Below are 72089 nucleotides of genomic sequence, written 5' to 3' on the forward strand. Positions count from 1 at the left end.
CCTGATCCTCAAGGAGCATCTTTTGTTCTGTTGAGGTGGCTGAAGGTGGGCTCCTGGCTGGGGGGTGGGGGTCACCAGGAAAACTAAACCATGTTTAAAGGCTTGGAATCCTCAGCCCCCCGCCCACCCTCCAGAGAGCAGAGAGGGGCTGGAAATGGAGTCAATTATTGATCATGCCCTACATGAGGATGCCTCCATAACACTCCAGTAATAATTTAGAGGTTTGGAGAGCTTCCAGGGTGGCAAACACATCGACACACCAGGATGCTGATAGACTTTGGGGACAAAGTCTATCCTGTATGTTGAACACAATTAATGTGGACCATCCTTTCTTCCTACTCCCTTAAGACAAGAGTAGTATCTCTGTTGCTTCCATCTAGCAGAGTATAATATAGCATACTGAATTTCTCAGATCCTAGAATACACTGCTTGTTAGATATATACACCGATTTTCTGGCTCATCTGGTTTTGTACGCTAGCTTCTTGACTTACTCTGTGCACACCCGGTTGTGTCAAATGCCCACGCTTGGCCCTTGAGTTTGTCTGATACAGAGACACAAGCCACACAAATAGACTAAACCAATCTCTCTGTTCTCCTTCTTTTTATCTTCCTGCTGCATTTCCCCCTCCTCTTTTTCTCCCTCCTTCTCTCTCTCTCTTGCTCTCTTTCTCATTCTCCAAATTCAGACTGTCAACAGGAGAGAGACTCTGGCAGGCTCCCTTTGGGCCAAGTGCCCACTTAGTCCAATAATCAGCCACGATGCCTGAAGTTCCCCCTTGTGAACTGGAAGGGGGAACAGGTGAGGCCATTCATTTGGGATGGCCAGACATTCCTGGACTTGTCTGGTATCAGAGCAAAGCAATCTGTACTTCCTCAACGCTCAGCATTTTTCATCGAATTGGACCAAGAAGAGAGCTTTCAAGAGCTTCGCTAAGAATTCCTGCAGTGATCTAATTTCAAGGCCAATGTCTTTTTTGGACAGTTACGTAACAAGAATACCAAATAATCAACATTTCGTGCACACGTCATCATTTTGCCACTCGTCATCCCAGGTTGTAACTAAGTAAGTAAGTACATTAATGCAGTGACCAGTGAAACTCCACGTGTTTCCTTCAAAAAAACAAAATAAAATAAGCCTCAGACATTTGCACGAACAAAAGTAAATTTCTGAGTTCTTGCAAAAACACAAAAGCCTCAGAGTTTGTTAGGAAACTTGCAAGGCTCTTGGCATTCAAATTGCTTTTACAAAGCCATCCCGGGATGAGTCAAGTATAATTGAATCAGGAACATATGGGTTATATTCTCCCTTAAATATACATGGGTATAAAAATGAAGGGGAAGAGAACTTGCCAAATGTGTTACCAAAACAAAACACTTTCAAAATAACTTGAGACAGTCAACAGACCCCAAACACAGCTGTGTTCGCTTATGTCTAAAAAAATGCATTTTTCCCTTCAACGTCTTGATATGTTAATTTAATTTCTGTTGAGCGCCTACAGCACATTAGGCACCTTAGAGAGCTCACCAAGTCTGCAGCAGGGGCTTCCTATTTGTAAACACGAACTCTTAATGAAATGATTAGCATAATTTTCTTCTGGTTTTCCACGTCTACTTGAATAATTGGGTTTTTTTTGGTTTTGTTTTTTTAAGTCTGTGCAGCACTGGGCATCGTTACCAGTCCTGTTTCTGCGATGGGTGTTTATGGTCCTACACCACTGAAGGGCAGTACGCTTCTTAGAGAGGGTGAACTTGGATTTGGTTTCCACCAGAGAAGTGGTGGGTGGCAAGAGGCTGTGTCACGTGAGAAGGCGGCCCCCGGGGGAAGAAGAAGTGTCAACACCGAGTCCTGATTGACACGCTGTGGCACGGTGATCAGAGCTGAACTTTATTAGTATTGTCCTTTCCTTTAACTTTTGTTCTTGTTTTCGTTTTTTATTTGTTTATTTTGAGAGAGACAGAGACAGTGCGAGTGGGGGAGAGACAGAGAAAGAGAGGGAGACAGAGAATCCCAAGCAGGCTCCGCACTGTCAGCACAGAGCCTGACGTGGGGCTCGAACTCCTGAAACCACGAGATCATATCCTCAGCCGAAACCAAGAGTCAGATGGACGCTTAACCAACCGAGCCACCCAGGCACCCCCTTTCCTTTAATTTTTGTAATGCTACATTTTCTCAGTTCGTCTGAGCAATTGTATTATGTTCAGAATTTTTTTCATTATTTGCACATTTGCCTTTTAACACAGTCAGTTATGATTTGGGTCACAACACACAGAATTATCTAGCTCTTGTGAGGTCTATATGGACAACATGGGACCCACTCAGGCAGAGCATGGCCTCGTGAAAGTGCCTTCTGGAAAGGGAGTTGCTTACTTTATTTTACTCACCGGGATCACCAGATTCCTGATGGCAACAGGAGTCAGGATCTGTCCAGGCCAGGTAAGTTTCAATAATGTATTTTAGAGTGTTCATTAAGTCTAGAATTTATAAAGGCAACAAAAGACGGGTTGATCGTAACTCATTGTTACATTACATTTTGTAATAACAATTGATACAGTTTTTACTCTACAAGAAACACAATCTAACTATATCTAGCCCTCAACGGGACTCAGACAGACCTTTCCAATTCTGCCTTACTAGGGAGCTGCTGGAAACCCTTAATCAGTGTGGCCAGGAGAACAGTTTTTCCTCTAGACTGAAATCCTTTCCCGGCTTTTTCCAAGTTCTGCTGATCTTGTTTGCACGTTCCTTGGCGAATATGTATGAGGATGTTACTGCCCGGATTCAGAGTCCTTACTATATGCCATTTGCAGAAAAATCTCCACCTGTGCTGATGCACTTTCTGAAAAATCACAGTTGGTATAGACTAGCAGTGACATTCCAATGCTGTCCTGGGAATATTGCTCCCTATAAAATGCCATACCAAAATGCAATGTTTTAAAAATGTTTATTTATTTATTTTTGAGAGAGAGAGCAAGGGAGGGGTAGAGAGAGAGGGCGACAGAGAATCCCAAGCAGCTTCCAGGTTCCGAGCTGTCAGCGCAGAGCCCGTCACAGGTCTCAATCCCACAAACCCGGAGATCATGACCTGAGCCAAAGTCAGACACTTAACTGACCGAGCCACTCAGGTGCCCCACTACCAAAATGCATTCAAGTAATCATCTTCCTCTGGGACAGTTTTCTTTTTCCACTGGAGAGGTCCTGCAGTCTGGTTGTTTATAATTTGAGTGCTATTTCCCACACAACCTGTTCGGCTCTGCTGGGCTCCCCCCTTCCTAGAGCAATGAAAACGGTGATCATAGGAGGAATAACTTCTTGACCTAAAAGTGGATTTTTCCCACCTCGGTGCTCCCCTTGCCCTGCTTTTCAGCCTGTCAGGGAGTTCAACTCAATAAATCTTTACAAGGTGTCTGTTATGCCCCAGGCACTGGGCTAGTTGCCAAGGATATAAAGGGAAACAATACATGGTCCCTGCCTTCCAGAAGCATATGCCTTAGTTGGGAAATGAGAGATATGCAATTCCTACAATGTAGTGGAAAGATGCAGTGGATGTGATGGGTGCAAGGAGAAATGGCACTCAGCCCCAGCAGGGGTAAGGGGAGGGAGGGGTAGGTAGTTTTCCATGGCTGCCGTAACAAATAACCACAAAGCTGTTAGCTTAAAGTGATACATACTTATTCTCCTACAGTTCTGGGAGTCAGACCCCGGAAACACTGGGTCAAAACCAAGATTTTGAGAAGGCTGCCCTGGGGAGAATCCATATGTTGCCATTGCCAGCTTCTAGAACTTTATTTCTCTCATTCCTTGGCTCATGGCCCCTTCCACCATTGCCAAGGACAGCTTTGTAGCATCTTCAAACCTTTCTCTGTCTGATCGTCACATCACCTTTTCTCCTGTGTGGTCAAATCTTCTACTCCCCTCTTGCGTGATTGCATTTAGTGACCACCAGATAATCCAGGATAATCTCCCCATGCCACAATCTGTGATTTAATTAAAGCTGCGAGGTCCTAGAAGCTGAACATCTTTGGGGGTCCCCATTCAGCCTAGCATAGGAGGTGGTATAAGGAAGCTGGGAAAGGGTACTCTGGTGGAAGGAATGAGAAGGTGCAGTGGCATGAGATAGTACACAGCGCGCGGAAAGTACTAGTAGTTTAGTACTATTGCAACATTGAATGTAAGGCAGGTGATGCTTAGGCAGGAGGGAGGGGCCAACTTGCAGAAGACGGCACGTGCCATGCTAAGCCATTTGGGTTTTATTTTGTAAGTTTTAAGGTGTCGTCACAGGTTTATAAGTAGGGCCATGAGGTGGTCATTTAGGATTAGAGAGATCATTCTGGAAGATAGATTTAGGCGAGTAGCCATTTGGAAGATCTCTTTGTATGGCAGAGAGAATAACCCTTTGTCTCTTATCTATTACAAATATTTTTTCCATTTTGTCATTTATTTATTATGAGTTTTTTCCGTATCGAAGATGGTATGTAGGGGTGCCTGGGTGGCTCAGTCGGTTAAGCATCTGACGCTTGATTTCGGCTCAGATCGTGATCTCGCAGTTTGTGAGTTCAAGCCCTGCGTCAGGCTCTGGGCTGACTGTGTGGAGCCTGCTTGGGATTCTCTCTCTCCCTCTCTCTCTGCCCCTCCCCCACTGATTCTCTTTCTGTCTCTCTTTCAAAATAAATAAATAAAGTTAAAAAAAAATCTTGTAAAAAAGATTGTAGGCAGACAAATATATCTATCCTTTTTCTTGGGTTTCGGGATATCATATGAGGCATTCAACCTACCTCAGCTCCATATTTCCTTAATTTTTATGTTTTCCCATTATAACATTTAATTTAATCTCTTTGAAATTTATCCTGGTATAAATTAAGTATAAAGTTTTCCCACAAAGCATCATTAATTAATGTTACTACCATTTATTGAGCATTGGCGCTGGGCCAGGCACTATTCTAAGTGCTTTGAATGAAGTGGCTCATTTAGTTCTTATAACAACCCAATGAAAGTCATTATTATCCCCATTTTGACAGGACAAAAGTGAGACAAATGGGGTTAGTAACTGGCTCACTTCTAGTATGAGTAAGTCGTACTTCCAGTAAAAGTAAGGCCATGTATTCATGTCTAACTGGCCCTAGGGTCCACTTGGTTTTAACTCTCCAAGAACATTCCACCTCTCTATGCCAAAGCCAGCTTTCCCTTGCTTAAAAAATGTATATTTATATGTGTGTATCATTCCTTTTCTTCTTTTTCTTCCTTCCTTCCTTCCTTCCTTTCTTCTTTCTTTCTTTCTTTCTTTCTTTCTTTCTTTTTCTTTTTTAGTGTTTATTTATTTTTTAGAGAGAGACAGAGGATCCAAAGCAGGCCCATGCTGGCAGCAGAGACCCCAATGCGGGGCTCTGTCTCATGAACTGTGAGATCATGACCTGAGCCAAAAGTCGGACTCTTAACCAACTGACCCACTTGGGCCCCCTGTTCCTTTCCCGATTACAAAAGTAATACATAATTGAAACAATTTTAGAAAAGTCAGAAAATAATAGAAGAGCACAAAGTCAAAAACTAAAAACGTCTTTAATCTTATGCCCAGAGATAATCAGTATTAATTTTGGGTGAACTGCATGTTCTTCCAGTATTTTTTTTTAAGTTTATTTTTTTATTTTGAGAGAGACAGAGACAGTGCAAGCAGGGGAGGGGCAGAGAGAGAGGGAGAATCCCAAGCAAGCTCCACACTGCCCAGCACAGAGCCTGTGCTCCGGGCTCAAAGTCACAAAACTCTGAGGTCATGACCTGAGCCTAAATCAAGAGTCAGAGGCTCAACTGACTGAGCCACCCAGGCACCCCCTAGTTTTTGTACACATATGTAAAAGTATCTATTTAAAAAATGCATTTATGGGGCGCCTGGGTGGCGCAGTCGGTTAAGCGTCCGACTTCAGCCAGGTCACGATCTCGCGGTCCATGAGTTCGAGCCCCGCGTCAGGCTCTGGGCTGATGGCTCAGAGCCTGGAGCCTGTTTCCGATTCTGTGTCTCCCTCTCTCTCTGCCCCTCCCCCATTCATGCTCTGTCTCTCTCTGTCCCAAAAATAAATAAACGTTGAAAAAAAAAATTTTTTTTTTTAAAAATGCATTTATGCTTAGTGCTTTATTTTGAACATTTCCTCAAGGGCTGTGTTCTTCTGCAAGATTTTTAAATTGTAAAGTATAACTTATAAACTTACAAATTATTGTTATAAATTGCAGTTGAAACCAGTTTCTAAAGGTTAGACATTAAGGTTTTTTCCTTTTTAAACTTGATGAATACAAACACCCATATTCTTGCACATACATCCTTGATTATGTTCAGGGGTTGGGACTGTTGGATCAAAGAGTTTGTACACTGAATTGCCTTCCAGAAAATGTTACTATTTGATCCTCCCTCTACCAATATATAAGAGAATGCCAGTTTCCTCAACATTTTTTTAGTGGTCTCAGTGGATGTGTCTATGATTATTAGTATGGTTGATCATTATGATTTAGCACTGCCTTTATGAATTGCCTATTAAATCCCTTTTTTTGCTCCTGTTCAGCTATATTCTCTTACTGCTTACAGTTTAATGTACTTTATTAATGTCTATTTATAAGAGAGAGAGAGAGAGAGAGCGTGAACAGGGGAGGGGCAGAGAGAGAGGGAGACATAGAAACCGAAGCAGGATCTGGGCTGTAAGCTGTCAGCACAGAGCCTGATGCAGGGCTTGAACCCACGAACTGTGAGATCATGACCTGAGTCGAAGTCGAACGCTTAACCGACTGAGCCACCCAGGCACCCCCTTAATGTACTTTAATATATACTATTTACTAATACTTGTAAGTCACTAATTATATATATGACTAATGAATATTATATATCTATCTTTTCACTCTGGCATATAGCAAATACATTTTTCTAGTGTATCCATTGGTCTAATAATGTTTTTTGGTGTTTATTTTTATTTTTTGAGAGACAGAGAGACCGCGCGAGCAGGGCAGGGGCAAAGAGAGAGAGGGAGACACAGAATCCGAAGCAGTCTCCAGGCTCCGAGCTGTCAGCACAGAGCCCCATGTGGGGGTCCAACTCAGGAACCTGCAAGATCATGACCTGGGCTGAAGTCGGAAGCTTAACTGACTGAGCCACCTAATTTTTGAATTGGGGTAATTGACAGTGGGAAGTTTCAAAATTCTATTTAGATGAGTCCATTAACTGTTTCCTTTGTAACTTCTTTGCATTTCTGAATTTAAAAACAAAAACAAAAAAACCTCAAACAAAAGAATGAATAATATCATGAACATTTTGGGGAAAGAAAAATTCAAAAATCAACTCAAGGAATTTCTATTAGAATGCTGATCAAAACACAAAGGGATAGAAATTATTAGAGAATTACCCTTGGAAAGATAAGAGTGAGTGGAGAGGCTGGGTATCCCCAGGTGAGGGAGGGGGAGGGGGTCAGGGCAGAGTGGAAGGCCAGGGACAACCTGGAGGGCAAGTGAGATTTCCCTGATCTCCTTGGGGAACAGCCCTCCACGGATACCTGGTCTGTCCTCCACCCTGTCTTTCTGGAACCAACCCAGCAAGGCCTATACTGTTATCTCCAGTAGTGGGGAGATAACCTCCAGGGGGCAGATGTGAAAGCCTACCCAGATTTTTCATGGGTCCCCGGATTCAGCTATATCACTGGAGAACAGAGAAAGAAACAAAAGCATTGATACCTTTTTAGAATTCTTTCTCAGCTTTTGACCCTCCCTAATTTTGCTTTCATTACCTTATAATTTAGGATGCATCTTTCTGTCCACTCCATGGTTTTTTTCTTTATTATTATTATGGAAATTGGGAAGTACAAGTAAGTACGAAGATGTACTAATTACTAATAACAGTTTATTTTTGTATTTTTTATGGGGGGAGGGGCACAGGGAGAGCAAGAGAGCGAGAGCGAGAACAGAGACTCCCGAGCAGGCTCCACACTCGGCACAGAGCCCAATGCAGGACTCGATCCCACAATCCCGGGATCATGACCTGAGCCGAAATCAAGAGTTGGGTGCTCAACCAACTGAGCCAGCCAGGCGCCCCACTAATAACATTTTAAAAACTTTCGTATCAAAAAAGAAAGAAACTTACATATTTGCCGACTCTTCTTCCGAAATCCAGCTTCCTCTCAACTGCCTCGTTCCTCCAATCCCTTTCATTTTGAGGAAAGGAAGGAAGTATAAAAATAAAAATTACAGGGAAACTATAAAGGGAAAGACCTCAGAAATCAGGCTGCAAGTCATCAAAGGCTATAAAACGCCATTTTTCCCCTCTTGCATCCCCAACCCTGTTCTCTGCAACTCTCCCACCGTCCTCACAAGCTGGAACACCAGTGGGGTATGCCTTTGTGGTACTGATGGTGGATAAACAGAGTGGCACACGCGGGGTTCAGGGTTCAGAATGAGACTATGGATCTGCGTCTCACCCCGCATCAGTGTTTCTTAAAGGAAAGAAAGGCTTGCAACGAGCCAGGCCCAGGCAGATTATGATGTGGGGAAAGTCGGCCTCCATGGCCTTCTCTCTCGCCCCCTTTCCCTTTCTCCCCGCACTCTGGCATCTCTGAACCTTCCCGCTTCCTACAGCGTCTTGCTCTCAGCCAGCTGCTATACAATGCTACCGAAGAATTCTCTGGCAACGGTGTGAGCATGTATTCGCTCTTTGGAGGTAGCTTCAGGGTTAAGGAATCCATTTTTTTTTAATACACACCAGGAGAAGGAAACTTTATTAAGAGAATCGTGCCCAGAAACTGGGGCTTTGAATCTTTAACACTTCTAAATGTGATATCCTAGTAGGCGTAAGGAAGGTTTTCTGGTTACTTTGGTGGGGAAAGGGAAATGAATTTGGGTTAAAAACTAGGAGGTTTGGGGGGCTTGTGGATTGTGAAAAGCAGAAAGCGGAGGGTAACTGAGTTGTGAAGATTCTAGGAGGTGGATTGATGGAAATTATGGAGTCTGCTTTACGGAGGTAAAAACAGAAAGGAAAGTACGATTGTGGAGACATTTCTCTGGGGGAGATCAAATGGAGGGCTGGGTAGTATTTACCTGAAGCTAAAGGGTCGGGTCTTGGACCAAAAGGGAGGAGGAAAGGGTGGACCACCCAGAGAAGTCAAGATCAGCGCAGGACCTGGTAACCGGGGAACTCCCATGCCTAAAACAGTCAAACTTACAGGAAAAGCCCAAATTTCTTACCGCAGCTGGCCGGGGCCTTCCTAATCTGCTCCCCGGTTGAGTCTCTCTCTCTCCTCACTGTACTTCAGCCGCGTCTACCTTCTTGAAGCCTTCCAAACACCACACGCGGTCATGCCTCGCTGTCTGAATAATCCGTTCTCGTCCCCGAGATCCACGTCCTGTGCTGGCTGTCTGAACAAGTGGGCACCCTTCAGGAGTTAACCAAATTATCACCACCACCACCACCCCCGCCCCCCACCACCCCGCCGAGAACCTCCCTGACTCCTCCCTGGTGCACTTTTGAAATACTAGGTGTGGCAGTCCATTAACATTTATCACTCTTTCTGTCATTCTTTCTTTGAGATGAGCTCAACAAAAGGCACCCGTAGTTTAGATTTGAGTAGCCAGTCCCTGACATCATGCCTGGAAAGCAGTGGGGTGTCAAAACATTCTCCATAAATGAGGAGGCGGGTGTGGGGGGGGAGGGGAACAGGAAGGTTCTAGAAAGGAAAAAGGAATCTTTTGTGACCTGATTTGATGACCATTGTGATACACGCCTTTGACTTAATTTTCTTTTCCTTTTCTTCAAGGTGGTGACCGTGAGAAATTACTCAAGAGAAGGATTGGCTAAGTGAGTAACTCTCGGCTTTGATGGGGAAGACACCTGTGGCGAAGCTGGTTGGCCCCTGTGGTCCGAACAGCACTGAGAGTCTGGGCGTGGCTTCCCTGTGAACACCTTGCCCAGATGCCAAAGGCTTTCCCGCCCTCCACAAAGGCAGGCAGGGCAGACCATTCCCGGGAACAGACGGGCTTGCACATTCCTGAGACCCAGCCCTGGAGTGTGGTCACTGAACTACAAATCAGTTGTTCCCAACCAGAGGAGATTTTGCTCCTTCCCCCAAGGGGTGTTTGGAAACGTCTGGAGATATTTTTGTTGTCATAACTAGCATGTTGGTTGGGGGTGGGGGGTGCTGCTGGTATCTAGTGGGTATTGGCCAGGGACCCTACTAAGCATCCTACACACACAGGAAAGCGCCCACAGCAAATTCTCCAATCCCAGTGTTAATACTGAGGTTGAGAAAGCTTGCTCTAAATAGTGATGTCATGGGAGGGGTTACCAATTCTCAGAAACACCATGACTGAAACTCTCAACTCAGAGCACTCCACCCGGTGACTTGGGACCGGCACACCCTGAAGCGTACTTCGGCATCGTTAGCAGATCCCGGGTCAGGTGACGCTACTACCCCAGATAGTGGCCATAACTGCCCACAGCCCATGTACATCACTTGGGGGCCTTGCCTTACACTCCACTGAGAAATCACTGGCCATCAAGCTCAGTGTCTCAGTTTTTGTCCCTTTTACCACCCATTTCCTGGCAACAGCACCTGCACTGACTTCTGCACCCTCAGTCTCCTTGGCTGAGATCCTCACCTTGAACTAGAACGCATCCTCTTTGGACTCCACCAAGAGCTTGCTCCACCAGTCAATTCCTCTTTATGTCTAAACTCTCTTGAACCTTTGGCTCCTTCCCTTAGTCTATAGATGATATAGATATATAGCTATAGATATAGATATAGATATAAAGAATGAAGAATCTTCATATATACGTATATATACGTATATATACACATATACGTATATATACGTATATATACACACACGTATATATGTATATATACGTATATATACGTATATGTGTATATATGTATAAGATTATACGTGTATAAGATTCTTCATTCTTTCTTTTAAAAAATTAAAGAAACTTTTCTTAATCTGACGCTTCTCAAATCTTTACCTTGTATCCCTCCGTCCCATTGTATTCCATTTATCTGAATGTATATTCTTCCTGTAAAAAAATGTCAAAACTTTGAAACAAGTTCAAGCCCGCCTATGACTCACCCATACCCACCAGCAACAAAGTCACCGCTAGTAATCAGTTTGGTGTCTCCTGCTAGAACTCTGTCTGTGCATTTGATTCACCATAGAATATAGATTTATTTTGTGAAGGGTTCATTCTCCCAAGAATGGCATTATTCTGTGCGTATTGTTCTACAGCCATTTTCCCCCCACAGCTTGATTTATCTCAGCGCCCTTCCTGTCCCATTTTTTATTTATTTATTTATTTATTTATTTATTATTTTTCATTTTATTTTTTTTTTAATGTTTATTTATTTTTGAGAGTGAGCACTCAAGCAGAGGAGGGGCAGAGAGAGAGAGAGAGAGGGACAGAGATTCTGAAGCAGGCTCTGCACTGACAGCAGAGAGCCTGATGCAGGGCTCGAACTCATGAACCACGAGATCAAGACCTGAGCTGAAGTCAGATGCTCAATGGACTGAGCTACCCAGGTGCCCCTTTCCCATCTCTTTCTTTCTTTCTTTCTTTCTTTCTTTCTTTCTTTCCTTTCTTTTCTTTCTTTCTTTCTTTCTTTCTTTCTTTCTTTCTTTCTTTCTTTCTTTTTTCCTGCAATGCAGGGGCTGGAAATCTGGAAACTACTCCCCAGGCTCCCTTGCCAGCATATTTCCAGTTTAGCTTCCATGAATGCCAGGCTCTTGCTTGATATTTGGAAGGTAGAAGAGAAGCAGAGGCCCTTATTGCCTTAGAAACAGGGATAGCTCGTGGGCAAACACGGTTTCTGGACATCCTTCTGTGAGTTGCCTGCTTGGGTACTGCCGGCAGCTGAGAGCATCGCTGGCATTTTCCTGTGATCCCTGATGGTCCTGATTTCCCAAGTGTTAATATTGCCTTTCCCAACTTTTTGCTTCCCCTGTCCTTTCAACAGTTGTGTGAGCCCCGAATCCCTTCAATTAAATGTTTTCCAGTTTAAGCCACCTGAATGATTTCTCTGTTCTTGACTGAACCCTCACTGCTGGAATATTGTGCCCAGAAATGGTTTTAGGAAACAGTCCCACAGGATGGGGCTCTAGGATTAGGTATTTGATGTGGTTATATTCGAAGGCTGTGGACAATGGAATACTGCCAGTCTGTGGCTTGGAGCGGTAAGCACTTTTTCAAATGATCACCTGCAGTTTCTTGGAATGAAAAGCATATTCAAAGGTAAGCTTGGGGGCGGGGGGCGTCTGGGTGGCTCAGTCAGTTAAGCATCCGACTTTGGCTCAGGTCATGATCTCGTAGTTCATGAGTTTCAGCCCTGCGTCAGGCTCTGTGCTGACAGCTCGGAGCCTGGAGCCAGCTTTAGATTCTGTCTCCCTCTCTTTCTCTGCCCCTCTCCTGCTCATGCTCTCTCTCTCTCTCTCTCGCTCTCTCTCTCGCTCTCTCTCTCTCTCTCTCAAACATAAACATTAAAAGAAATTTTTTTTAATAAAAAGAGAATATATCTTGGAGCCTGGGTGGCTCAGTTGGTTAAGTGTCTGACTCTTGATTTTGGCTCAGGTCATGATCTAACGGTTCGTGAGACTGAGCCCCATGGCAGGCTCTGTGCTGACAGTGAAGAACCTGCTTGGGATTCTCTCTCCCTCTTTCTCTGCCCCTCCTCCTCTCGGGCTCTCTTTCTCTCTCTCAAAATAAACTTAAAAACTTAGGGGTGCCTGGGTGGCTCAGTCGGTTAGGCATCCGACTTCAGCTCAGGTCATGATCTCGCGGTCCGTGAGTTCGAGCCCCGCATCAGGCTCTGTGCTGAGCGCTCAGAGCCTGGAGCCTGTTTCAGATTCTGTGTCTCCCTCTCTCTGCCCCTTCCCCGCTCATGCCCTGTCTCCCTCTGTCTCTCAAAAATGAATAAACGTTAAAAAAAATTAAAAAAGAATATATCTTGGAGACCTTTCCTAGCCAATTCATAGATTGGCCTCATTCTTTTTAGCTACTACATAATGTTTCACAACACAGACATATCTTTGCATTGCTGTTTTCCTGTTTTTAATTTTTTGCTATTAAAATGTGTCAGTTAACACCTTTGTGCATGTCTCTTTGTACACATCATTTCAGCATTTCTTAGTATCCAGAACTGATACAAAGAAATGGAATCGTTTAGATAAACAGTAGGTTCATGTTAATTTTGTGTTGATATCACCATTTGCCTTCCAGAATGTCTGTATAATCTATTCCACCACCAACAGAGCAAAAGAGTAACTGTTTCGCTGGCTTCCCGCCAACTTCAGTAATAGGAATAATATTTTGAAAATATTAGGCTAATGTGTTTTTCCTTTAAATTCCTTCCTTAAATCATTTTCCCCTGAAGACTTCCACCTCTAAGGCTGATGCAAGGGGCTTAATGTCCTCGAAAAGCGAGGTAGGTAAAGGCATTAATCCATTCTGTATCGCACACCTGACTTTCCTGAATCGGAAACAAGTCTCTGAAGCCAGTTTTCAGCAAAGTTCCTTTAAATCCTATTAACAGATTAAGAGCAAAGCCTAGAAAGCTATATTATCAGTTAGCCTTTGTTGCATGACAAACTACCCTTCCATTTAATGGTTTAAAACAATGAACATTTATGTGCTCTTGATTCGACGGGTTGGTGATTTGAGTGGGCCTCAGCTAGGTGGCTGGCCTCTGCCCCGTGTCATGTCAGTGAGGCTCGCTCATGCCTGTGGACATTGGCTGCGAAACTATGATGCACAGCCTCTCCCCATGCTTTCTGATCCTCCAGGAAGCTAGGGCATGTAGTGGAAGAGGAGTTTCTGGAAGCAACAGAGGGCAAGTCCCAATGTCCAGGCACTTTTGAAGTCTATGCTTTTGCTATTGCTGCATTGGCCAAAGCTGCATGGCCCTGCCGTGATTTAAGGGTGCCTGGGTGGCTCGGTCAGTTAACCACCCGACTTCAGCTCAGGTGATGATCTCACAACTTGTGGGTTTGAGCCCCACATCCGGCTTTGTGCTGACAGCTCAGAGCCTGGAGCTGGCTTCAGATTCTGTGTCTCTCTTTCTCTTTCTCTGCCCCTCCCCTGCTAGCACTCTGTCTCTCTCTCTCTCAAAAATAAATAAACTTAAAAAAATTCTTAATTAAAAAAAATGAAAAGACAGAGAGAGATAAGACCCCACTTCTTAATGGGATGGCTGTAAGGACACATACAAAGCTTGTCATGTCTACCTTGAATGCCCTCTCCTAGGCCTCCACTCCAGACCTCTTTGTCATCATCCTCAGTCCTTTCCTTTCAGGCTCTTGACCAGCCAACCAGTCTACTCACTGCTACCATGAGCTCATGTAAATTCTCACCTTACACCACCTTTTCTGTCTGTGAAAAGTGGGTGATCAAGCAATTACTCAAAGCTCAACCCACTGGAGAGATTTTTCTCTCCAGACTCTCTTTGAAGGTTGAATGTAACTGCGATGCGTCCGCTATCCGTTTTATCCATTCACCGTGGGCATGTAGCAAGCCGACCCAACCCATCCACAGGTCAAGTTCAGGCTCTTCTTCCCCTTTCGGCACCTCTTCCTTTGCTATATGGCCAAACATGTGAGTCGTGGCCATATAGCAAACTGGTACAACTGTCACGTGGAAAAGGGGAGTCTGGGCTAACTTCTCGTGCATCTGCGTGTCCTGCTCAGGCTCCCATCACAGACTTTCCCCTTATCACGCGCTGCCTCTGGGCCCCCCGTCTTTATGATTGGCGGGTTCAAGACAACTCAGCTCATAGCGAGCGGTTTCAGACACATGGCCACCTGATGCTTCATGGTAAAGCATTCTGCCTTTACCGGGGCTCAGTAACACACCAGAGATTATTTCAAGAAAGACAAAAGGGCTATTATTCGTCCTGAGCTTGCCATAAACTCCACGCAGAATCTTTTCCCACCACCGACCTTTCCCACATCATCAAGTCTGCCGTGTTGAATGGTCCAAATGGCAGGACTGCTTGCGGGGCAGAGGGGACCTGCTGCGGAACCCTCTTCTGCTGAAGGGGAATCCCTCCAGGCTGCCGGTCTTCTCAGTGACTCAGTACGCGACCTGGAGCCACGTGCCCGGGTGTGGAATGTGAACAGGCCTATCGGGGGTGGTAGTACTGTCTTCTTTGTTGTAAGAGACACAAGAGCCAGCCTTTTAATAAGGGATGTCCTGGTCCACCCCAACCCTTGCACACCCAACGTCTTTACCAAAGTGGCAGGTCCATAAATCTTCCTAGAGGTTATCCCCTGCCCTGTGGTGCACATGTGTCTTACCAAGGCCTCCTGGCGCTCTCACCCTTTGTTTATCCTGCCCAAGCAGACGTCATCAATGTGAAAGATTAGTTTTATGCTCTACAGGATGTCCCTGGAATCCACATCCCTCCTGATTATATTATGACAGCCAGTGGGTGCATTAAATTAGCCCTAGGAAAAATCTGTAATATGTATTGTCTATTTATTGCACAAACATATAGTATGGGGCACCTGGGTGTCTTAGTCAGCTGAGCATCTGGCTCTTGGTTTCAGCTCAGGTCATGATCTCTTGGTTCGTGGGTTTGAGCCTGGTGCTGTCAGTGTGGAGCCTACTTGAGGTTCTCTCTCCCTTTCTGCCGCTCCCTGGCTGTCTCTCTCTCTCTGTCTCTCAAAATAAATAAATAAACTTGAAACAAACAAACATATAGTATATAAATCCACGTAATTACAAACTGTTTCGGATCCTCTTTTCTGATTGGGATTAAAAAGAGGGCACGTGTCAGGGCACCTGGGTGGCTCAGTCACTTGAGCGTCCGACTCTTAACTTCAGCTCAGGTCACAATCTCACAGTTTGTGAGTTCAAGCTCCGTGTCGTGTCGTGTTGTGCTGTGCGTGTGCGCTGGGAGCACAGAATCTGCTTGGGATTCTGTCTCCCTCTCTCTGCCCCCCCCCCCGCCCCACTCGCTCGCTCTCTCTCTCTCTTTCAAAAATAAATAAATAAATAAATAAAAATAAATAAATAATTTTTGTTAAATTTAAAAAGAGGGCATTTGTCAAGTCAATGGCTGTAGAACGTGTGCCTGAAACCGTATTAAGCTACTCTAGCCAAGATACTACATTTGGCATGGCAGTCGCAGGTGGGGCTACTATTCGGTGGAGCTTTTCACAGTCTACAGTTATTCTCCAGGATCCATCTAGCTTCTGCTAGGGGTCCTCAGGGGTCAGTCTGATAAATTCACTAGAGATATGACAGGAGCCACCACAGCTGTATGCTTAAGATCCTTAAAGTAACACTAATCTCTGCCTTTTCCCCCAAACTGCTAGACTTGTTTTGTTTCGTGTTTTGAGCAGGGACTTAGGATCTGTTTCAGAGACTTCCATATGACCTTCCCTATCATGGTAGCCATTATTCCAAGAATGCGACGTGGGGCTTCTCCCAATTGCCAACAATGTCAGCCCTCCCTGTGGGTCAAGCACCCTGAATTTTCTTTGTAGATCGCACTCCATATTATTAAACTCAAATTTTTGTCAGTCTGATGGAAGAAAAATGACACCTCTTTTTGTTTTGGTTGCATTTCCTGACCGTAAGGTTGATTGCATTTTTCCATGACTCCTGGCCTCTGTACATCCTTTTCTGTGAACTGCAGGTACACATTCTTTACCCCTTCTTAATTAGGTCGTGTTCCTTTTTCTTATAAATCCAGTAATATTAATTTTAACCCCACGAAACAATTAAATTATTTAAATGATTATCATGAATACATTAACATATACTTATGTTAACTAACCGGCTGATTTTATCAGTCAGATGTTGACAGGGAGTAGCCCTTCCTTACGTGCGGTTTCTCTTTCCCACTTGGCATGGTTTCAGTTATCCATGGTCAAAAATGACCTTCCTTCTGATATATTGATATATCCTTCTGATATATCTGTCAAAAAGTCAATAGGAGCCTAACACCACATCACGATGCCTACGTCACCCACCTCACTTCATGTCGTCACGTAGGCATTTTATCATCCCACATCGTCACAGGAAGAAGGGTGAGTAAGTACAGTATTTTTGAAGAGATAGAAGAGGACCGCATTTACATCAGGTTGATGACACTATATTGTTTCGATTGTTCTATTATTAGTGGTCGCTGTTCATCTCTTACTGTACCTAATTTACAAATTAAACTTTATCACAGGAAAAACCAGTATGTATAGGGTTCAGCATTATCCACAGTTTCAGGCATCCGCTGGAGACCTTGGACCCTAACCCTGCACATAAGGAGGGATGATGGTAATGGGGTTAATAATGTAATAGCATGTGTAGGTAATCTGTATATTGTTAGTAAATAATGTATAGATTCTTTAATGTGGACTATGTATAATGTGATAATATTGTGTTAATGTTAACACAAATATAAATTAACATTTAGTATAATTATACACTTTTATTTTTTTTTTTAATAAAATTTGTAAAATGTTTTTATTTATTTTTGAGAGAGAAAGAGAGAGAGAGAACAAGTGGAGGAGGGACAGAGAGGGAGACACAGAATTCGAAGCAGGCTCCAAGCTCTGAGCTGTCAGCACAGAGCCCGACGTGGGGCTTAATTCGTGAACTGCGAGATCATGACCTGAGCTGAAGTCAGATGCTTAACGACTAAGCCACCCAGATGCCCCTATACTTTTATATAATATAACATTAATAGATGTTATTTTATTTTATTTTTAAATGTTTACTTATTTTTGAGAGAGAGAGAGCAAGCAGGGGAGGGGCAGAGAGAGAGGGAGACACAGAATCCAAAACAGGCTCCAGGCTCTGAGCTGTCAGTACAGAGCTCGATGCGGGGCTCAAACACACAAACTGTGAGATCATGACCTGAGCCGAAGTCGGAAGCTTAGCCGACTGAGGCACCCAGGTGCCCCCTAACTTCTCAATATTTTAATGAACCCCTTATGATCTGGCTTCTAACTGTAAAACACACCTGAAATTTATCTTGCTAAAGTCTTGTTTTGTTTTGTTTAGGTAGGTTCCACACCTAGTGTGGAGCCCAACGTGGGACTTGAACTTACAACCCTGAGATCAAGACTTGAGCTGAGATCAAGAGTCTGATTGGGGCGCCTGGGTGGCGCAGTCGGTTAAGCGTCCGACTTCAGCCAGGTCACAATCTCGCGGTCCGTGAGTTCGAGCCCCGCGTCAGGCTCTGGGCTGATGGCTCAGAGCCTGGAGCCTGTTTCTGATTCTGTGTCTCCCTCTCTCTCTGCCCCTCCCCCGTTCATGCTCTGTCTCTCTCTGTCCAAAAAAAATAAATAAATGTTGAAAAAAAAATTTAAAAAAAAAAAAAAAAAAAAAGAGTCTGATTGCTAAGGGACTGAGCCACCCAGGCGCCCCTATTTTGTTCAGCCTTAAATGATCTTCAAAAGTTAAAACCAAAGCTTTGTTTTTGATCGTGCTCTGACTTATCTGCTCTTCCTGAAACTCTCTTCTTTCTACCTTTCATCTTCACCTTCCTGATTTTCTTCCTCATCGCTGACGATTACTCATCACTCTGTTCTCAGGCTGTGCTTGCTTTGGCTTCCCCTTTAAACGTTTATTTTCTTCTGTCTTCGTTTCTGTCTTATGTCCCTGGTCCTCACACTCTTCTTGGCGATTTCGTCTAACCTCAGGTTTCAACACCACTTATACATTGTTGCAAACCAAAACTATTTTTGCATGCAAGACAAGCTCCCTCTGCAACAGAATCCCTTTCCCGGGCTCCGATCACATCACATGCCAAGTATTTTTTTCATTTATATCTCCAGCCCAGACCACTCATCTAGGCTCGGGAATCGAATATCTAATGGGACATTTCTACTTGGACATTTCACAGGAATGTCAAAATCAACAAACATATAAACTGAACTTCTGGTGTCCCCACCCGGTACCAGCAACCCCGTTTTGTGCTCATTCAGCGCTCACCATGCCAGTGCATCTACCCCATGTTCTTCTCCAGAGCCATGCTCATCCTCCTGGACGCTGTTCTCTGGGGTGGTCCCACCTTGTTACATTCTCGACTTCTTCTAATCCATTCTTCACACATTAGCTGGAGAAGTTGATATAAATGAAAATCCTTGTATGTTCTCTCTTTTTTTAAGAAAATTGTTAATTAACCAGTTTATTTTGAGGGAGATGGCATGAGTTGGGGGGGGGGGGGGGAGAGGGAATCCCAAGCAGGCTCTGTCAGCACAGTGCCCTATGCAGAGCTCAAACCCACAAACTGTGAGATCATGACCTGAGCCGAAGCCAAGAGTCAGACACTTACCTGACTGAGACACCCAGGCGCCCCTATGTTCTCTCCTGAAAACCTTTCGATGATTTCCTATTGCATTGCGATTGGGACCCTTGCTGTCAACATAACCTAAGATGCTATGTGCAACCCCCTGCACCTGTCCCGCTGCTCCAGCCTCTTCTAATGGCCCCTCTACTTTGCTCACTGAGCTTCCTTTAGTTTCTTTATCCCGCCAAATTCCCTGCTGCTTTGCAGCTCTTCCTAGGCCTGAAATGCTCTCCACTCCGTCACTGTTTGCTTAGAGAAATCTCTACTCATTCTTTAGAGCTCCCTTCAGAAGTCTCTCTCTCTCGAGGAAACCACCATGCCTCCCTCCCCCAGGTTAGGTCTCACTCACGGACAGTCTCCTGGCTCTGCTGAACTTTTCCTTGACCACATTTGGTGATTCACTGTGATCTTTTCGCAACTATAAGGAATTAACTTCGCACCAATGTTTGCTTAATATTAACAGCGCACACTAGACTATAAACTTCACAAAGGCAGAGACTGTGTCTGGTTCGCTCATGCTTGGCACAGTGCCTAGCACATAGGAAATCCTCAATAAACACTTATTAAATGAATAAATGTGCTTATTATAATATCCTCTGAAACTTCCTTTTCCTGTTTTCTGTTCCCATCCGTGAAGATATCGCCATCCACTAAGACCGGAAATCTCTGAGTAAGTCATTATGTTTCTCTTCCCCGCTCCATACCCCGTATGGAATCTGCTGTGAAATCCTGGATGTTCTGTTTCAGAAATACTTCCCGGATCCGGTGTCTCTTTTCTGTCCTCCCTACAACGCACTGGTGGAGGCCAGCCTCCTCTGGGCTGCTGTAAGCCTCTTCACAGGCCTCCTGGGGCCTGGTCCTTCTCTCTGCATTTCATCTCCAGAGTCTTGTTCTGAAGAGACCGATGGAACTGAATAACGTCCAGGTAAAGATGTTAGCTACCTCTGTTCTATGCAGATCATCGTGTTTAACACCGTAGAACACCAGGGAAGTCTCCATCATCATCTGCCACTGCCCTGAAAAACCCATATTCTAATCATCCATATTTCTCGGGGTGCCTTACTGACTCAGCTGGTAAAGCGTCGACTCTTGATCTCACCTCAGGTCATGACCTCATGGTTCAAGACACACGGCGGGCTCTACGCTGACAGCACGGAGCCCGCTTGGAATTCTCTCTCCTCTCTCAGCCCTACCCCACTCATTGTTGCTCTTGCTCTCTCTCTCTCCAAATAAATAAATAATCTGAAATTTTTTTTAATTAAAAAAATTTAAATCCAACCCCCCGATTTCTTGCCATTTCCCAAAGTACACCTCGCCTTTCTGTGGCTCCGTGTCCTTGTACAGGTTGCCCTCTTTGCTTGGAACACTTGCTCCTCAACTGCTCACTTATCAAGAGCCTGCTAATCCGGCAGAACTCATCTGAAATGTAATGCCCTCTTTGAATTATTTCTCTTTTCCCCCAGGAAAGCTAGACGTTTCCTTTCTCGGTCTCCACGGCTTTCCCATCGAGCCTGAATTTACCACACACCATGTGACTTTGTAATTATCTATTCCCGTGCCTGTGAAGGGGACATAAAATTTATAGTCACAATCCACATGTGCAGGAAAGGTAACTTTTTTTTTTTTTCCCTACAATAAAACTCAACTAACCATTGAGCCGCAGATCCACACACGTCAGAAAACACATATTGTTGCCACCCTGGAGTCATCTCTGGATCAACCTACTCTCTCTGAGTAAACGTGCGAGCAGTTTTAAGATCCTGTCCCTTTTGTTTCCGCTAACCTTTTCTCTCTGCAGAATCTTCCTGGGTGACCTAGGCAACATCCTGACATTGAAGGAGGGTGTGTGTGGACTCTGTGCCTTCCTCCAATACTGGCTGGCCTCTGAAGAGGTTTGGGGCGCTGAGGACCGGCATCAGTTGTTGGCCTCTGGTAAAACCATTGTATCCACTCCGTCCTTCTCATCTGGACCCCCTCCCTCCAGACCCCGTACCCTTCCTCTTAGCATTTATACCTCCACTATCTCCCCCGCGGCTCAGGGCTCTGATCTATTTTCTTCTGGTCACTGTGTGGTGTGCAGGATTTCGCGGGGGCTGTTCTCAGGCCCAGCTGCTTGGATGACACCCTGAGCCACGAGGAACCTATTGTTTTGTCACCCTGTGCTCGGTGTGGGGCTTCCCTAGAGGCTGATCAACTGGGAGGACCCTGGAATGTAAGGACCCTGAGATCCTTTGAACGTCTAGGGTGTTTATGACTCTCCTTCCCCAGGGGTTATTATCCTGGGTGGGGCAGGTTTAACTGGAGGGTGGGAAGGTGCTTCTCGGGCACCTAATTTACTCTCAATTTATTTAATCCCTCCAAGGTTATCCCATGGGGCTCAGGAAGAACTATGATTTTCTACATCATGATAGATTCGTTTTTAAAAAAAAATTTTAGGTTTATTTATTTATTTCTGAGAGAGAGAGAGAGTGCACAAGCAGGGGAGGGGCAGAAAGAAGGAGAGACAGAATCCCAAGCAGGCTCCGCACCGTCAGCGCAGAGCCTGATGCGGGGCTCGAGCTCACCAACCATGAGATCGTGACCTGACCCGAGATCAAGAGTTAGACACATAACCGACTGTGCCCCAAGATTTGATTTTTAATATAATCTGTGCTCCAGTCGTCCTGACTCTGGAGCCTTGATTTTCAAAGACCTGCATTTTCTGTCTTACCCAAGCCTACCTCTTGAAAATCAAAAGGGCTTGTCTCTCAGACTGACATGTTAGCTAAGGGGTTTAAAATTATACTCTGAAACTCGAAGCTGAATAATGACTGCTTTGTGGCAGCCTACACCCAGCCTCCCCCCAAGGACGGTGCAGAATAGAGAGCCGTTGCTGCTCTCTTATTGGTAGGGGAGTGGTAACGTAAAAGAACAGACAAAGACAATTTAAGAGCAAAACTTTGCCCTATTGCATTTGTTTTCCCCACAAAACTATAAGATTCCCGATGGCAGGGTCTCATCCATAGGGCTGGAATGTTTGTGGAGGGCAGAAATTAGCAGTTCCCTGGGGAAATTGGTAGCAAGGGTCAGAGCGCCAAAGCTGTGATAAGGCCGTGGCCGGCAAAAAGTTGGTGTAAACCCACAGGTCATTCTCCAAACTTTCCTCCTTTGCTCTCCACTAGAGACAGTGGACATTTAAAATACCCGAATTCCAACTTCTCTTGCAGCTAGAGATCAGTGGCAAGATTTTGTCAAGGAGCCACTGACAATTTGGTGGGGAGTGTCTAGGCAAGGGTTTGCTTTCCAAATGGAAGAGACAGATGCAATCCTTCCCCTTCCTGCCTGCCTTGGGCAACTGGCACAGCCCACCACCCCACCCCCACCCCCCCCCCCCCCCCGCAACCCCCCACACTGCTCCCTGGCCCGTGCAATCGGGACAGTTGTGGCAGAAAGGGCCATGTGCAAGCCCTTTGAGTTCTTCCTCCCTGCTAAAATCGTCAACAAAAAGCAATAGCACAGCCCTGAGGAATCGTAGAAATTGGTGCCTTCTTCAAAGCTTTGAAAGATGAAGAAGTGTCACTTCTATTAAATCCCATTAAATCCAGCTATGGGGCCTTTGCAGAAGAGAGAAAGGTCTTAGAAGATGACAGCAGATTATCTGAAGCCTAATTAGGCTAATTAGAATTAGAATTGCTTTTCTGGATATGATCCTTTATAGTAATGACTCAGCACACACCCTGGGACCTGGTATGCTGCTGTTAATCTGAAAATTTCTTTTTCTTTCTTTCTTTCTTTCTTCCATCCTTCCTTTCTTTTCTTTCTTTCTTTCTCTATATATTTTTTATGTTTTATTTATTTTTGAGAGAGAGGGAGAGACAGAGCGTGAGCAGGGGAGGGGCAGAGAGAGAGGGAGACAGAATCCGAAGCAGGCTCCAGGCTCTGAGCTGTCAGCACAGAGCCCGACGCAGGGCTCGAACTCACGAGCTGTGAGATCATGACCTGAACGGAAGTCGGACGCTTAACCGACTGAGCCACCCAGGTGCCCCCTTTTTATGTTTTATTTATTTTTGAGAGAGAAGGATACTTTTATTATGTAACCTCACTTCGTCCCTGGCCTCATTCAAGGGAGTCCTCTGGGAACTTGATGTTTTCACCATCTATACAATATCCTGCTTGTCCATTATTTTGATGACGTTTATACGGATAGGACCTGATGAGCTAGAATTCGGAAGTTCCTCAGATGCGCAACTAAGATAAATATCTGCTCAAGTGTGGGAGATAAATCCCATGAAAATATGGACCCCTACCAGTAAGAAAGAGGCACAATCCTTGAAGGGATATTGGAGATTTTAGAGGCTATTGCCTTAGTCCATTCGGGTTGCAATAACAAAATACCAGAGCCTGGGAGGCTTATAAACGACAAAAATCTATTTCTCATGGTTCTGGATGCTGGGAAGTCCAAGATCAAAGCTTTAACACGGTTGCATTCTGGTGAGAGCCCTCCTCCTGCTTCTTAGCCCGAGCCTTTTTGCTGTGTGTTCACATTATGGAAGGGGCAAGGGGAGTTCTCTGGGATCTCTTTAATAAGGACACTAATCTCATTCATGAGGGCTCTGCATCTCATGAGGCTCCACCTCTCAAAGGCTCTACCTCCTAATACCATCACCGTTGAGGGTTTGGATTTCAACACATGAATTTGGCAGGGGTAGGGCGGGAGCACAAACATTCAGACCATAACAACTACCTGTATCTCTTTTAGGTGTCTTTCTGCAGTCCATATACTGTATGAACTTGAAGGTTGCCATCTTTAAGTGTGACCCAGAATAAGAGAAATCTATATGGATTTCTAACCAGGACTGGATAATAAGTTACAGAGCAAAGTTATGGTACATTATGTTAGTTACAATTTCTGTTCTCAGAAAACAGCTCTTGGCTTGCTACCAAACCCTGGTAGGTACTGGACGCCTGACCATGGATCACGAGGTGATCGTGTGACAGAACCGCCCATGTCGAAATACTTGTTTCCAATGCGCTTCTCCATACATTTGAGGTGCCCAGAGACACTCCATTATTAAGTGGAAGGAAGCATCAGATACTTACCCCGAACCAAGCAGGTCTTGTAGACACAAATGAATTGCATGAATAGGTAGCTTATATTCCCAGAAGATGTACTCCTGCCCATTACCTCTTCAATCTCCAAACGCGGATGGCCTCCTGGGCACTTTATTATATCCAGCTGACTGATGGGAACATTTTGAACCTGGATCGCAGGTAGGTCTGCCTAGCATGCTGGCACCAGCTGAAAGACAGCGGATGTAATGTTACAGCCTCACCACAGGATTTTGGTATTATGGACTTCGAATTAACATCAGATGGTGTTGATTCCATACCCAGAATGCTTGTGTCCCCGCAAAAGTCATTAATTGAAACCGAAAGCCCATTATGATGGCATTTGGAGGCGGGGCCTTGGGGAAGTGATTAGGTCCTGAGGGCGGAGCCCTCATGAATGGGATCAGTGCTCTTAGAAAAGAGACCCCGTTGAGTTTCTTCACCCCTTCCACCGTGTGAGGTCCAAATGAAAAGATGGATGTCTGTGAACCAGGATGCAGACCTCGCCAGACACGAAATTCATCTGGCTCTTTGACCTTGGACTCCCCAGCCCCCGAACTGTGAGAAATGAATATTTGTTGTTTAAGACACCCAGATATATGGTATGTGGCTCTAGCAGCCCGAACGGGCTAACACATTGGTCTTCCCAAAGGCAGAAGAAAGGCAATCCTCGTCCTTGGCAGATTCCATATTTGTGCATTTGCCCACTTGCTAAGATTGACTTGCAACCGGGACATTGACACTGACAGCACTTTTGCAGACATCTGAGGACAGGCCCAGAGTGCAGAATCATCTCGGTTGCCCTATGCACATGTTGCCAGCTGAGCAAGGCGACACTGTCCTCCTGTTTCAGCTCTCATGCTGAACAAATGTCCTTTTCGTGACCTGAGTGGTACCACGTTTTTCACATTCTCTGCCTTTTGTTGTGGTTTCAGTGTTTGAAACGGCCTCCACGCACAGTGCTGAAGTGCTGTCTGGTGTTCCTAAGCTCAAAAAGGCTGTCATGTGCCTTAGGGAAAAAATGTGTGTGTTAAATGAGCTTTGTTCAGGCATGAGTTACAGTGCTGTGGTTGCGTGTTCAGTGTTAAGAAATCAACAATGTGGCACATCCAAAAAAAAAAAAAAAAAAAAGAACAAGGGACTTCCATGATCTGTATCTCAGGCCACTCCAGAAAGTGCTAAGGTAGCATCTTTAGTATGTGATGAAACTATGGGAAAGGGGCTACATTTGTGGATTCAGAGATGCCACCCGAGGGGCGCCTGGGTGGCTCAGTCGGTTAAGTATCCGACTTCGACTCTGGTCATGATCTCACAGTTTGTGGGTTCGAGCCCCGCATTGGGCTCTGTGCTGACAGCTCGGAGCCTGGAGCCTGCTTCAAATTCTGTGGCTCCTCTCTCTCTGCCCCTCTCTGTTTCTTACTCTCAAAAATAAACATTAAAAAAAAAAAAAAAAAAGATGGCAACCGGTTAAAAAAAAAAAAGAAGCAGCATAGTGGAAACCATTGTTGTAAGGCTGAAAAAAAAAACCAAAGAAATTTACAACCACATCGCCCAGGGTCAGAAAAATGTTACTCTTCTGGCCCAATGCTGGCTCACGTAATCCAAACAGCAATACAGCATGAAAAATGTTAAACTTACCCAAGGTGGAGGCTCTGCAGCTCAGGAGGCTGCGGAAGAATTTTTTAAATACCTGCCGAGTGTTTTACAGGAAAAGGATTATATGCAGAAGAGCAGGTTTTCAATGCTGATGAAACTGGCTTATTTTACAAGGATGCTGGCAAATAAACCTATAGAACAAGTGGAGTGTTGGTTGAAGCAAATGCTGTGACCAGGGGAAAACCCTGTATTTCCCCTTGGAGTTCAGTGTTGGCTAATTCAGCATTAGTGGTGACTTGACAGAAGTACCCAAACATTGGATGTGGATCGGAGGAGAATCAAGAGGTGGAAATGAGAATAATACCTCCATTTTTATACTCAAGGACTCCCTCTGTATTTGTGTTACAATCTTCACGATTTGGGGTTCGAATGGGTATTTACCCGAGGGATGAATTTGTCTGCCAGGGGATGCAATGACAGTCTCTCCAATATTTTTAAGAGACTTGATGAGTCACTGCTACATGTTTGCAATGTGGTGTGGTTTTGTGTGTGTAGGTGTGTAAGGGGATGGGGTAAAGAGCACGCAATGCCATCTACACTGCTGAGCACTACCATTTGTTTCTCACCTACCCTGAACTAGTTTCCATGTGCTTTGCTGTCCCGTGTCCTGTGAACCCCTGAAGTAATCAGCTCTCAAATAAACTGTTAACACTATAATGCCTACACGCTTTGAGGGTGTCCAGGAAAATTACTGTATAGAATCTGGGTAAAATGGAGCTTTTTAGGATTCAAAAACACTTTGCTACGTTTTGTTGAGTTAATCAGTCTGGTAATAAGTAGAAGGTGTCTGTTTCATTGTCTCAGGAAGTTTTCAGTTCTGGGTTCCTCAGATTGGCAGGGTTCCAGGATATATATATTTACGTACATTTTCCTCCTTGAATTTATGATGTAACTGCAGTTATACACATGAGAAAATCCTTAGCTGAAGACTAAATAGTAAAAAGTGCATAAAAAGAGATTTGGGGGGGGGGGTTCTTCTACCCTATGCCTTATCTCCAAATACCTATAGTAATTCAAATTAATCAATCAATCTAATATAATCCATTAGAATGTGCATTTCTTCTTTCAACATCTTGAACTCACAACCCCAAGATCGAGAATCACGTGCTCCTCTGACTGAGCCAGCCAGGTGCCCCTGCTTTTCACATCTTTTGTTACTTATGTGTGTGTGTGGGGGGGGGGGTGTTCAATTGGAATTTTGACTTCCCCAAACAAAAACAGACGAGAAAAATTTCACAGGGTGACCGAACAGTTCTTACCCATGTTCTTCTTCTGAAAAACCAGCAGAGGGCGAACGAGATGGAAAATAAAGGAACCGGAACTTACAAGGCTGACAAGAGATGTTTCTCACATATTTGTCCAAGTTCGTGCAGAATCTAAGCGGGAAAAATGATTCCTAACTTGAGAACTTAGAAAGGAGGAAATACGGCCTTGAACACCAGTTTGACTTAACCTGGCATTTCCAAGTTATGTAAGATTTTAGTCTGTGATAGACATTAAATCCTTTGCAATCAGGACCCATCTCATAACACAATTCCTAGAGACCAGTTTTGGTAAAGTAGCACTCAGAAAACATACTGAGGACAGAGACTATCAACATATCTCATATTCTACTGATAGAACTCAGACTTGTAACCACCAAAACATAATTTCCCCTGGACACTTGAGTATTCACCATGTCTGTAGGCTTTAAAGGAAGATAATCAAAAGAAGTAAAATTTACTTTATTTCACAGACCCTAGGTTCAAGATGAAAACCCATATAAGCATTATGGAAAGAAAAGATAAGAATTTCATAAATCTTGGGGTGCCTGTGTGATTCAGTTGGTTAAGTGTCCAACTCGGTTTCGGCTCAGGTCATGATCTCGTGATTCGTGAGCTCTGGTCCTGCTTCAGGTGAGCTCCACTTCTCTCTCTCTCTCTCTCTCTCTCCTTCTCTCTCTCTATCCCTTGCTCACTTGTGCCCTCTGTCTCCCTTTTTTCTCTCTCTCAAAAAAGGAAAAAGAATAATTATTACAATATACTATAATAAAAGTTACATGACTGTGGTCTCTCCCTCTCTCAAAATATCTTGTTGTACAATACTCACTCTTCTTATTGTGATGATATGAGATGATAAAATGCCTACGTGATCAGATGAAGTGAGGCGAGTGACACGGGCATAGCGACATAGCTTTAGGTCACTACTGACCTTCTGATGATACATCTGACGACATGTTAGAAAGAGGATCATCTGCTTCTGGACCGAGGTTGATCTCAGGTAATCGAAATGGCAGAAAGTGAAATTATGGATAAGGGGAGACTACTGCATATTCACTTATTAGATGGAAAATTTGTTTTTAATTATAATATCTAGTTTGAGCAAAAGTCTGGGGAAATGAACTGTCATGTACCATGCTGGCTAGAGTGTAAAATGGTATGACTTTTGGAGAGCAATTAGGCAAATCATAACTCTATGTGAACATCCTATATGATTCCTCATTCTCACGTCTCTCTTACAAAAACACTAGCAAAACCGTGCAAAGATGGAGCCTGCTTCGGATTCTGTGTCTCCCTCTCTCTCTGCCCCTCCCCTGCTCACTCTCTGCCTCAGAAATAAATAAACCTTCAAAAAAAATTTTTTTAAGGTTTATTTTCTTTTAGTAATCTCTTCCCCAAACGTGGGGCTTGAACTCATGACCACAAGATCAAGAGTTGCATGCTCTTCTGACTGAGCCAGCCAGGAAGCCCTGTTTTTCTTTGTTTTGTTTCCTTCTTTAAATTTTAAGCCCAGTGTAGTTAACATACAACGTTATGTTAGTTTCAGGCATACAACATAGCGATTCCACAATTCTATACATTACTCAATGCTCATCAAATTAGGTGTACTCTTAATCCCTTTCATTTTATTTCATCCATTTTACCTTTTCTTTTTTAACAAAGCGTAAGAGACTCTTTTTAGCTACTTTTTAAAAAATTCTTATTTATTTTGAGAGAGAAGGGAAGAGAGAATGAACACGAGCAGGGGAGGGGCAGAGAGAAAGGGACAGAGAGAATCCCAAGCAGGTTCCACACTCATCAGCACAGAGCCCAACTCTGGGGCTCCATCTCACAAACTGTGAGATCATGACCTGAGCAGAAATCAACTTAACTGGCTGAGCCACCCAGGTGTCCCCCACCCCCGTTTTACCTACTTTTAAGATGACAGAAGGAAGCTAGAGGGTCAGTGCTCACCCAGCATTAGCTAAGTTATTTATTCACTTTTCAATGGATCTGGATAAATTCTTAGAAGGAAGTAAATTACTGAACTGAAGTCAGGATCATTTGGGTACAAAGGACAGAGATCCAGTTACCCCAGGAAAATGGAGACTTAAATGAAAGGCACAGGGTTTGCAGAGGCACAGGGATAGTCTCAGTCAAGGGAGGAACCAGAGTTTTCCTTCCTTTCGTCTTCCAAAATCAATCTGTTTCCCTATTCCAAGTTGCCAAGAGAGGAAGGAGATCAGGCCAATTCACCTTTCTCACCAGGTCCTCAGATTTTAGGTTTCCTGTCAGGTCTCCTCTGCTAGACAAGTGGCTATGGCCAGGTGTGGTGGGAGCCCTGTGGTTCCTGACCCACAAGGGAAATGGGTGAGGGAGACATCCCAAAATACATCTAACGGGTATGAGAAGAAGGGCAATAATTAGGAGTTGTCTTCTGGACACAGAATGCCTGCTTCCAGGGTTGGCTCCACCCCTTACTAGCTGTGTGATCTTGAAAGAGTTACTTAATTGCTCTGTTCCTCATTTTTAAAATTAACATGGGGCATTTCGATGGTATCTCCTCACAGGACTGTGGTAAGGATTAAATGAGACAAAGCAAAAAAGCCCTCAAAGCTATAAATGGCATAGCCCAAATATTCAGTGAGTATTGCTATTGTACTTTCCCAGGAAAAAGAGTGCCCCTCCCTCAGTTTTCTCTTAATACCATCAATATTCTCCCGTATTTCAACACTACTGGCATATGTCAGCCTCCATGCATTGTTCAGTCCTCCTTTGTAAGTTTTCTCCGTCATTTCGGATTCATTTATTTATCTAACTTATGGTTTTTGAGCATCCATTTGCTACATAAAAATAATTTCCCCTGGGGCTCCTGGATGGTGCAGTCAGTTAAGCATCTGGCTCTTGATCTCGGCTCAGGTCATGGTCTTACAGTTCGTGAGTTCAAGCCCCGCGTGGGGCTCTGCCCTTGGGATTCTGTCTCTCCTTCTCTCTGCCCCTCCCCTGCTTACGCTCTCTCTCTCTCTTTCCCTACCAAAATAAAGAAATAAACTTAAAGAAAATTAAATAAATAAATAAATAAATAAATAAATAAATAAATGATTTTTGTTCCCCAATCTTGCTGGCATTTCTCCATCATAAGCCCTTAACACTTCTCACGTGGGCTGTTACAATTAGCTCTCTGATCTCCTTGGCTCCTGAGTGCCATAGCCAGATTAATTTCACTAACATAACCTCTGATCATGTTATTCCCCTGCTCAACAGTTTTCAGCGTTCCCTTATCACTGGTATAAAGTCCACAGTTGGAAGCTTGACATTTAGAGCCTTCTACAGCTCAGAACTGATCTGCCATCGTAGGTTTATTTTCCACACGTTCCCCAGATACAGACGAAACTCTGGTGAACTGGACTGTTCTTGTTTCTGGCTCCATTGCAGCTCGGATTATACTTTCCCACCTCTGTGCCTTTTCTCATGCCGCCATCCACTCGAAACGCTAACCCCTTGCTCTCTGGACCAGGAGCACCAGAAGCACCTGGCAGCTTGGGCTTGTTAGAAATGTCATATCCAGTGCCTACTGAATCAGAATCTGCATTTTAACAAGATCCCCAGACGATTCATAAACACGTATTTGTCTTATAAGATACTTTATGAGATAAAATATCTTGTAAATTTATTACTAGCTTGTAAATTACAGATTAAGCCACTCCATCCCCCTCCCTGTTAGAGTTCTACCCTTGCCTCAGAGCTCAGCTCAGATAATATTGCCTCATCCAGATGTCCTTGACTGCTAGAGCTAAAAATAATCTCTTTAATATCTGCATTCCCATAGCTGCTTTCTGAATCCTTTGAATTTCCCATGACCAAATTCTTTATACCTACTTGTGGTAATTAGCACATACCTGTTTTTGTCTTTGTTTTTGTTTTGAGTATGGGCTAACAATTCTGTAATTACTTTGTTATTGAGATATGGTTGACATATAACAGTTTCAACACACAACATAATGATTTATTTGTACCTAGTGTGAAATGATCACTGTAATAAGTCTAGTTAACATCCATCACCACATTTAGTTACAAGGTTTTTTTCTTGTGATGAGAACTTTTAAGAGCTACTCCCTAAGCAACATTCAGATATACAGTATCATTAACTATAGTCTCCATGCTGCACATTGTATCCCAGGACTTACTTATTTTATTACTGGACATTGTATACCTTTTGATCCACTTCACCCATTTAGCTCACACACACCCCCATCCCTCACCTCAGGCCACTGCCAATCTGATCTCCATATCTATGAGTTCAGTTTTATTCTTTTTTCTGTTTTTAGATTCCACATACAAGTGAGATCATATACTATTTGCTTTCTCTGTCTGATTTATCTCACTTCGCATAATGTTCTATGGTTCATCCATGTTGTCACAAATGGCAAGAGTCCAGTCTTTTTTATGGCTGAATAATATTCCACTGTGTGTGTGTGTGTGTGTGTGTGTACACACAACAGAATATATATATATGAAAAAATATATACATATTTTTTATAATTTTTAAATTTTAAATTTATAGGTTTTTAAATTATTTTATAATTTTATATATATGGTCTTTTCTTTATGTGTTTATCCTCAGTAGACATAGACTGATTCCGTATCTTGGCTATTGTAAATAATGCTGCAATAAACATGGGGATGCGTATATCTTTTTGAGTTGGTGTCTTTACTTCCTTGGATAAATACTCAGAAGTGGAATTGCTGAGTCATAGGGTAGTTCTATTTTCAATTTTTTGAGGACCCCCTCATACTGTTTTCCAGAGTGACTGCACCAATTTACATTCCCACCAACAGTGCACAAGGGATCCACCTTTTCCACATTCTTGCCAACACTTATTTCTTCTCTTTTTGATAATGGTCATCCTAACATGTGTGAGGTGGTATCTTATTGTGCTTTCGAGTAATCTACACTCAACGTGGGGCTTGAACTCACAACCCCAAGATCAAGAGTCACATCCTCCACCAACTGAGCCAGCGAGGTGCCCCTCACTGGGTTTTTGATTTGCATTTCCCTGATGGTCAGTGATGTTCAGCTCCTTTTCATGTACTTGTTGGTCATGTGTATGTCTTTTCTGGAAAAATGTCTATTCAGATTCTCTGCCTATTTTTAAAAAAAAAAATTTTTTTTTAACATTTATTTATTTTTGAGACAGAGAGAGACACAGCATGAACGGGGGAGGGGCAGAGAGAGAGGGAGACACAGAATCGGAAACAGGCTCCAGGCTCCAAGCCATCAGCCCAGAGCCCGACGCGGGGCTCGAACTTGAGGACCGCGAGATCGTGACCTGAGCTGAAGTCGGACGCTTAACCGACTGAGCCACCCAGGCACCCCTTCTCTGCCTATTTTTTAAATGGACTGTTTTTTGTTTTGTTTTGCTATTGGGTTTCATAAATTCTTTGTATATTTTGGATGTTAACACCTTACCAGATATATGAAATGCAAATATTTTCTCCCATTCAGTAGTTTGCCTTTTCATTTTTTGATGATTTTCTTTGCCGTGAAGAAGCTTTTTGGTGTGATGTAGTCCTGCCTGCTTATTTTTGCTTTTGTTGCCTTTGCTTTTGATGTCAGATCCAAAAAATCATCGCCAAGCCCAATGTCAAAGAATTATAGACTGATTTTTTCCAAGAGTTTTATGGTTTCAGGCCTTGCATTCAAGTCTTCAATCCATTTTGAGTTCGTTTTTGTGTATGGTGAAAGATAGTCGTCCAGTTTCATTCTTTTGCATGTGGCTCTCCAGTTTTCCCAATACTATTTATTGAAAAGACTGTCCTTTTCCCTTGTATTTTCTTGGCTCCTTTGTCATAAATTAACTGACTACATATGCACGATTTATTTCTGGGCTCTCTCTGTTCCACTGATCTATATGTCTTGTTTTTATGCCAGTACCACACGGCCTTGAACACGATAGCTTTGTAGTATAGTTTGAAATCAGGAAGCATGATGCCTCCAGCTTTGTTCTTTTTCTCAAGATTACTTTGGTCAGAGTCCTTTGTGGTTTCATACAAATTTTAGGATTGTTTGTTCTATTTCTGTGAAAACTTCTGTTGGAGTTTTGATAGGGATTGCACTGAATCTGTGGTGTGGCATTTTAACAATATGAATTTCTCCAGTCCATGAGCATGAATATCTTTCCACTTATCTGTGTCTTCTTCCATTTCTTTCATCAGTGTTTTGTAGTTTTCAGCACATAGATCTTTTACCTCCTTGGTTAAATTTAGTTCTAGGTATTTTATTCTTTTTGGTGCAATTGTAAACAGGATTGTTTTCTTAATTTACCATTCTGATAGTTTGTTATTAGTGTATAGAAATGCAACTGATTTTTTATATTGATTTTATACCCTGCAACTATACCGAATTTCTGTCTTCTACCAGTTTTTTGGTGGAATCTTTAGGGTGATATAACATTTCATCTGCAAATACTGCAGGTTTTACTTCTTCCTTTGTAATTTGAATAACTTTTATTTCCTTTTCTTGCCTACTTGCTGTGGCTAGGACTTCCAATACTATGTTGAATAAAAATGTCAAGAGTGGGCATCCTTGTCTGAACAAGGATGTTTCAGCTTTTCACCATCGACTATGATAGACTTGTTACATATGGCCTTTATTATATTGAGATAATTTCCCTCTATATCCAACTTTATAATCCCTCTATATTCAACTTTGTTGAAAGTTTTTATCATAAATAGATATTGAATTTTTTCAAGTGGTTTTTTCTGCATCTATTGAGATGATCATATGAGTTTTTGTCCTTCATTTTGTTAATGTGGTATATTACACTGAATGATTGTGGATGTTGAACCATCTTTGAATCTCTGGAATAAATCCCACTTGGTCATAATTAATGATCTTTTTAATGTATTTTCAGTTTGCTAATATTTTGTTGAGGATTTTTGTATCTACGTTCATCAGGGATATTGGCCTATAATTTTCTTATGACATCCTTGTCTGAATGCCTTATTTGGTATCAGGGTAATGCTCATTAAATAAGTTTGGAAATGTTCTTTCCTCTTCTATTTGGGGGGATGGGAGTGGGAGGAGGAGTCTGAAAAGGTTTGGTATTAAATGTCCTTTAAATGTTTGGTAGAATTCACAGTGAAGCTGTCTGGTCCTAGACTTTTGTTTTTTGGAAGGTGATTGATTACTGATTCAGTCTCCTTACTAGTAATCAGTCTGTTCAGATTTTCTATTTCTTCATGATTCAGCCTTGGTAGCTTGTATGTTTCTAGAAATTTATCCATTTCTTCTAAATTGTCAGATTCATTGGCATATAATTGTTCATAATAATCTCTTATGATCCTTTGTATTTCTGTGATAACAGTAGAAACATACAGTCTTTGATTCCTGATTTTATTTGTGGCCTCTCTCTTTTTTTTCTTAGTGAGTCTAGCTAAAGCTTTGTCAATTTTATCTTTTCAAATAACCAGCTGCTCTCAGCCTAATTGATCTTTTCAGTTTCTCTTTCATTTATTACCACTTTTTTTTTTGGTACTCAACTGTATTGATTTATTGATTTTATTCTCAAGTTAGTTAACATACAGTGCAGTCTTGGCTTCAAGAGTAGATTCCAGTGACTCATCACTTACATACAACACCCAGGACTCATCCCCACAAGTGCCCTCCTTAATGCCCCTCACCCATTTTCCCCACCCCCATCAACCCTCAGCTTGTTCTCTTTATTTCAGAGTCTCTTATGGTTTGCCTCCCTCTCTGCTTTTATCTTATTTTTCCTCCTCTTCCCCTATGATCATCTGTTAAGTTTCTCAAATTCCACATAGGCACCACTCTACTTTTTGTTATTTCCTTCCTTCTACTAACTTCGGGCTTCATTTGTTCTTCTTTTTCTAGTTTTTTGAAATGTAAAGTTTGGTTTTTATTTGAGCTTTATCTTGTGTCTTGATGTAGGCATTTATTACTCTGAACCTCACTGCTTTTTCTGTGTCCCATATGACTTGATATGTTGTATTTCCATTTTCATTTGCCTCAAGGTATTTTTTCATGTCTTTTTTGATTTCTTCTTTGACCCATTGGTTGTTCCAGAACATGTTGTTTAATCTCTGCATATTTGTGAATTTTCCAGGTTTTCTTCTTATAATTGATTTCTATGTTCATACCGTTGTGTTCAAAGAAGATGCTTGATATGATTTCAGTTTTCTTAAAATTTGTTTTATGGCCTAACATACAACCTATCTGGAGTAATGTTTTGTGTGCACATTTTGTAAGAATGTTCTGTCTCACATTTTATGAAAATATGTATCGTGGTGCTTTTGGATGAAATTTTCTGTAAACACCTGTTAAGTCCATCTGGGTTGTTTTCTTTTTAAAAAAATTTTTTTTTTCAACGTTTATTTATTTTTGGGACAGAGAGAGACAGAGCATGAACGGGGGAGGGGCAGAGAGAGAGAGGGAGACACAGAATCGGAAACAGGCTCCAGGCTCTGAGCCATCAGCCCAGAGCCCGACGCGGGGCTCGAACTCACGGACCGTGAGATCGTGACCTGGCTGAAGTCGGACGCTTGACCGACTGCGCCACCCAGGCGCCCCTGGGTTGTTTTCTTATTGATTTTCTGTCTGCATGATGTATCCATTGATGTGGATAGGGTATTAAAGGTCTCTACTACGATTGTATTGGTGTCGATTTCCCTCTTTAGGTTTGTTACATAAATAGACAGCAATACAATAATAGTAGGTGACTTTAAGAACTTTTGAATGGGCATTTTCAAACACATACAAAAGTAGACAGAAAATACAATAAGCTTCCATTTATGCATCACTCAACTTCAACAATGATTGACAATTTGCCTTATCTCATTTCATCTATTTTTCTACTACATACACACATTTTTTCTGTAGCACTTAAATTCCAGGGCAAAGCATCTTACTCATTGGTACTTTATTAGTATCTCTAGAAAATATGAAGTTTTTAAAAACCTAGCCAAAATATCCTTATCACACACACAAAAATAATAATTTTTAAGAATCTTTCTCTAGTAAAATACCATTTCCTGTTCAAGTTTACTCCTTATCTCAGAAACATCTTTTATAGTTGTTTAATTCAAATAAGTATGCAAGCAATATCCACCAATTAAAATTGGTTGATTTGTCTATTTCCTATGGCATTTATTTGTTGAACAAACTGTATAAATATATACATATATATGTTTCATATATATGTTTTTGAAAATCATTCTGGAGAAACAAAATGTGGCATAGGGGCGCCTGGGTGGCTCAGTCGGTTGAGCATCCAGCTTCAGCTCAGGTCACGTTATCTCATGGCTCATGAGTTCGAGCCCCACATCAGGCTCTGTGCTAGCTGCTCGGAGCCTGGAGTCTGCTTCAAATTCCGTGTCTCCCTCTCTTTCTGCCCTGCCCTGCTTGCACTCTGTCTCTCTCTCTCTCAAAAATAAATAAATATTTAAAAAAAAATTTTTTTTTTTTAATTTTTTTTTCAACGTTTATTTATTTTTGGGACAGAGAGAGACAGAGCATGAACGGGGAAGGGGCAGAGAGAGAGGGAGACACAGAATCGGAAACAGGCTCCAGGCTCTGAGCCATCAGCCCAGAGCCCGACGCGGGGCTCGAACTCACAGACCGCGAGATCGTGACCTGGCTGAAGTCGGACGCTTAACCGACTGTGCCACCCCGGCGCCCCTTAAAAAAATTTTTTTAACAAAATCCAGCATGTACCTACAGTGGAGTATTATTCAGCCCTGAAAAGGAAGAAAATTCTGACACATGGTACAACATGGATGAACGTTGGCAACATTAGGCTACACGGAATATGCTGGTCATAAAAGGACAAATACCATGTGGTTCCACTTCCATAAGGTACATTGAGTAATCAGATTCACACAGAGAGAAAACAGAATGGTGGTTGCCAGGTAGGGAGGGAGGGGGGAAAGGGGAGAGGGCTTGTGGTTGTTGATGGGTGTCAAGTTTCAGTTCCGCAAGATAAAAGTCTGGTGACCGGTTGCACAAAGATGCGAATGTACTCAACACCGTTGAACCGCACACCTAAAAATGGCTATGATGGTTCATTTTTACGTTACGTGTATTTTATTACACTTTACAAACATTTTTAGGTCACTGTGGTGTGGAGAGCAGTGTGTAGCCAAGACGAAGTAGAAGCAGGCTGATCTGCTGGGAGGCTTTGGCAGTGGGCCAGGTGAGATGACCGTGGCTTGGACTTTGGTGATAAAGGTGGAGGTAATTGCAAAAAGATCAGGGGCGCCTGAGGGGCTCAGCGGGTTGAGCGGCCAACTTCGGCTCAGGTCATGATCTTGTGGTTCATGAGTTCGAGCCCCGAGTCGGGCTCTGGGCTGACAGCTCAGAGCCCGGAGCCTGCTTCGGATTCTGTGTCTCCCTCTCTCTCTGCCCCTCCCCTGCTCACACTCTGTCTCTCTCAAAACTAAATAAACATTAAGAAACACAAAAGAAGAACAGATCGGATTTGGGATCCATTTAAAAAGTAGAAACAGTAGCACCTGTTGGCAGATATCCAGCGTGAAGGGAAGGAAGGGACAGGGGACTCCTAGGATTTGGACGTGGTGCACTGAGTTACTGGCAGTTTAGAGCAGTGAGGAATCCTGGGGGAGGAGCCGGCTACCAGGTGGCAGGTTGATTACACTGGACCTTTTCTATGGGGGGCAGGGGGCTCCGTTGTTCTCTTCGGAGCAGGCACTTATTCTGGATTTGGATTTGGTTTCCCTGGCTGTCGTCCTGCTGCTGCCAGCACTCCCTCTCCGTAGACCTGCCGAATGGCTTATGGCCTATCACGGCCTCATGCACAATATTGCTGCTGGTCGAGGAGCTCATTTTACAGAGAAGAAGCAAGCAATGGGCAAATGCCCGTGAGATTCCCTGACCTTATTGTGTATCGGAACACCAGAAGCGGGCGGCTCCGTTGAGCAGGAATGGTCGATTGGCAACCAGCTCCTGGGCCAGCTGGAGAAACATGTTGCCGTGATGCAGCATATGGTCTCACCAGCCCCGCTGTTTCTCCCCAGCTGGGATGTGCTTGGCCAGGTCTCCTCGAGGGGAGGTGGTGGCAGAGGGGACTTGTCAAGATTATGCCTACCCACTTATCCAAAACCATTTGCCTCTTCTACTCGAGTTTCTGTTGAGAGGTTTAGGCACCTGTAGAGAAACGTTTTCACCTGGGGACACAGCCTCCTAAAGGTGACTGGCTGGAATATTCTGTCAGCCAAGTCAGCGAACATTAAACCTGATCTGATTTTACCATAGTTCTCCATTATCCATGGGGGATACGTTCCAATACACCCAGCAGGTGCCTGAAACTACGGATAGCGCCAATCCCTGTATACACTCTGCTTTCTTTCTACACATACATACCTATGATCAAGTTTAATTTATAAATTAGGCACGGTAAGAGACCGACAACAGATAATACAATAGAATAATTATAACAATACACTTAATGAAAGTTATGTGAATGCAGTCTCTCGCCTGCTGTCGAAACATGTTTTTTTAATTGAAATGCAGTCGACATATGTTGGTTTCAGGCGTACAACATGGTGACTTGACAATCACAGATATTACAAAAGGCTCACCTTACGTGTAGTTTCCATCGGTCACCATACAGTTATTACAAGATTATTACTATATTCCCTCTGCTGTACTTTTCATCCCCGTGACTTATTTATTCAACCCCCTTTGTCTGTTTGATCTATCCCCCAACGCCCCTCCCCTCCAGCGACCACCACTTTGTTCTCTGTATTTATGAGTCTGTTTCTGGTTTTTACTGTTGTTTGGTTTTATTTTTTAGATTACGCACATAAGCAAACTCTCACAGTATTTGTCTTTCACTGTCTGACTTATTTCATTGAACAAGATCCTCTCACCCATCGATATTGTTGCAAATGGCAAGATTTCATTCTTTTTCTCTCAAAATATCTTACTGGACTGTGCCTACCCTTCTTCCTGTGATGACGTGAGATGGCAAAATGCCCAGGGAATGAGGCGAAGTGAGGTGAGTGACGTAGGCACCGCGACGTAGCATTGGGCTGCTATAATTGACCTTCCGGGGACGTGTCAGAGGGACGATCATCTGCTTCTGGACCACAGCTGACCGAGGGTAACTGCAACAACAGAAAGAGGAACTGCAGCGGGGGGGGGGGGGGGGGCTACTGTATGTGGAAAAGTAATGTCTCTACATCATGGAGCTTTTCACACCCATCATCTGTGACCCCCATTCCCTGGTCTTGCGTCTTCTATCACATCGGAACTCCCTCAAAGCCTGACCTCCCATGATCTCCATGGGCAAGTCTTCCTGCTGCCGTGTTCCTCCTTCCCTGCCCCTCGCTCCACCTTGATGCCTACTGCCCACGAGGCTGCCTGAAGGATGTTGTCTGCTGCCCTTGCACGAGGTCACCAGCACCTCTGCCAACAGCCTTTAACACAACGCGCCGAGGCCACCAGAGAGATGCTGGGATCCACTCTCACGTTGTCACCCGGGTCACTGCACCTGTGCATCCTTTGGTGGGGGGGGGGGTCTCCCAAAGTCTCAAAAACAGATGCTTCTGGTTCTTCCTTTTTGTTTCCTACCTGAGAACCAACAACTGAGACTTGACCAAAAGCCTTTTTCCTTAGGAACTAGCATCGTCTTCATTCATGGCAAGCCAAGACTCTCCCACCGCTCACACCCCAAATCAAGAAAACTACACTGGGGCGCCTGGGTGGCTCAGTCGGTTAAGCGGCCAACTTCGGCTCAGGTCATGATCTCGCGGTCCGTGAGTTCAAGCCGCCCATCGGGCTCTGTGCTGACGGCTGGGAGCCTAGCACCTGCTTCTGTTTCTGTGTGTGTGTCTCTCTCTCTGCCCCTCCCCCATTTGCACTCGGTCTCTCTCTGCCTTTCAAAAATGAATAAATGTGGGGCGCCTGGGTGGCTTGGTCGGTTGAGTGTCCGACTTCGGCTCAGGTCATGATCTCACGGTCCGTGAGTTCGAGCCCCGCATCAGGCTCTGGGCTGACAGCTCAGAGCCTGGAGCCTGTTTCAGATTCTGTGTCTCCTGCTCTCTCTGCCCCTCCCCCGTTCATGCTCTATCTCTCTCTGTCTCAAAAATAAATAAAACATTAAAAAAAATTTTTTTTAAAAGAATAAATGTTATTTATTTATTTTTTTTTTTTAAAGAAAACTACACTCAACCGAGTACACAATGCACACTTCTCAGTTAAAGGTGATGTCCCGGTTCCGTGGAGAGTAACAGGTACTCCTTTTGTAGTAAGAAAGGGCCTATTCTAGCCAACTTCCTAAAATAAACAGAGTGGGTACCGAACTCAGATCTTAAACTCAGGTGTACAAGAAATGTTCATGACTTTACTTTTTTTCCACCGCAACGTTTTTTTCTCTGGGATAGTCACCACTCACCACCACGCCTCGTTCTGCATGGTGACAAAAGTGAAATCTTGGCGAGCTGGGATCATGGTTTCTCCACAGCACAGGTTACTCCCCTCCTTTCTCCCAGGGCTGCATTTAAAGGCTGGGAACGGGGGGCAGGGGAGACTTCCAGCATCCGTGGGAAGAGAAGCCTGACCTCATCGGCCTCCTCTGAGTCCCTGGCTCTGTTACAGCGCCCTCCTGGGTTCTCTGCTGCGTGCACAGCAGACACACAGGGAAATGCTCGGCTGCCACGCGCCTCACCGGGCGCCCGGGACACTGAGGTGGCCCCGGGCCCCTGGGACCCTTTGGGGCTCTCTGTCCTCCACTGCTCCCAAACCACGCTGCCTGGGGGCTCCCAAGGCCTGTCATTCCCCAGCCCCACTGCCTCTCAGATGTCCTCGCTTACCTGGAGGTTATTATTAACAAGTTTGCAGCATGGAACTGTGATGTGGGTTGATTGGTCATCCTGCCTGCCCAGCCAAGCCTTCCTCCCCTCCTCATCTCCCTCTGGGCGTTGGCCAGGGAAGGGGGGCAGGCTGAGCCTAGACGCTAGCTATTTTCGGGGTCCCTTCCGGTGCATAGAAGTCCCGTACCCACCTTAGCTTCTGTGTGACAGTCCACTGCCAAATGTTCCCTTTCCCACAGACGAAATCAGGAGAAAAAGGAAAGGCATCTGTTCTTCTGGAAACTTTCTTTTTTTGTTTGTTTTCCTTTTTTTTTTTTAAGTTTATTTATTTATTTTGAGAGAGAGAGAGAGAGAGAGGATGCAGGGGAGGGGCAGAGAGAGAGGGAGGTAGAGAAACCCAATCAAGCTCCGGGCTGTCAGCGCGTGAATCTCATGAATCGTGAGATGACGACCTGAGCCGAACCCAAGAGCCAGACGCTTAACCAACTGAGCCACCCAGGCGCCCCTGTTCTTCTGGAAACTTTTAAGGCAAAACAAAGCAAACATCGCATCCTTTTCAGGACGGGGGATGCTTTTTCCCTCTGGCATGGAAACTGGGATCCTGCAAAGCGCAGCTGGTCCGCCGTGGCTTCAGGAACGCAAGGCAGGTTAAAGGGTTGCTGGGGGGCCTGAGACATGGGGTCCTCTACCTGGGCGGGCAGAGCTGGGGTCCACGATGCGGAGCTGGGAGCCACAAGCTGCAAAACTTTCCTTTTGTAAAGGAAAAAGGTCGGTTCGCTTAGGAATTCACCAAAGAGTTTTAAATTCTCCTTTTCTTACCCCTACGTTTCTTCCTCTCCTGGCTGTCCTGCATCGACTCAGATGCTATTTTTTTCAAATGCAGTCTCCTCTTGGTCCACTGATACTTCTAGAACCACAATGATTCCTGAGAAGCTTGCCTCAGCTCTGCACACCAGTTTGTTCATGTCCTGGAGTGACCTGTCCCAGATTCCATTCTACAGTTTGTCATCAGTCTGCAGAGCCAACGTGTACTTTGACCTTGGGCAATAATTTCATCTCCCTGTGACTCAATTATCTTATGTAAAAATGGGACAAATGATGATATCTACAGCATAATAACATGCAAAATCCTTCGAACAAAGTATGGTACATAGGAAACAGCCAATAAATATTACTACCATCATTATATTGACTATCTTTATTACTGTTACTCTGACAAATCCTTACATGAATCCCTACATGCAGCCGGGGTAAGTCTCAGGTCACAACTCAAAGGCAAAAAATGTAACTTGCTTCATTTTTCCGTAAGTCTATTTAGTTTCTTTTGTGTGTGCTCATTCTCCTGGGTGGCAGAGACTTCATTCCAGTTAATTCAGAGTCTCTTTCTCCCTAGGGTTGTGTCTAACTTTTGGACCTGGGTCCTAGGCCAGCCATGCACCCAGGTGCCTACAGTGGAAGTGACTCCCCAGAGAGCCCAGCTTAGACCCAGTTCTTACTTCCTGGGGAGAATGGAAGCAGAGAACACCTCTAGAAGGAGTCAACTCTCTCTGCAAGTTCAGGGGGAATGACAGGAGGGAGGGTCGTGGTGGTGTAAATTTTTAGAATCCTACACAATGTGTTTTTCATTACTGCTAATTCATTTTTACTCTATGGCCCTTTACCAGTCAAAGTAGACAGTGAGGCACCCATTGTACATCCCAGGGAAGGGTTAGTATGTCGGAGAAGCAGAGGAAATGCTTTTTGGAGGTTCAAACATCTGGACATTTCTGTGTCAAAAGCCTGGCCTTGAAAGAGTCACTGCATTCATTTTATGCCATAAACGCTAGATTGGAAAGAATATGAGGTGATGGTAAAAGTCAGGTCTTGCAAGCCAAAATGAGATACAGATTCTGTCAGTTGGAAAAGAGGAGCGTTAGAAAGGAAACTGACAAATTAGATTCTGTGGGGGTAGGGTGAGCATGTGGTTTAGCATCTAAACTGGCTCACTTTTGAAAGCAAAAGGGCGGGGTGCCTGGGTGGCTCGGTTGGTTAAGTGTCCAACTTCAGCCCAGGTCGTGGGTTCGAGCCCCACGTCAGTATCTGTGCTGGCAGTGCAGGGCCTGCCTCGGGTCCTCTGTCTCCCTCTTTTTCTGCTGCTCCCCTGCTCCCCCACACCCCTCATCCTCACCCTCACTCTTGCTCTCTCTCTCAAAAATAAGTAAAACAAAATTTAAGAAAAAAAAAAAAAAACAGTGAAAGGGAGCTCTATTACTATGCCAGCTCCCCCTATCCATGGGGACATGTTCCAAAACCCTCAGTGGATGCCTGAAACTGTAGACAGCACCAAAACTTATATATGCTTTTTTCTATACATACATACCTATGATGAAGTTTAATTTATAAAGTAGACACAGTAAGAGATGAACAATAGCTCCTAATACAACGATTATACCAACATACCGTAATAAAAGTTATGTCAGTGTGGTCTCTCTCCCCGTCTCTCAAAATACCTTACTGTACTGTACTCACGCTTCGTCTTCTCGCGATGATGTGAGACGATAAAATGGCTACATCACGAGATGAAGTGGAGCGAGCGACGTAGGCATTGTGACAGAGCGTGGCGCTGCAATCGACCTTCTGATGACGGGTTGTTATGCCCAGAATTCACGATCCCCAAAGACCACCAGGGAGCCGAGTCCGATGCAAAAGCAAAAGAGCCTTTATTCGAGCTAGCTCGAGCTCAGTCCCCTACCTGCACCGACGCAGCGGTGAGATACCAGGGAGAGAGAGCGAGTTTCAAAAGCACAAAGGTTTTATAGGGGTCTAGGGGTAGCCGATTGGCTGGGGAAGGGTCAGAGTCCTGTTACGCAGGTCGCTGGGCGTGTTTTGATCAGGAAGTTTGAATGGGTGAGCGGGAGGTTACTCAAGGGGAGGAGGCGTGGTCTAGGTGAAGGACATAGAAAAAGATGGAGTCTGCCAGCGTAGGCCCGCCCTTTCAGGGTCAGGGGAAGCTCATCTGCCTCTGGGCCACCGTGGATGGCAAGTAACTGAAACCAGGGAAGGCGAAATCACAGACAGCGGAGAGCTATTGAATTCTGCTGGGATCATAGGCACAAACCAGGACTGTCTCAGGCAAACCAGCCCAGACATAAGTTCACCCTACACATGGGTCCCACTCCCTATCCCCACACCTGGCCCAGGACAAACGAGACGTTTCAAGAAACCATAGATTTGCTTGGGGGATCTGAAAGGAGAGCTCCTGCTCCTCTTTGCTTATGAGAAAGCTTCAGGGGTGCCATCTAGCATGCTGAGGCAGCATGGCTACCAAGCATGGCGGCATAGACACGGTGCACAAAGCCTGATGCAGTTCTCCATGTACCAATGTGGCAAGGAAGCACGGACGCTTGTTTTCTCTACCCCAAAGAGGTCAGTGGTAGCTGAGAAAGAGCCAGGCCTGGAAAGGCCATGGAGCAGCGACACAAGGGTCAGATGGAAGGGGAGCACCCCAGCAGAGGGCCGGGAGTGAAGACAGTGAGGCAGAATCCAGCCTGCCTGCAGGCCATCACCACTAGGGCCTCTGTCTTCCACCACAGGCAAGCAACGACTCCTGGGAAACCAGAGGGGAGCCCACACCCACACCAATGAAGTAGCCCATGGAATGGGCAGAGATGCCCTAATTTGACTGACACTTCATTTCAGGTGCCCGGCAGAACAGGGACTTGATACAGAAATGACACGGCTGTGACTATGGCCTGACTTATCCCACACATCTGAGTTGTGGCCTGAGATTCACACCCACTTTACAACGAAACAGAGAACTCAGAAGTTAGAACGTCAAGTCCCAAAGGCAGGAGTCTCGCAACTTTTAAATACAAATATTGCCGTAACTGCTGGTGGGAATGCAAACTGGTGCAGCCCCTTTAGAAAACAATATGGGGATTCCTCAAAAGTTAAAAATAGAGTGACCCTACGACCCAGCAATTGCACTACTAGGTATTTACCCAAAAGATACAAAAGTGCTGATTCGAAGAGGCCCATGCACCCCAATATTTATAGCAGCACTATTGACAATAGCCAAATTATGGCAAGAGCCCAGATGTCCATCGACTGATGAATAAAGAAGATGTGGAATAGAATGGAATATTACCCAGCAATCAAAACGAAAGAAATCTTGCCATTTGCAACAACGTGGTTGGAACTAGAGTGTGTTACGCTAAGTGAAATAAGTCAGTCAGAGAAAGATAAATATCATATGATTTCACTCGTATGTGGAATTTAAGAAACACAACAGATGATCATAGGGGAAGGGAGGGAAAAATAAGACAAAAACAGAGAGGGAGATGGACCATAAGAGACTCTTAAATACAGAGAACAAACTGAGGCTTGCTGGAGGGCTGTTGGGTAGGGGGATGGGCTAAATGGGTGATGGGCACTGAGTAGGGCGCTTGTTGGGATGATCACTGGGTGTCGTATGTAAGTGACGAATCACTAAATACTACTCCTGAAACCATTATTACACTGTATGTTAACTAACATGGATTTAAATTTAAAAAATGTATTGCCTTAGTGTCTAGATGTCTAGGGCATTTTGTTATATGTAGACATGCATATCTACACACAGGGAAGGCCTGGACTTTGGGGGAGGTACTTTGATAGAATATTCAGGGGAAAAAATTCACTTAACCTTCAGCCCAGGGCTTTATTTCTCAGCATCTGCCTTAGAAAAACAATTGCCCAGATAGTGCATTAGAAGGAATGTGAAAGGACTTTCAGTTATGCTGTTTATGATAGTGAAAAATTGGAAATACCCTAAATGTCAGTCAATAGGGAAGTGGTTAAATAAACAGCTGTATCTCCACACTACTAAGCAGTAAGTTGTAGAAATGTGTTAGATTTGGAGCACGAGCACCTCAGTTGGTTGAGCGTCCAACTCTTGATTTTGGCTCAGGTCATGATCCCAGGGTCTTGGGATCCAGCCCTGAGTCTGGCTCCATGCTGAGTCGATTGTGGAGCCTGCTTAGGATTCTCTCTCCTTCTGCCCTTCTCCGCAGCTCATACTCTCTCTCTCTCTCTAAAAATAAATAAAAAATTTAAAAATGTGTTAGGTTTTATATTGTTCTGAAGTGTAAAAATCCTCAAAATATAAATTTTAAAAGCAAGATATGGAACGACACATGCAGTCTGGTATTATTTATGTAAACACATATAACACACCTCACAAACATATACATAAAAACCTGTATTTGTCTATAAATTTGTTAAGGTAAGTGAATGTAAAAAATAAAAATCTGGAGGGGCGTCTGGGTGGCTCAGTGGGTTAAGCATCCAACTCTTGGTTTCAGCTCAGGTCATGATCTCACCACCATTTGTGAGTTCGAGCCCCACATCAGGCTCTGTGCTGACATCTCAGAGCCTGCTTGGGATTCTGTCTCCCTCTCAAAAGAAATAAACAAACTTAAAAAAAAAGTAATATATATCAAAAAAGAAAAATCTGGAAAGATATTCACCAAACTGAAAACAATGGTTAACTCTGAGGCAAGGGTTACAGCTGGGGGATTGAAGGTTAAGGTAGATGTTTTCACTTTATGGGTACAGTTGAAATTTTTTACAGTGAGAATATATTCAGAAAATAGCCAATTTTTTTAAAAAGGCCCCTTTGTAGCAGCCAGGAAGCAGATAGTGCAAATTAGGATAATTTGAGGAGAGTTTAGTTAAGGGACAGGTTACAGTTCCAGGTAGGGTTTAGGAGAACTACTCAGGAGAGTGATGTGAAAACAAGGAGAAAATCATGAGGTGACTTTCCTGGAGGAGAAATGTGACCCGTGTTCTAAGGATGCAGCTGATCAGAGGAGTTAGGAAATAAATTCCCTGACGTCATTCTCCTCCTTCCCTCCCATTGCCTGCAGGAGCTCCCCAGCGGCCAGATCCAAGGGGAAGCCAGGGAGTAAGGGAACTTGTTGAAGTAGTCCACAGAGTGAGCAGAAAGTAGAAAAGAGAAAAGCAGAGGACAAAGGACTACCTGACTGATAGAAAACAACTGGTGAGTTGGGATGTCTGAACAAATGTCACCTCTGCCCCTTTCCTGAATTCTGAACAAATCGACATCTATGACAAAATAAGGCAGATGGGAGCCGCGCATCATCTTCAGAAAGGAACAGGGGGTGGGGTGGAAGACACTAGCATGAGGGACACGCGTCTTCCCAATACTGAATAGAAGCGTGCATCGTGCGGACCTGTCACAGCCCTGCCGCTGCGACAGAGCAGACCCCTCCCCGAGACAGAGGGGGAGAGGGGCTGAGCAGGACCAACTGAATTCTCTCCATTGCTCGCCATCTCCCAGGTCACATGGGCTCTCCTGGAATGGAGTGAGGGAAGGGGAAGAGTCTGGAAGATCCGTGCCCTCACCCCTCATGTGCACTGAACTACAGAGAGAAGGGAGGGTGTGTTCTCCACTAACAACCAACAAAAAAACTGCACAAAGGATACAAACAAGAAAGTTACATCAAAGGAGACGAAGGGAGGGAGGCGGAAGGGGAATGGAAGTCAGAAGGGGAGAAAAGAGGACAGAGCCCTCTCCATAGGGGTGTTTATGGGGTGGAGATAGCAATGCAGAAGATACTTCATGGGAAAGGGTTGGAAACCAGGACGGGGAGGACGCTCATTTTATTCTTCATGGATTGTATTGCTTAATGTGTTATGTAGAGTGTCCGTAATTAAAAACAGCGTCTCGGTAAGTGAAAAAGCCACACGCCTCCTTTTCTAGAGAGAAAAGAGAGTGTTAATTTTGTCAAAGGCAAATGCTACGGAGAGATGAAGTGCGGACTTTGGATCGGGCTATGAACTAGGAGGTTCTTGCAGACATCAACAAGGGCAATTGAGGGTATTGCGGCAAACCCAAGTTTGGTTTTGGTGAAGTGAGGCAATGTAGGTGATGAATGAACACGTGCTTTCAAAGAACTGGCTACGGCAGGATGATGTGGTGGTGGCTAGAGGGAGACAGAGGGTTCCGGCCAGACTTTGTTTTATGGCAGGGGAGAAATGAGCCCATTTCTATGCAGTAGGGAAGGCGACAACACAGAGGGAGAGAGAAGATGGGCCACGATGAGCAAGGTCTCCGATGAGACAGATGGAGGGCAATCTTGGCCTCTAAAATAGGCGGGGAGGAAGCAAGGTGAGCGCAGTTGCAGGTAAGCCTGCGGGTGAGAAAGGAAGACCGTTTCTGGTCAGAGAGAAGGCAAGCGAGGAGAGAGTTCCAGTTTCCGAATAGGAGCTGACAATCTGGTTGAAGTTGGAGACCACTCATTTCACTGACCTGGTAGCACCCACGGAAGGGCTGGCACAGAGACCACTAAGTTTGGTGGGTGCTAAGGAACATGCATAACACATAAGGCAGTTGGAGTTCAGAACTCTTGGGAGAGGGCGGTTCAGTTGCAGTCTGGTGTGGATAGAAGGGACAAAAGGGCCTCTTGATTCAGAGAGAGAGCACTCTGTACTTCTCATACTGTTGAAGGAACTCCCTGTTTATTTTCTGCCACCAGCTTCTATTAGAGTATAATCATCTCCATCGTCTGTCTAGTTCTCTTTCTGAGAATGGAGACTACGTGGCAAATGGTAATTATTTTGTTAATAACTGTCCACTGAATAACGAAGGGGAAAAGGGAGAGGGGGGAGTGATATGAGGGAACGGATCTCTTAATGAGCTAGAGGATAAAGTAGTGTGGGATTTCCTTTCATTAAACTTGACAAATACGGGCATCTCTTCTGCACCTTAGGTACCAGGCCAACCACGGTACACTGGAAGTCCTGAGTTTCCAGAGTGTAGGGTGGAGAAATACCGGAGCAAACCGTGGAGGCTACGATCAGAGCCTGACGTCACGAGGGGAGCCTGGGTGTCTTGGTTAAGCATCCAACTTCGGCTCAGGTCATGATCTCACGGTTCATGACTTCACGCCCTGTATCGGGCTCCCTGCTGTCAGGGCTGAGCCTGCTTCAGATCCTCTGTCTACCTCTGTCTCTGCCCCACTCCTCTCTCTCAAAAATAAACTTAAAAAAGAAAATTAGAGCTTGACATAATGCAATTTAAGATTTGGAGGTGGAGCTGATCTAGGTGATGACTTTGTCCAACTCTCTTTTGATTACTGATCAGAATTGATATATGGGCCCAAGCCATATGGGAAAAGGAGGAAAGCTCCAGGCTGTGTTATGGCCGGGGGGGGGGGGGGGGGGAGCAAGAACAGTGTGCCTGGGGGCAGAGAGAAGGAATGGAGAAGATAAAGCTAAGAAAAACAGTGCGGCACATAATGATTGAGAGTATAAGCTTTGATTCAGACCTGGATTCAAAATCTGACTTCCCCTCTGTTACGAGACTTGGGTGAGTTATTTCACCTCCCAGTGATTTTTCATTGGTGATTTTACCCCCGGGGAAATATTTGGCAACGTCTGGAGGTGTTTGGGGTTGTCCCAGCCGGGTGGGAGGACAGTGGGGTGCTACTGGCATCTATTGGGTTGGGGCCCAGGATGCTGCTAAACAGAACCGCCCTCTAAAAAAGAATGATCATGGGGCACCTGGGTGGCTCAGTCGGTTAAGCATCCGACTTTGGCTCAGGTCATGATCTCAGAGTCCATGAGTTCGAGCCCTGCGTTAGGCTCTGTGCTGACAGCTCGGAGCCTGGAGCCTGTTTCAGATTCTGTGTCTCCCTCTCTCTGACCCTCCCCCGTTCATGTTCTGTCTCTCTCTGTCTCAAAAATAAAATATATATATATATATATATATATAATTTTTTTTAAATAAATAAATAAAAAAGAATGATCACGTCCCAAATGTCAATAGTGCCAAGGCTGAGAAAGTCTGCTTCGAGACTTATCCATGAAATAGTTTTAATAATGCCAGTAGGTTTTATGAGGATTAAGTGATTTAATATATACAAAGAACTTGCCGTACAGTACAGTATAAAAAGGGAATAAGAAAAAAAATTCAAGAGGAATATGAAGATGGTGGGAGGAAGATGCTCATGAGAAATGTCTCATTGCAATTTTGAATTGAGCATTTACTTCCAGGGCATGGAAAGCCGTCTTTGGTTTTGATTGCTGATCCTTAAAATATAACATCCTGATAGGACCAGGCCCTGGGTTTGCTGCATGTCTGAGGTAGACCCCCCCTCAGGGGGCAAACTGATATCAGCCAAGACCTTCCAACCACCAGTGTTGGCCTCACCTCCGTGAGAAGAGAGAGGAAACCTCTTCAGGGTTCCAGGGGAAAGAGGTGTGGGGGTTGTGGGGCGGCCAGCGAGGCCCCACTCCAACAACATGGTGGACTCTGCTGTATTTATTGAATGCTGGGGTTGGTGGAAAGAGGAGGGGCCGCCAGCCTTTCTTCTGTTTCTTCTTAAGAGTTGCAAAATATTACAAACGCAGACCTGGCAGGAGAAGTGGCAGTATTTGTTGGCCCAATCAGAGTACCTCAATTTTTATGTAAATTTTGATTTATCTTTTCGGGGAGCCTGGGTGGTTCGGCCGGTTAACATCCAACTTCCGCTCAGGTCACCATCTCATGTTCGTGAGTTCGAGCCCTGCACTGGGCTCTGCACCGGCAGTGCAGAGGCTGCTTGGGATTCGCTTTCTTTCCTTCTCTGTCTGCCCCTCCCCAACACCCTAAATAAATAAATAAATAAATTTTAATTTATCTTTTCAATCTCTGTGGAAGTCATTTCATATTCATTATATGGGGATGGGGGGGAATCCGACAAAATGAAAAAGTAAAAAGTACACATAGTCTTACTATTCAAAAACAATTGCAATTATTATTTTTCCTGTGCATACAGGGCATTATGTACACCTTTTCAAATAAAATTGGAATCATCTCATTAAAAAACTCTGTAACCTGCTTTTTAATTTAATAATGCATTTTAGCTAGTGTCAATCTCTTCTGTATTCACTTGTCAAAATATAAACATCTTTCTAATTACAAAAGGAATAACCACTAAATGTGAAAGAAATGCCAACCGTGTACAGACAAGACGAGGGAGGGGGGAACCCGCAGTATTTGTTAGGAAACTGTGACTTCGATTGGCATAAGCAACCCAACTACAGAAAGTTCAGAGGTAGGACGGGCTCAACATTGTCATCAAGATTGCAGGTGCTTTGTTTCTCTCCTCTTCGGTCTTCAGCACCCTTATCTGCAAGCCCGTTCTCCTCATGGTCACAAGATGGCTTCCAGTGGCAGCCAAGACTGCATGGTCCCTTCTTGTGTCCCTCTGCCCCGGGGAAATATCAGCTCATTCTTTAAGTCTAATGGGTCAGCTTGTGTCTTACGCCCTGCTTGACCAATAACAGTCACCAGGGCAACCCTAATCGCTCATGAGCTAGGACTGGTCAGGTACAGAGCCCAGGCTGGGGGTCAGCCTGTTCTGAAGGGCATGGCTAAGGGAGGAGGGGCGGACACCTTAACTCAGTGGGGATTCTGTCAGGCGAGGTGAAAGAATGTGTGGTTAGATAGGCCGTCAACAGTGTTCACGTCAGTTCTCCCCTCTGGCTAGCCAACGTGCCTCACCCTTTCTCCTCTATTCGTTTGAAACAACAGCCACAACTTCATAAGATGGACGCAGCCCTTTCCTGAAGAGAGGCAACGAGGGGTCTTCGGACTACTGCATACATTGTGAGTCTTGGGTCTCTGGGGGTTCCGCGCAGGCCTCTTCGTTCTGTTATTTTGAGCGTATGTTGTTGTTGAATTTACTTAGGAAGAGAAGCACTTTTCTGAGCCTTTCTTCCAGAACGGGCTCTTCTTTTTCTTTTCCTTTGAGGGGGTGGGAGGCAGGGTTATCCCACAGACCCCAAGACGGGTTTCTCCTTGCTTAGTCATTTTGAACTAGTGGCAGGTCTATGCGGGCCTGCGCTGCACTCCCCAAACGATACCCGTGCACTCTTTGGTCATCTCCCTGTTTTTCTCAAGCGTGGTTTGCTTCCTCTGACTGGCACTTGGGTCTACACCATTTATATGTATTGGTCCCAGGGCTGCCTGAGGAGACTGGGGAGGACAGTGGTTCCGCCAGCCATCAAAGCTGGGAACAATTTGCACGTTCATTTGATTTGTGTTGCTGTCGTTGAGACCCTTGACAAGAGGCCCGGTCCAGTGAATAGAGAGCCTACTTTGTCCCATGGGTGGTGGTGGGGTCTGGAGGTGTGGGTTTGTCTCCCCTCTCCGGCTGATCAAAGCTGGAGGCAGAGCCCTGCTGAATGGCGTGAACACCTGGCCTTGTGTGGCCGCAGGCACTTTCCCCCACCCAGCTTGCTCTGTCCGAAGCTGTCAGTCCTTCACAAGCAATTGCTGCTAAAAGCTGATTTCTGGGGGTGGCTGGGTGTCTCAGTCGGTTAAGTGTCCACTGTCGGGTCAGGTCATGATCTCATGGTGTATGAGTTTGAGCCCCACTTCAGGCTCTCTGCTGTCAGCATGGAGTCCGCTTTGGATCCTCTGTCTCCCTCTCTCTCTGTCCCTCCCCTGCTCACTCATGCTCGCGCTCTCTCTCTCTCTCTCTCTCTCTCTCTCAAAAATAAATAAATTTATAAAAGAATTTAAAAAAAAAACTGATTTCTGGACTCTGTCCCACCACTGTGGCCTTCGACCGATGTTTGGCTTTACAGTGAGGAAAAAGGGCCCCAAGCGGAACATTCCAGATCTTTTCTTTTGCCAATTCAGGCCCCTATTTCCTGTCTTTCCAGAGTGAGAATTATTTTTAGTGGGATTTTCAGAAATTCTGCTTCTTCTCACTCCAAGAAGGGAGTTGTGGATTGATTCCCAGAATTTTATATCAATTTAGGCTTAATTGTTTTGGAGTTAGATTTGTATTTCTTGAAGTCTGAAATATGAGATTGTGAAAATCCCCTAGATTCTTTGTTGGGTGATACTTTCTTTGGTATATCTTGGTTTGTTCATTCCAGTGAGTATTGGAAGGAGATTTTTGTAAACCTGCTAATCCATCACTCTTTCCTGGACGCCCCCAAAGCACTTTTCATGGTTACATAGCATCCCAATCACATGGATGAGGTCAAAAGCACTTACCCAGATTCCAACTGGCAAACATTCAGGTGATTTCCAATTTTTTTTGTCAGTATATAAAAGCTACAAAAACTTGGTACCTGATATTTGTGCGTGTGTCTATTTCTTGTGTAAATTACCACATTTTCAATAATGACAAGGAATTCAGCTGTATTTTGCCCCTTCTCAGCACTGTCTTAGTTTTTCAGTTAAGTGCCTCTACATAAAAACCATCGCAAGAGTCCTTTGTCATATTGTAGAGCAGTTTTCAGCTCCTGTTCTTCCTACCAGACCATATGTTGACCCAGATAAACTAATCCCTGTATCCAGGAACATGATTGGTCTACCAGGGATGTTCATTACCCTCATTTCTACTCTCCTTCTGCACCTTCTCCTGGTCTTTATCACCCCCAGGTTCTCTCCATGTACTTTCTACTTATTCTCTTGAATTTTCAGCTGGTTTTCACCATACACCTCTGAAGTTTTCAGATCCGTTTCTACCAAGGCTTTATCTTGTGAAAATCAGTGAGATAGAACTAACAACCTTCTTAGCACCGTACCCCTCAGAATAAAACATCATTCATACACACACACACACACACACACACACACACACACATGCTGAAACTCTGACATATCACTGTCATAAGGCAGAAACCAATAATCTTGTGTTTGTCAAACCATGAAGACCACCCGCATGAAAACTCTCAGAGGTGCTTGTTAAAATCCAAATTCCTGGACTGCCCCTCGGGTTAACTGGATTAAAAATCTCTAGGGATAGGGGACCAGGAATCTTTGTCTTACTTTTTTTTTTTTATTACTTTTTAATGTTTATTTATTTTTATTTTGAGAGAGAGAAAACACAAGTGAGAGAGGGACAGAGAGAGAGGGGAACAGAGGATCCCAAGTGGGCTCCGTATACTGACAGGCTGACAACAGGGATCCCGACGTGGGGCTTGAACTCACAAACCCGGAGATCATGACCTGAGCCAAAGTCAGAAGCTCAACTGACTGAGCCACCCAGGTGCCCCAGAATCTGTGTTTCAGTGATTTCTGTAATGATTCCGATGCTTATTAAAATATGTAAACTTCCCTAACTTATTAGAATTCTTTTTTTTTTTAACTTATGAAAATTCTTGTATTCAACGCTGCATAAGCCGACTCAGCAACTCCCTATCATGCCGTTTAAATAAACACGCTACTAATCATGTGCCTCAATTGATGGTAATACTGATACAATCTCCACAAAGCCAAAGAACATCATGTGCTGGAGCTTAGAAGTATCACCACATCTGACACGCCTCTCCTTGCTAGTCCCTTCCTGTTCACTTGGGGTCAAGTGACCAGTTCTGACCCCCCCTGGGCCATGAGTAGGATTTAGTTGCGTTCACACTGTGCCTTTGCCATGGTGCTAATGAAGCCATGTGCTAAGATGGTGCCTTGAGATAGTGAAGCCCGTGTCAGCGTGAGTCTCTGATGGTCCGTAAAGCCAGACCGCTGTCAACTTTCAATACAGCGTGAGCGAAAAAAATAAGTTACAGAGATTTTAAGGGTTATTTGCCACTGCAGCATGACCGACTCTTATTCTGAATAATTCAACTAAGATCCCTATTTCTCATTCGCGCATCAGTATCAGAGGGTCTTCTGATCATTTAAAAACCAACTCATGATAAGAAATCTCCAGTTCTGTAAATCTGAGCTTTATTCGAACATTGCCCTCCTGAAATCCATTTTTATCTTTATAACTAATTTTACCGCATTTGCTTCCGTGCAAACAAGAGAAAACACTTTCTGTGGTTGAAAGAGGGGTGTTAGGAAGCTCGATGACCTGGAAAAAGTAAGTGAGGTAAAAATGAGTCAATCAGTGGTTGACCTGGAGAAAGAACCCAGAACTTGCTCTGTCAACCTGGTTTGACAACCATTCACTTTCTTCTTTTTTTTTTTTTTTTCTTACCACTAACCGTGATAAGAAACCTCAAATTTCTCGTAAGTCCAAAATGCATATGCACTATGATCACGATATTACATACAATGCGCTGTAATTTTACACAAAATACGCTAAACTATAGACTGGGCTTGCTACCCTATTCATTGTTGAGTCAGAATGCCATTGTGATTTCCGATTATCTTATTCAATTCTGGTCGTGGCTCAGTTCCGCCATATCTGCTGATATTTTAACTCAGGGCCAGTCTTAGAAACGGTGCCAACACTTCTACCCTTCCTAACCCCCATACCTACCGGGTCTGTAAGAGAGGAAGGAAGGACCTTGCACCCCTTTGCACTTCCTGATATCAGTTCTTTGAGTCCCGAGCCCATTATTTGTTCCTTGGCAGGTAACAAATGTACAAGGCAAAGAAAAATGGGGGCAAAAGGAGAAAGAGAAGGCAAGAATTGTTTTGCTCTAGCTGCTCCTTTTCGTCCTTTTTCTGTTTGCCTTTCCTTCTCCTCTGTTAGCATAATCTCTAGTGTCTACTTTTTGTTTGTCTTACTTTGATCATTTAGCATGTAAATTACTTAAATGTCATGAGCATCACTCAGAAGCTGATAGTCTATGAACTTTCTCCTAGGAAAACTACACATAAACTCTATTTATTTATTTACTTATTTATTTTAACAAATGTGGTTTTTTTTAATGTTTATTTATTTTGAGAGAGAGATAGAGAGCAAGCGGGGGAGAGGCAGAGAGAGACGGAGACAGAATCCCAAGCAGGCTCCGAGCTGTCAGCACAGAGCCCTGAGCGGGTCTCGAACCCATGAACCATGAGATCATGACCTGAGCAGAAGTCAAGAGTCGGAGGCTTAAGCAACTGAGCCACCGAGGCGCCCTGCACATAAACCATATTTCGAACCTCAAATTAAGTAAACTCTGTAAGAACCAGATATTCTGTCCTCAACTAAAAGTCTCTATGTTCTCTTCTAAAGTAGTCATCTGAAATCTATTGGCATTGTAAGAATCCGCCCCTGACATTTTCTTGGAACTTTTATATCCCATTTTCCGGGTCACAGGTTCTTGATGGTTACTGAGAAAACTTTTCCAGGAGTCAGCCTGGGGTGGTGAAAAGAACATGAACTTTACAATAACCCATGCCTAGATTAAATGGTGGCTGTAGTGCTTATTAGCTATGTGACAATAGAAAACACATGGAATCCCTTGAATCTCCCTCACCTCATCTCTCATTGCTTCCCTTCCACAGACAAGGTGAAATGTGGAGTGAGGATTATCAAGCTAGTTTGGGCCTGTGGCTGTATCTAGCATTCTCTTTGGAATGAATGGCTCCCAGCATTCATTGCTACCAGCACGAAAGTCTGTGGAAATCCTAAGACAACAACAAAAAAATTAGAAAGTAATATTTTCTCTCATCAGCAAGACAGAAACTCAAATCATGCACATTATGAATTAGACTTGAGAGATTAATCTGATGCCTCCGAAGGATTATTTCTTCTTTTCCTTCTTAATCTTTGAGAGATTCTTTTGTATAAGTTAGTGATGTTCTGTTTCTTTATACTTCTTCATCTCATGTGGGACCTGCTCTTCATAATTTTCTTCTGTCTCATTATTGAAGAATTATTTTTAAATTAAAAAAAAAACTTATTTCAACAAGCTAGGTTTCATTTCGTCAAAGGTTTATCAGCTCCTCTAAATTTCCTATCTAACAAGTTATGAAGAAGGTGAATTCACACTCATCTCTTCCTTACACACTTATACCAACTATCTCTGCATTGTCTACACAGAGACATTCCTATTTGATTCTAGCCAGACAATAGTCAGTGATTTATCATTTTGTACTCAAAACCGAAAATTTCAAATACTAAATAGAATAAAAAATTCCTCTGTAAATATAACCAAGTCACAGAACCTATAATATGTTCTAATGTGACCCTGTACAAAGAAAGCTCAACTCCAAAAGAAAACTTTGAAGAGAAATCTGAATACATTCTCTTTTCCTAACATGAAAGACCGATTCCTCAATGGGTTTTAGATGATTTTGTCTTATTTTCCCACTCACTTCTGTGGGTTTGGCACAAATCATTCCAGAATGTCAGAAGGTGGTGATTACATTTGATATCCCTCCTCCAAAATGGCGCCAGAAAGTTCACGCAGGGGTTCCTGCTGAGCTTGGAGGGGAAACGTCACAGCTGTATCCCATTCAAAGGGTGCTGAGCTCGGGGTTAACTGGACGGAGGAGGGAGGGAAAAGAGGAGCAAAGAAAATCATCGTTCCAGAAAAGTTGTCCCTTCCTCAGCTTGGGCCACATTTTCAGGTTATCACAAAAGGACAGTACATAGAACTAAAACATGAAAAAGGCAAAAAATTTGTTTGGCTGAAGCTTTAAGACAGGTGTTAGACCGGAAGAGGGGTAAATGCAGGCATGATGTCTGGTCTTCCTCTGTCCCAGCTAGAAAGCCCCCCTTCCCCTGCCCTGGGGTGGGGGCAGGGGTCATCTGAGTTGCCTTCCGGTGAGGTGGGAACAAAGGAGGAGACTTGGTCCGGGAGGGTAGGGGAAGAGGAGGGTTTGGCATAAACTTCCTTCTCTGCTCTTCTTTGTCTGACAGCTGGCCCGGGAGCCATCCACCAGCCGGGAGGCACAGAGTCTTCTGTTTAGACCAGGGAGACCACCTCACCATAGTTTATGTGAATTCACCCTTTCAGACTCATGATGGATGTTCTTGCAAAAAGGCATCCCTATGGACCACCCATTACCTGTGTAGGTGGTGACCTTAGTCCCCCAGCTGTGGGAGGGCTGCCCGCAGACAGCTGTCAGCGACTGGCCTCCTGGGACATTGCCTCAGTTGAAAAACAAGCGCCCCACCCAAGGTTATACACCCTTCCCAGGGTGGCCCACATCCAGTGACTAACTGGCCTAGACTTTGACACAAATGGGGCAGCTCTAAGAGGCCGTCCCAAGTTCAGAGCTCTCTGTGGTGCCCACTGGAGCTGTTGTTAAACAGCCTTCACCGCAGCCCAACGTTGCGGTGTCCCCGGCCCTGATTCGTTCTCTTCCTCTCCCTTCCTCAAGGGAGATGCTGGGCGCGTTCCTGCGTAAACATCCTACACACGCGTCTCCACCTGCCAGTCGGCTTCCTGGAGGAACCCGGCCGCGAGCATTGATATGTGCTTCACTGTACTGAAAACATTAGCACACACGTTCCGAATTTGATAGAAAGCTCTGTCTTAAATATGGCACAATTTCTCGAGAGACTTCTGACGGTGGTCTGTTAATAATGAGCTACCTTTATAAAAGAAATGATTCGACCCACGACACTTGTTCAGTTTTATGTGGAAAGTGACCACCGTTAAGATGAAGGCTTAGCAACACAGGAAAGTGAACTTGGAGTCTGAGGGGACGTGTCTGCTGTCCATGACAAAGTCTCCCAGGCACTAAGCGGGACGGGATGTCAGGGAGCAAGCCTGGTCATGTGAGCCCCAATTTGTTGCCAGCAGCTTAAAATTTTTTCAGTTGTCGCTTAGTGTCACCCCCCCCCCCCCCCGTCTCCTCCTCCACTAGAAGGGGAGTGGAAAAGCACACATTAGCACACTTCGCTCAAATAAAACAACACCTCCCAGCTGTCCCCAGCTCCCTTACAAAAGACAAAACCCTCCCAGCCCACAGATGCCTTGCTTGTATAGGAAGGAGAGGGGAGGGAGAGAGATTGTTCAATTCCTGAGCAGCGGAGGTGACCTTGGGGGGGGGGGGGGGGGCCCGCACTGTTGGTTGGTGAGCACTAAAGATGGAAATAGAATGGGAACTCCTTTACTCCTATTAGAGAAAGTGTGAGGGAGGGGGAGGGGAAAAATGGGAGATGAAGAGGGGAAGGAATTTTGAAGATGATCCAGGGAAAGTACGCAGTAACAGTAGGAAGCCCCCAGTGCATGGGAATCTCCGTTTTGGTAAAAATCGGTGATAATTTATGTATAACTCTTGATAAAGTCCTGTTGTCTCCCGAAGGAGGTGTAACCACAGGCGTGTCAAATAACAAAAAGCAAAAGAGAGGGTGCTGATTTTTTTTTCCTTTTTGTTTTTTAAAGTTTATTCTCGGGGCGCCTGGGTGGCGCAGTCGGTTAAGCATCCGACTTCAGCCAGGTCACGATCTCGCAGTCCGTGGGTTCGAGCCCTGCGTCGGGCTCTGGGCTGATGGCTCAGAGCCTGGAGCCTGTTTCCGATTCTGTGTCTCCCTCTCTCTCTGCCCCTCCCCCGTTCATGCTCTGTCTCTCTCTGTCCCAAAAAAAAAAAAAAAAAAAGTTGAAAAAAAAAATTTAAAAAAAATAAATTAAAAAAAAAATAATAATAAAATAAAGTTTATTCTCTTGCTGATTGATTCCTTTCCCCAGAAAGCAACTGCTTAATATTGAGAAAAGAGCTAAAACTCTTTTGTAATATGCTCTGGGGAAAGAAAAAAGAAGAGGAAGGAAAGCTGATACAACACTACAAGCAAAAAAAAAAAAAAAAGCCTGTGCAGTGTTAGCTTACATTGGAAACAGTTTGGTCTCTCAGAAGGGAAAAGAAGTGTAGGTTTCCACCGCTATCCAGAAGTAAAGCGTTCCTGTGAAACCTTTCGTAAGCCAGAGTGGCGCAAAGAGGCAATTTCCATTAAAGTGGATGGGACGTTTTTGAGTGTTCCAGACCTGCAAAATAACCTCTCTTAAGCTTTTTTTTTTTTTTTTTAAAGTTTATGTATTTATTTGGGGGGAGGCAGAGACAATGTGAGTACGGGAGGGACAGAGAGAGTGGGTGAGAGAGAATCCCAGGCAGGCTCCTCACTGTCAGCACGGAGCCCCGGTGGGGGCTCGAACTCAACAAACCGTGAGATCATGACCTGAGTCAAAACCAAGAGTGGGACACTTAGCTGACTGAGCCACCCAGGCACGCCTCTTAAGGTTTTTTTTTTTCCTTAATGTTTTTTATTTATTTCTGAGAGACAGTACATGAGCAGTGGAGGGGCAGAGGGAGAGGGGGACAGAGGATCTAAAGTGAGCTCTATGCTGACAGCAGGGAGCCCCAGGCAGGGCTTGAACTCACGAACTGTGAGATCATGACCTGAGCTGAAGTCGGACATTCAGAAGACTGAACCTCACTCTTCGGGTTTTCTGATTTGATCTTAGGACGCATCTTGCCAACGGATGCACAAAATAGATCAAGATAAAGCACAGACGCTCATGGACCCAGTTTCAAAGCCTTGGCCACTTAATGCTGACTTGCTGAGTAGAATTCCTGGGGAAGAGGCCAGGCCCTGCCTGGGCTACATGCTGCCTCTCTAAGGGCTTGCTGCAAAACAAATGCTGAATGCTGTTTTTGCTTTTCACCTTTTCTCACAAAAGCAAAAATCCTCTTTGGATTCCTCTCAGGGAGAACAGGTACTAGGGTAGGTCTTTTGCAAAAGTGAAGTGGCCTAACATAAACTTTCCAAAAGTAGAAGATAACAGAGGCGCCTGGGCGGCTCAATCGGTTAAGCATTCGACTCTTGATTTCGGCTCAGGTCATGATCTCAGGATCTCATGGTCCGTGAGTTCAGAGCCTGGAGCCTGTTTTGTATTCTGTCTCTCTCTCGCTCTCTCTCTTTCTCGCTCTCTGCCCCTCCCCCACTCACGCTGTCTCTCACTCTCTCTCTCTCAAAATAATAAATAAACATGAAAAAAAAATCAGAAGTAGAAGATACCTGTCTAGGAAGAAACAAATGGCCAAATCAGAAAGAAAAAAATAAAACTCTGATTATACACAGGAAAAACTAAGCTATTTAAGAGAACTTATTCAGAGAATGTATGTTTAGTTAACACATTGCTTTGGAAAGAAGTGGAAATTGCTGTCATCTGGGTGTTCTCTATCTGTTGATGATCTTGCTTGGTGTTAGTAACTGGAGGGCTTGTAAGGGGATTTTAAGGGCATTTGTAAACAGATGCTGCGGCTTATCATCAGCCACACCACCCCCCCAGGAAGCCTACGGCCACCCCCATTCCATTCTGTGCCTGAGAGGCCCACGGTGTTACATGCGTGGAGATACAGGGGAATTCATTAAGAAGCCTCTAGAATTACAATTTATACAGATTATAATCTTTGCAGATCGTGTGGCTGCAACTCCAAATACAGTCCTTAGGGCCTTTGATTTGAGATCATGAAAGGTAGACTTTTCTTTCTAAGAGAATCTTAACTCACTGAGCTTGGATAAAATATGTTATACGTATGCTAATCTCTCTTCCGGTGTTATATTCTTGATATATTTCAGGTCCCACAGGTGCTAAGAGGCAAACGCTGAGCACTAAAACACAACATAAAGATACTTACCCTTACCCCACATATTCACTCTTGACCCCCAGGTCAGTCTTCACATCAAGCCCACCCGCTGAAATCGTTCATGTAGCACATTGTGCAAGTCGTTTGTGTATTTTTCTAACTTTACTTCAATTATGTCTAGTTTGGAATGGAAGCCTTTTGAAAGGTGTGGTGGTTTTAAAAATACACCCGCAAGTTCTTTTATACTCCTTAGCTCAAGAGGCGGAACTTAATTCCTCTCTCCTTGAGTGTGGGCTGGAACTCACTCAGTCTTTTGGCCGAAATTATGTCGCTTCTTCATTTTTATTATTATTTTTAAATATTGTGGTTAAATATATTTAATATGATATTGACTATGTAACCATTTTTCAGTGGATGGCTCCGTGGCAGTTGAGTCTTGAAAGAGACCCCACAACCCAGAATCGCCCGGCTATGCTGTTCCCAGATTCTTGACTCACCGAAAGCATGGGTGGCATCTTTCAGGGTGCCGTTCAGTGTAATGCCATTCACAGTGTTGTGCAACCAACACCACCATCGCGTCCAGAACTTTTTCATCATCTCAAACTGGAACTCTATCCCGATTAAACAATTCCTCATTCCCCGCCTGCCCCCCCAGCCTCTAGCGACCACTGTCCTTTTATTCTCTGGGAGTCTGATTATTCTAGCTACCTCCTGTAAGTGGAATCATACTGTATTTGTCCTTTTGTGACTGGCTTACATCACTCAGAATCATGTCCTCAAAGGTTCATCCATGTTGTGGCCTGTGTCAGAATTTCCTTCCCTTTTAAGGCTAAATAATATTCTACCGTACGATACGTTAATATGCCACAGTTGCTTAGCCCTTTGCCAATGGGCATTTGGACTGCTTCCGCTTTGGGGCTATTGTGAATAATTCCGCTGCGAACATGGGTGTGCAAGTCCCTGCTTCCCATTCTTTTGGGAATATCCCTCTGAGTAGAATTGCTTCATCGCACAGTAACTCAATGCTTACTTTTTTGCTTAAGTACCAAACTGTTTTACACAGCAGCTACACCATTTTACATTCTTAACTGGTGGTGCACAAGGGTTCCAATTGTTTCACATCCATAACAGGACTTGTTATTTACTGGTTGTTTTGAGAATAGCCATCTTAATGAGTGTGACACGAGATGTCACTTCTGACACTAGATTATCGAAAGACTGGAGCTTTTGTCTTGGATGTGTGTGGCTCTCCATCTGTCTCCCATCATGCCCGTTGGGGAAAGTCATCTGCTTTCTTGTGGGGAAGCCTGTGGTGAGGTCCATGGCGAGGTCTCTATGTTGAAGAACCGAGGGCCCCTGTCAACAGCCTGTGAGTGAGCCTGGCAGGGGATCCTCCCCCAGCAAGCCCCGAGGTGACTTCAAATTCCCTCGCCAAACTGTCCCCAGATTCTTGACCCACAGCAACCATGAGAGAACAAACCGCTAACTTTGGGGTGATATGTTATATAGCAACAAACAACTATTCAGGGGGTAAGAACTTCACGACCAATTTAGTCAATAGTTCCACAAGTATTTACTGAGCAGCTCTGCTGGGCACTGTTCTAGGCGCTGGGGATACCCCAGTGAACAAAGAGGAAATGCCATCCTGATCCCATGGAACTTCTATCCTAATGCACGGAATAGGAGAAGGTGGTCAAAAGGCACACACTTCCACTTAGAAGATAAATATGCACTGGGGATGTGATGTGTAACGTGATGATTACGGCCACCACTGCTGTGTGACGTTCGGGAAAGCTGTTAGGAGGGAAAATCCTGAGTCCTCACCACAAGGAGAAAAACTTCTCTTTTCTTTTCTTGTCTTTTCTATTCTTTTCTCCTTTCCTTTCTTTTCTTCTCCTTTCTTTTCTCTTTTCTTTCTCTCTCTCTTTTCTATCTTCTATCTCCTTCCTTCCTTCCTTCCTTTCTTTCTTTCGTATCTTATATGAGTTGATGTTAACTACACTTATCATGGTGATCATTTCACAACACACATAAATTGAATCGTTATGTTGTATACCTTAAACTTACATAGTGTTGTGTGTCAGTTGTTTCTCAACACAACTAGGAGAAAAAAGATTCAATGAAGTCATAAGGTTGGGGCTCTGATCTGATAGGATTAGTGTGCTTGTAAGAAGGAACACGAGAGCGCTTTCTCTCTCTCCCTCTCTCTCTCTCTGTCTACTGAGCAAAGGCCACATGAGCAGCTAGTGAGAAGGTCGTCATCTGCAAGCCAAGAAGAGAGCTCTCACCAGAAATCCAATCTGCCAGAACCTTGATCGTGGCGCTTTCAGCCTCCAGAACTGTGAGACAAGAAATTTCTGTGATTTAAGCCACCCCGTGTATGATATTTCAATGGCAACCTGAGCCGACTAATACCGCCTCATAGGTATTGTTCGTTAAAATTACAGGAATAAAGGCGTGAACTCCGGAGTCACACGTTTTGGGTTTGAATCCCAGCTCCACTCCTTACCAGCGCCGTGACCTTAGGCAAGTTACCTCTGTGCCTATCAGGAAAAAATAACTGCCTGCTTCACGGGGTTATTACGAGGATCAAAGGAGTTCGTATTTGCGAAGCAGAGTGCCTGGCTCGCGGCAAATGTACAAGCGGGTGACAAATAAATAAGAGACTGATGAGTCACATTCTATTAGGAAAACAGAAGCCACCTCCGTGGTTTGAGCGTGACGTTTAGTGCTGGGGACTAGGGACCTAAACACATCTGGAGATAAGACAGGGATGAGAGGGCATGGAACACAGAGGCAGACAGGCTCCTTCAGCACCGCAGCCGGGACTCCCAGAGTACAACTGAAAACCACAGGCCAACACCCACGTCAGCTGCCTGCAGCTGTTCACACCGGTTTCTGGAGAAGAAGGGTCCCTGCTTCTCCTCTGTCCCCCAGCGCCTCTCCGATGTTTTCCTGTGGGCAGGGGACGTTGGCAAGTGTGGGTCTCGGGCTGTCCACGGCCCCCAGGAGAGCTCAGGACGGCAGGGCTGGCATCAGGTCAAATCGATTTGGTTTCCCTGCAACTCCTCAGAAGGAGGAGGTTTTACTTAACTTCCGATTATCTTTGTATGTGTTTTGCCTTCACGTGTTATTCAACATTCCGAGAGCCCTCGGAGACCTTCCGTCTAAAGCTGTATTAGCAATTCCTTAGTGTCAGGAAGACCACAATTTATACCCCTTTAACCTTCCCGTTGGACTTCAGTAGGGTCTTGCACACGTGATGCACGATGTATGCTCAAGACATTTTTACTTATTGAAGGAAAAAAACGTTATAACCCAAAGGACTATGAGAATACAATTCAAGCAACCACAAAGCAGCCTGAAACTCTTTTCGATAAGATCTGCGTTTTTTTTTTAAATCTAGTTTTTCTTTTTCTTTTCTTCCAGCGATAGTAGGATTTATTATTAAAAATGCAGTTATTAAAAAAAATACCGCGGTGCCTGGATGGCTCCATCGCTTAAGCGTTGGACTCTTGATTTCAGCTCAGGTCACGATCTCGCGGTTTTTGGGTTGGAGCCCTACCTTGGGCTTTGTGCTGACAGTGGAGGGCCTGCTTGGGATTCTCTTCCTCTCTCTCTCTCTCTCTCTCTGCCCTTCCCCTGCTTGTGAGTGTACACGTGCGTGCGTGATGGCTCTCTCAAAATAAATAAGATTTAAAAATTAAAATAAGATTACAAAAATATCCATGGCATGTCACAAAGACACGGGAGCCAGCCTGATGGGGCACCCATCCACCAAATCCAGAGTGATCGGAGCACAAAAATAATTAATAGTATAAATCATCGGAGAAATAATAACCTGCAAGTCGATACTGATGACAATAGGTAATAAGCAGTAATAAACGGATAAGTAAATAACTGGGGAGAAGGAGGACCTTTGCTCAGGGCTCGCTGATCAACGTGAGGGTGCGCTGAAGCTGGGCACTCATAGTGAAGCGGTGGCAGGCAAGGATCATCAGTAGATGCTCAATCTAGGCATTTTGATGAGGAGCTTGGTCCAGAAGTGTCCACCCTCAAACCGCTTATTAGTTGCCAAAAGGGAAGAAAAGAGCAATTATACAACGGAGAAACTGGACAACTTGACTGGGGTGATCCAAATCGACATCACCAATGAAGAGCAGGTGAATATCATATACCTCCGGAGATACTACCCTGAGAAGGGGACGTCACCTGTGTAGTATTATGGCCCAGAAGGCACCCTTGCATCTAATCAGGAGGAAACACTAGCCAAACCCAAGGTGGAGGACATTTTATTTAAAAAAAAAAAAAAAAAAAAGGCGGGGGAGCTATATTTTTCAAAAATGTCAAGAACAGTGGAGAAATGTCCTCAACGAAGGGAGAAGAAAGAAGCATAACAACCAAGTGCAAACTGACTCTAGCCTGACTCCTGTACTGCAGGAAAATTTTCTATAAAGAACGTATTGAGGGGGCGCCTGGGTGGCGCAGTCGGTTAAGCGTCCGACTTCAGCCAGGTCACGATCTCGCGGTCCGGGAGTTCGAGCCCCGCGTCGGGCTCTGGGCTGATGGCTCGGAGCCTGGAGCCTGTTTCCGATTCTGTGTCTCCCTCTCTCTCTGCCCCTCCCCCGTTCATGCTCTGTCTCTCTCTGTCCCCAAAATAAATAAACGTTAAAAAAAAAATTAAAAAAAAAAAAAGAACGTATTGAGGGGCACCTGGGGGGCTCAGTCGGTTAAGCGTCCGACTCGATTTTGGGTCAGGTCATGATCTCACGGTTCATGAGTTTGAGCCCTGTGCCGGGCTCTGTGCTCACAGCACAGAGCCTGTTTGGGATTCTCTGTTTCCCTCTTTCTCTGCCCCTCCCCTGCTTGCTCTCTATCTCTCTCTCTCAAAAATAAACATTTAAAAAAAAAAAAAAAGAACGTTATTGAGTTAACTGACAACACGGGAATACCCGTGCCAATGACAGATTAGATTAGACAAAAGCATTATGTGGTGTTAATTTTACTGAAACTAATAATTGTGCAGTTGTTAGGAAATAAACACTGATATATAGAGACATAAAGAGTCTTATTGTGTGTAACTTACCTTCAAAGTTCAGAAAACAATTATTAGAGAGACAGGACCAATGATAAAGCAAAGGTGGCAAAACGCTAACGATGAGGGAACAATACAGATGTTCTTAGTCCTATTCTTATTCTTTCAACTTTTCTGTAAGTTTGAAATCATTTCCACATAAAAAAGGAAAAAAAAAGTTCAAATCTATGAAACAATTTTTCACTTTTACCTAATTTCCATATGACAAATTTCAAACAACTCAAAACTAGAAAAGAAACTATAACCAAATCCCTGTACTTAATTTTTTATGTATATATTAAAAAACCCTTAACAGCAGATGAAGTTCAAGTAGATTCCTGGATATAGTCTGGAAACTTAGGAATTCTAAAGGTATAAGGTGTACCCATTGACGGACACCTGTGTTCCTAGCAAAAGGGAAAATGCCAAGTGATGGCTAGGAGGGGCCCGACTCTATCAGCCTTGAGGGCAAGGCTCTTGTCTGATCTCTCTTATGTTCAGGGCCCACCACACTGCTTGTTGTAGAGTGGGTGCCCGATGGACTTTATCGTGTGGCTGAGTGGACAGATAACGAAGGAATAAGATGTCCCCCAGAGCCCTATCTATCCCTAGCCAAGCTTTGGGGCAGTGCTGTGGTTTCGAAGTTGTATGCCTTTCGCCGTGCACGGAGAACAGGGAGGACTGGCTTGTCCCACCGCTTTCCTTTTGGTTCTTCCTGTGGCTCTTCTAATCTATAGGGCCTTGCTGAAGCTAGTTAAGTTATTCCCAACTGGACTATTCTTGTCTATGTATAAGTCAGCAGAGTTAGTTGATTCATATAATTCACATAGGTATTTCTTTCATTATTAGATCTTCCTCTTTTTAGTGAGTGATGCTTGGCCCTGAATTCAGAAATTATGTTTGGTTTTAGAATGCACATGCAAAACACAATAGGTAAATACTGATTTAGTCCAGGGTCTCTGGAAAGCGGATGCCAAGAAGGAATTAGATATGTAAGAAACTTATCGGGGAAAACATCCGTGAGGGATCGCAGGGAGGAAGCGGAAGGAGGCAGGGCGAGCTATCAGACCGTGATGTGAGTCCGAGACCCGCGGAGAAGAGAGGGAAGGAGAAAAGGAAGAAGGCGGGGAGGGAGGGAAGGAGGAAAGCCACATACATACAGCTGTGTGGTTCTAAGAAAGTTTCAGCAAGGATAAAAGGGAATCCTTGAGCCAAACTCTCATCAGAGGAGCCCCTGTCTCCCAGGAATGGTCTCTTTAGTAACCCCGCCGCGCTCAGTCATTGGCCAGGAGCAGACCTGAGAAGGATGGCCAGCAGCTTGGGAGGCTGATTAATCTTCCTGCACTAGGAGATCTGAGAGGCATTACTTCATTGGCTGCTACCGACAATAATTTGCATGATTTAGGCTTAGCTACCCTCTGCTTTTATCTGAAACAGTCGTATGATCCAAGGCAAGTTTAGGGTTTAGGCATTAATCATCCATTTGGACTCTGCTGTCATTGCCATTTAGCTTTGAAGAGGGAGTTGTAGTCAGGACATCCTGAATGAAGGTTGAGAAAAGGGATCCATGTTGTACTGAAAACATTAAGCTATAGCTTTGCAGCAAACAATGTTCTGCTTTCATTTCAAGATATGGTAGGTGCGTTATTTTCCTTTTGCCTCAGAAAGACACTGATTCAAGATGCCGGATGCCCGTTGACTCCCCAAATCTGGTGGCTGTTATTTCAAAGCCTCACTTGTTTTTAGAGACTCGTTTATGGATCAAGAGAGCTTTAAATTTGCCTTTCCTGCCAAACGTGAAGACCATCTTCTAGGGGGCCATCTTTTCGTCCATGCTCCAGGCCTCCTAGAACATCTCCTCTCAGAAACACTGAGACTTTGAGTAACATTGACATCAACTAGATAAAGAGGGTTGGCTTTTGCCCGTGCAACGTGACTGTTTAGGAAAGCAGTGTCCTTAGGAGGGTTTCTTTGTCCAGCCCCCTTCACCAAATCTCTCATTTGGGGAACATCGTTAAAATTTAAGGATAGATAGTGGTAGGATCTAGTAGAGACAAAGCATAGTCTTGGTTTGGAGGTGATGAAATCTGGGCTTGAACCCGCCACGCTGCTGTCAGCAAGGCAGATGACCGGTAAATATCTAACTGTCAGGCAGCTGGAAAAGCTCCAGGAGGAAAGGGAGGTCTAGGAGTTAGCTATTGGATATTTGGTCACAGGACAGTGACTGTCAGAGGGGGAAGTCATTCACTAGGATAGCTGAAACTGGAGAAACGGAGGAGAACCCCGTTCACAAGGGTAGGGATAGTGAGGCATCAGAAGAGTAGCTGTCAAATTTCCAACCTATGAAAGTACAAGGCAAGGACTCAGGCACAGAATCAGTGGGGAATCAACGTTCTGCAAATATTGGGGTGCGAGGATGAGATTCGATCAGCAGTGAGAGCCTGATCCAGCGTTGGGGCTGATGGTCTGCTGGCCAGCTTTCCTTACCCACCGCGTACAGAGGATCTGAATTATTCCGGTCTGAGCTGGAACTTTCCTACACTGCAGATAGGGACTAAGCAGCCCAAGATGCAAACTCGCAAGGTTCAGAGTTAGGGAGACGATAACTTCAAGAAGCTAGAAGTCCAATTTTATGTGTTCACGCTTGAGGATGATAATTTCTGTACTAATAATTTCACAAACAAGTTGAACATCAATTTACTCAAAAGCATAAGAGATTGCTAAAGAGATAACACACCGGGGACTCTGTTATCAACACGGGACTAGAATAGGATCCCGGAATAACTGCAAATTGGCCATATTCACATACCATCAATACCACTGAGTTTTCATTACCTTTCAGATTATTGATGTATTGGCAGCTACTGCCACATGCAACCAAAGCCCAAAGTCAATACTATATCAAGGAGGTTGCATATTTAGAAGACAGTACATTTTAGAAAAAGAAAACAGAATTAGAGGTTAGGGTTCTGCTATTTTCTTATTGCTTTGTAGGGACGTAAGCCTTTATCTGGTAAATTTCAAAGCTAGAGTCATTTCTAGGTTATTCCTTTAAAGGTATTTAATCCTTGGGGCTCCTGGGTGGCTCAGTTGGTTAAGTGTCTGACTTGAGCTTAGGTCACGATCTCATGGTTCGTGAGTTTGAGCCCCACGTCGGGCTCTGTGCTGACAGCTCAGAGCCTGGAGCCTGCTTCGGATTCTGTGTCTCCGTCTCTCTCTGCCCCTCCCCCCCCCACTCAAAAATAAATAAACGTTAAAAAAATTTTTTTTAATACAAAAAAATAAAGGTACTTAATCCTCTATTTAGCAAGATTGATGGGGGAGATACTTCTAGTCTTAAAAATGTTTGGTAAGTTTAATGCCTTTTGTTTTTCTTCAAGTTTTTTTTTTTTTTCCAAGCTATGGATCGTGATGTGCATAATGCAGCAATCCTATCATTATCTTAAAGGAAAAAATGATGTTTTATTCTTAACTTACCCTTGAATTAAATATATAGAGAAAATAACTAAAATTATATAGTTAAGACTAAGTCTAGGGAATTCAAGAAGAAGGGGAAATTACAATGCCTATGTGTTCCATACTTTTTACCCTTCCCCTGCCATGTAAAGAATTAATTGTGGAGGTATAATCTGGTTAAAATGTTACGGAAGAGAGTATTGATGGGGAAAGGAGACAGAGAAGGGAAAGAGGCTTTGAGGGATAAATAAGTAAGTTACAAAAAGTAAGCATGGTTGTGGTACAGAGATTATAAGGACACATTATAGATCGATTTTATTTATACATGTCTATTATTGCCTAAAGTCCTTTCTCAGTAACACTTGACCGTGCTATGTCCCGTTCCCTAATTTACTACCTTCATGAGTCCAGTGCTTGGTGTCCATAATAGTATGGGCTGTACAGTGTTGAGGTGGTTATTTTGGTATGGTTTACCCAGAGGCAGCTCAGAGGTATGGTTTACTCAACGCACAGCATTTTCTTTTCAAAGTTTGCCTTGTTTCCAAGTCTACATCTTATGGTCACCAACCACCACCACTCATGCTGATGGTTAAGACAATGATCTGGGGTAAAGAAACCCTGTTTCTATTTTAGAAAAATCCTTTAATCTTTTGAGTCAATTTCCTCATTATTAAAATGAAGGGGTTGCATTAAGTCTCTTTTAGTTTTAAATGTTTGTCTGTGCGTTTACCAGTTACCCTTTATTATTAAGGCAGGTACTTGTTAGAGGTCAGTATTCTTGCTGGGAACTAGGCTGATGAGAATAGTGCATAACCATAGATACATTACAAAATTCAGTAACTAAGAGCGCCTGGGTGGCTCAGTCAGTAAAGCATCCAACTCTTGATTTTGGGTCAGGTCATACTCTCTCAGTGGTGAGATCGAGCCCCCAAGTTGGGCTCCATGATGGGTGTGAAGCCTGCTTAAGATTCTCAATCTCTCTCTCTCTCTCTCTCTCTCTCTCTCGCTCTCTCTGTCACTCTCTCTCTCCCCTCAAGATAAATAAATAAACTCAAAAAGATAAAAATTTAAAAAAACAACAACAACTTACCTGTTTAGCCTTGGATTTGGCTAGATGCAGGTGGGTAGGGAATGTTTCCCTGAGAGTTTCTTGCAACAAGCAGGTCCTCTTACGTTTGAAGGCACAAATTCACGCTACCTATGTGTCCCTAGGTACCTGGAAAAGACAAATGTAAATCCATTCTGCAACAACCCAACTTAAAACAGACTTTAGGGGCGCCTGAGTGGCTCAGTCAGTTAAAGGCCTGAGTCTTGTTTTTGGCTCAGGTCATGATCTCTTGGTTTGTGGGTTCAAGCCCCATGTCAGGTTCCGTGCTGATGGGGTGGAGACTGCTTGGGATTCTCTCTCTATCCCTCTCTCTCTACCCCTCCCCTGCTCCATCTCTCTTTCTCTCTAAATAAATAAATACACTTAAAACAAAAGTAAATTAAAAACAAAAAACAGACTTCAGTGGTGCTTGGGTGGCTCAGTTGGTTAAGCATTCGACTTTGACTCAGGTCATGATCTCACGATTGGTGAGTTCAAACCCCACATCAGGCTCTCTGCTGTCAGTGCAGGGCCCACTTCAGATCTTCTGTCCCCCTCTGTCTCTGCCCCTCCCCCACTTGTTCTCTCTCTCTCTGAAAAATAAATAATACTAGGGGCGCCTGGGTGGCGCAGTCGGTTAAGCGTCCGACTTCAGCCAGGTCACGATCTCGCGGTCCGGGAGTTCGAGCCCCGCGTCAGGCTCTGGGCTGATGGCTCAGAGCCTGGAGCCTGTTTCCGATTCTGTGTCTCCCTCTCTCTCTGCCCCTCCCCCATTCATGCTCTGTCTCTCTCTGTCCCAAAAATAAATAAACGTTGAAAAAAAAATTAAAAAAAAATAAATAATCACTAAAAAAAAAACCCACAGACTTCAAGAATAACAAGGGATAAATTTATAACAACTGACTCACAGTCAGAAAATACAAAATACATGAGGAACACAAGTCATCATGAATGAGAGTTAACAGAAATAATAAATAACAGGGGCTCTTGAGTGGCTCAGTCGGTTGAGTGTCCGACTTCAGCCCAGGTCATGATCTCATGGTTCTGTGGGTTCCAGTCCCACATCGGGCTCTGTGCTGACAGCTCAGAGCCTGGAGCCTACT

This window comes from Prionailurus viverrinus, chromosome B4 (assembly GCF_022837055.1).
Source record: "Prionailurus viverrinus isolate Anna chromosome B4, UM_Priviv_1.0, whole genome shotgun sequence".
Lineage (NCBI taxonomy): Eukaryota > Metazoa > Chordata > Mammalia > Carnivora > Felidae > Prionailurus > Prionailurus viverrinus.